General features: G+C 36.4%; 1 protein-coding gene and 1 non-coding gene across 3 annotated transcripts; both read right to left on the bottom strand.

The window, feature by feature from the left end:
• Nucleotides 1-21,522: 21,522 nt before the first annotated feature.
• On the bottom strand, nt 21,523-70,299 carry RBM46 (RNA binding motif protein 46). Of its 2 annotated transcripts, none has more exons than XM_065545632.2 (5): nt 70,148-70,299; nt 54,168-54,329; nt 52,785-53,252; nt 51,495-52,277; nt 21,523-21,846 (listed from the first exon to the last, which is right to left on the bottom strand). In XM_065545632.2, the coding sequence occupies exons 2-5, from the start codon at nt 54,316-54,318 to the stop codon at nt 21,647-21,649; spliced, it is 1,602 nt and encodes a 533-aa protein (XP_065401704.1). In that variant the 5' UTR covers nt 54,319-54,329; nt 70,148-70,299; the 3' UTR covers nt 21,523-21,646. The 2 variants fall into 2 exon arrangements, with proteins under 2 accessions (XP_065401704.1, XP_073896765.1); XM_074040664.1 differs by lacking the exon at nt 21,523-21,846 and adding an exon at nt 29,693-29,763.
• LOC123573831 (U2 spliceosomal RNA) lies at nt 64,850-65,036 on the bottom strand. The gene has a single exon (XR_006698559.1). It is a non-coding gene; the product is annotated as a U2 spliceosomal RNA (small nuclear RNA).
• Nucleotides 70,300-72,089: the final 1,790 nt, after the last annotated feature.

Here is a 72,089-nt window from a genome sequence, read left to right as displayed (position 1 = left end):
CTGTAAAGCCCAAAATTTCTGAATTTTTAATCTCTTCCTCTGGATGAAAGCCACTAATTCTAACCTGATCATGTCTTTCTTATAATAGCTTGCTAATAGCATCAGAGGGGCATAGGAATGCACATTTCAGATGAGCTTTTTCACTTCTAGGTGCCCAGGTCTAGCCGAGGTCATTGGTGGAGGCTTTCTGAGAATCATTCTGTCTCTGATGCTGCAGACTGAGAGAGTTGTCAGTAGCTTCCTGAAGGTTTCTAAGGCTTCTAGCAGCTTACAGGTGAGCTCTCAAGCACTTCTTTTTAAGATCAGCAGTGACAACTCCCTTACTCTTCACTCCCTTTGCCCTTACATCGACTGTGGGAACCTATATAGATTGACTTTTATTTTCCTGACCAAACTCAAACTTTGGCACCATATTTCATAAAACTTAAGTCATCTCAAATGTAACACCCACCATTATTTTATTTGAAACAAGAAAAGAAAAAATGTTTGCTAAGTAAACTATGATATGTTGTATATTGTAAAAAAATCCTGATTTCAGAGATATGTGACTGTTTCAAACATGCTTGTATATGGTATGAAGTAGAGTCAAGTTTTATTTTTTTTCCCACAGGGATACCCAATTGTTTTGGCTCTGTTGATTAAAAACGATATCCCTTCTCCATGGACCTGCAGTCCAGCTCTTCATATATCCAGTATCTTTAGTGTGTGGTCTGATTCTGGACTCTCTAGCTCGATCCGCTGGTTTGTCTATCCCCACACCAATACCATGCTGCCTTAGTTACTATATTGCAAAAAGAAAAAAGATAGCTAGTAAGAAAATCTTCCCAAATTGCTCTTCTTCATGGCAATCCTGACCTTTTGTATTTCTATATAAATTTAGAATTAGCTTACCAAGGTACACACAGAGCACTGTGGGGATTTTGGTTAAGATGGTGTTGACTCTAAATGCAACTGGGGAGAAACAACATATATAGTATTTAGTATTTCCTTTTATTCATTAGCATATATATCCATTTTATAAAATTTTTCCATAGTCTTTTAATATAATTTGAATAAGTCTGTTCTATATTTTGTTGGATTCATTCCAAAATGCTTCATATTTTTAAGCTTTTGTGAATGGTGTCTTTATACAATGCAATTTATGTTTGCATATCGTTTTTGTAAACTCTTGTATAACTCTCTGTGAATAATGACAGGTGTGTTCCCTCCTTCTAATATTTGCACCTTTTATTTCTTTTTCTAGCTTTGTTGGTCTCACTAGAACCTCGAGTAAAATGTTGCATGGACATAGTGATGGAAGATGTACTTGTCCGGTTCCTAATCTCAAAGAGGAAGGAATTCAGCATTTCACCATTAATTGTGATGCTTGCTATAGTTGTTTTGGATAATAAGAAAGTTCTCTTTTCTTTTATTTCCAGTTTGCTCAAAGATTTTATCAGGATAATGTTTTCCAAATGTCTTATTATATGGTGATAAATGGACATCAGCATCCTAGACTGCAGTGTCTGGTTTTTTGTTTGTTTGTTTGTTTTTTGTCACCTACCTTTTGATCGCTAATATGTAACATATCATAATGTCTTGTTTTCATGGAATACCATACCCAGATACCTATTTCTGAATTTGTTAGGGTAAAAGTTACACTGTTCTAACAAAAAAAAATTCTCACCACACAGCATTTTATGTCTTATTTTATGTCTTCTCCTTCTTCTTTTTTTTTTTTTTTTTTTTAGATACAGGTCTCACTCTGTTGCCCATGCTAGACTGCAGTGGTTTGAAGAAGTCTGGCCCACGAGCATAGCTCACCAGCAGTTTAAATGAAATGTTTTGTTTCCCACACAGCAGTCTGACTGTCCTGTCAGCAGTGCTTTATTTCATGTTGTCATCCACTTGAGATTCTTTTGAATACACCAAAGACTTTACTACCTAAAGAAAGGAAAATGTGTACTACTGCTTTGATGTATTTCAATACAAAAATCATCAATGCTGCTTAAAATGATCATATCAAATATGGCAGATTGCAAATTGAACCCACCAAGTCTGTCCTTCCCTCTTCCCATGCACATGGCTGCCCAGTTAGGGGGTACAATTCCAAGCCCTTCCTTGCAGCCAGCTGTGGCCATGTGACTTAGTTTGAGAAGATGGGAAGTGAAAGAAAGGAAAGGTGACAACTTCCAGATCATCTCCGTTTCATAGACAAGCTTCCTTTCCAGGAGTCTGGCTCTTTTCTCTTTCATGAAAACTGAAAGACAGACCTGCCAGCAACCCAGTTGTGAGTATGCAGATGAAGATCATGACCTAGGAGGTGGCAGAGCAGCTGTCAGACATTTTCCTTTTTTTTTTTTTTTTTTTGAGAGATAGGGCCGCACTCTGTTACCCACATGAAATTATAGTTCACTGCAGCCTCAAATTGTTGGGCTCAAGTGATCCTCCCACCTTGGCCTGCCAAAGTGGTGGTATTGCAGGCATGAGCCACCACAGTCAGACTACTTTACTTATTTTTAATTTGCTTCCTCTGTTCCATTAGCATAATCACATTTTAGGAAGTATGTTTTATCATCAGTCAATAAATTAAGAGTTAAGGAATTAATTGTAAAATTTCTTATTGCAATATTTCCATTAAAAGCTAATAACATATTCAATTCTCTAGGAAAAGAATACTGGAAGTAGGTTTTAGTAAATCTAACCGATTGTTCCAACATTTTCTAGTTTTACATTTCCACTAAATTCAGTCCTAACAGCAGTTTTCAAGTGCCTATATTTTGTGGTAGACATTGATGAGATTGTGGAAAATAATCAGGAATAAGACAGACACTGACTCCATGCATATACCCACTGCTTTTTCTCTGTATCTCTCTTTACTTTTTCCCTGGTCTCTGAAATTTGGCTTACGAATGCAGGTGTGATGGTTAATACTGAGTGTCAACTTGATTGGATTGAAGGATGCAAAGTATTGATCCTGGGTGTGTCTGTGAGGGTGTTGTCAAAGGAGATTAACATTTATTCAGTGGGCTGGGAAGGGCAAACTCATCCTTAATCTGGGTGGGCATAATCTAATCACCTGCCATCACAGCTAGGATATAAAGCAGGCAGAAGAATGTGAAAAGACGAGACTGGCTTAGCCTCCCTGCCTACATCTTTCCCCTGTGCTAGATGCCTCCTGCCCTCAAACATTGGACTTCAATTTCTTCAGCTTTGGGACTCAGATTGGCTTCCTTGCTCCTCAGCTTGCAGATGGCCTATTGTGGGTCCATGTGACTGTGTGAGTTTAATACTCCTTAATAAACTCCCCTTTATATGTGTATCTATCCTATTAGTTCTGTCTCTCTAGAGAACCCTGACTAATATAGCAGGTAACCACCAAAGAGTATACTTGAAATTGTTTGGTGGCTATTGGACAGATCCCACCTTCAAACTAAATCAAATCTTCAAACTCATTTCAAACAGACCTCAAGTAATTGTTGTTGCAGCACAAAGAAAAATTATCACTGTTTTTGGTTTCCCTGGTTATACCATTTTGAAAAAACTCAAATGTTAGAGCAGGGTACAATCTAACCTGTAAAAAATGCATTGTCTGCTGGTCATTACTTAAAGGAATAACTAATAAAAAACTATAATAATACTTGAAGCTCACAAGCTAAGTAATATATTACCTAAAATTTATGTAGTGTTAATTATGTGCTAAGTCCCTTCCATGTATTAAGTCATTTAATCCTCACACGAAATTTCTATGAGGCAGATATTATTTGATACAGTTTGGATATTTGTCCCCCAAAATGTCACACTGAAATGTAACCCTCAGTGTTAGAGATGGGGTCTGATGGGAGGTGGTTAGATCCTGGGGGAGGATTTCTCATGAATGGTTTAGCACCATTCTTTTGGTGTTGTCCTCATGAGAGTGAATGATTTCTTTTGATGTCTAGTTGTTTAAAAGCCTGTGGTAGCCTGCCCTTCCCCTTCACCTCCCTAACCACTTGCTCTCACCATGTGATGCACCTACTTCCCCTTCACCTTTTGCCATGATTCTCAGTTTCCTAGGTCCTCACTAGAAGCTGAGCAGATGCTGGTGCCATGTTCATACAGCCTGCAGAAACATGAACCAATTAAACATCTTTTCTTTTTAAATTACCAAGTCACAGTTATTTCTTAATGCAAGAATGTCCTAACCCAGAAAATTGGTACCAAGAAGTGGGACATTGCTTTGAAAATACCTGAGAATGTGGAAATGACTTTGAAACTGGGTAACGGGCAGAGGTTGGAAGGGAAGGGCTCATAAGAAGATAGAAAGAGGAGGAAAAGTTTGGAACGAGTCTCTGAGAGACTGGTTAAATGGTTGGGATCAAAATGCTGATAGTGATATGGTCAGTGAAGTCCAGGCTGGCATGGCCTCAGATGTAAATGAGGAACATATTGGGAACAGGAGCAAATGTCACTCATGTGATGCCTTAGCAAAGAGCTTGGCGGCATTCTGTTAATGCCCTAGGGAACTTAAGTTCAAACTGTGAAAGTCTGAACTTAAGAGTGATGACTTAAGGTATCTGGTGAAAGAAATTTCTAAGCAGCAAAGTGATCAAGATGTGGCCTGGCAGCTTCTAGCAAGCTATGCTCAAGTGCAGAAGCAAAAACATGACTTAAAGTTGTAAGTTACATTTAAAAGGGAAGAAGAATGTAAAAGTTTGAAAAATTTGCACCCTAGCCATGTAGCAAAGAAAGAAAAGGCTCTTTTGGGAGAGAAATCCAAGCAGTCTGCAGAGCAACCATTGCTAGATAGAATTGGATGACTGTAAGAGAGCCAACCTCTAATAGCCAAGACAATGGGAAAACGGGCCTTGAAGGCATTTCAGAGATTGAGGCAGCCCTGCACATCACAGGTCCAGAGGCCTAGGAGGAAAGAATGATTTCATGGGCCAGGCCCAGAGTGCCAAAGCCCTGCACCACCTTGGCAAGCTGTTCCCATCATCCCCACCGCTCCAGCTCCAGCTGTGACTCAAAGGGTCACTGGTACAGCTTGGACTACTGCTTCACAATGTGCAAGCTCTAAGCCTTGGAGACTTCCACATGCTGTTGAGCCTGCAGGTATGCAGAGTGCAAGAGTAAAGGAGACTTGTCAGTGTCACCTAGATTTCACAGGATGTATGAAAAAGGCTGGTATTCAGGCAGAAGTCTGCTGAAGGGGTTGAGCCCTCACAGAGAACCTCTAATAGGGCAGTGCAAGGGAAATAGGGGGTTGGAGGCCCCACACAGAATGTGCACTGTCTGTGTGGAGGTGTGGAAGGAGGTCACTGTCCTCCAGAACCCCAGAATGGTGGTAGATCCACTGGCAGCTTGCACCCTTCACATGGAAAAGACACACAGGTGCTGAACTCCAACCTGTGAGAGCAGCCACAGAGGCTGAACCCTGCAAAGCCACAGGGGTGGAACTGCCCAAGGTGTTGGGAGCCCATCCCTTGCATCAGTGTGTCTTGAATGTGGGAGTCAGAAAAGATTATTTTGGAACTTTAAAATTTAATGATTACCCTGCTGGATTTCTAAGTTTTGTGGGGCCTGTACCCAATTCTGTTGGCCAATTCCTTCCTTTTGGAATAAGAATGTCTACCTAACGTCTATACCCCATTGTATCTTAAAAGTAAATAACTTGTTTTTTATCTTACAGGGTAATAGATGGGAGGAACTCATCTCCAGATGAGACTTTGGACTTGATACTTTTGATTTAATGCTGGAATTAATTAAGAGTTTGGAGAACTATTGGGAAGTTGGGGAGGCATTACTGTATTTTTCAATGTGAGAAGAATATGAGGTCTGTGGAGCCAGGGAGGAATGATACAGTTTGTATATTTGTCCCCCCAGATTTCACACTGAAATGTAACCCTTAGTGTTGAACGTGGGGCCTGGTAGGAGGTCATTGGATTATGAGGGCAGATTTCTCATTAATAGTTTAGCACCATCCCCTTGGTACTGTCCTCGTGATAGTGAATGGTTTCTCTTGAGATCTGGTTGTTTAAAAGTGTGTGCAATAAAGAGAGACCTTGTCTCAAATAAAAACTTGTGTGGCACCTCCCCACCAACTTGTTCTTGCTCTTGACATGTGATATACTTACTTCCCCTTCTTCATTGTTGTAAGGTTCCTAAGGCCCCCACCAGGAGCTGAGCAGATGTTGGTGCCATGCTTGTACATTCTGCAGAACCATAAGCCAATTAAATGTCTTTTCTTTATAAATTATCCAGTCTCAGGTATTTCTTTACAGCAATGCAAGAACAGCCTAACACATTACTAATGTTCATATTTTACAGATAAGAAAACAGGCTCTAAACAGTTAAGTAATTTGCTCAACTAATATAATAGTCAAGTGTACTCGGCTTAGTTCATTCATATAATGTCCTTGTCTGAAGTCACTGCCTTGCTCTCATATTGCTTCCGTACGGCCTTATTTTTCCTCTGCCTCATTTTATCATCTGCTTAAAATGTATGTCACAGAACTGCATTGTATATATCAATAGGTCTATCTTAAACATTTTTAGAAATAAGCAAAATGTAAAAAAGTCAATCTCTTAAATTGTATATCTCTTTTTGTGATGTAAAGTCTTTAATGTTTAATTTATGCATAATTTTCAGAATAGTTTTATTTAAATGGTTTTAATTTCTATAAAAATACTGTAATACTTCTTAACTTTTTGGAGGACACTGATCAAGTTCAAATGGAAATTTTCTCCTGTTAGGAATTTACTTTGTAATCTAATATACACAATTATCAACGAGCCATAAATATTTCCTTTATATTAAGAATCATGCAACATAGAATTTTCCAAAAGGGCACAAATTTGTAGCAGCCTACAAACCACAAATCCAACTATGTATGAAGTCACATATTTTATGTATCTCAACTACCAATAATGAAAACTATAAAAGCCAAGCTAAAAGAAAGACTACACTATCTTTCTGACTTTGCCATAAAATTATATTAATTATTGTCATATGAATAGGCAATAAAAAATTATGTTGCCAAAGATATAGGGAAAATGTCCAAATATGTGTCAGGTGGCTCACGCTTGTAATCCCAGTATTTTGGGAAGTTGAGGCAGAAGGAACACTTGAAGCCTGGGGTTTGAGAGCAGCTTGGCATACAAGACCCCATCTCTACAGAAAATTTAAAAATTAGCTGGGTGCGGTGGTGTGCACCTGTAGTCCCACTCAGGAGGCTAAGGTGGGAAGATTGCTTGAGCCTAGGATTTCAAGGCTGATATGAACTGTGATAGCACCACTGAACTCCATCCCAGGCAGCTGAGAAAGACCCTGTCTCTAAAAATATATACACATATTTATAAATATTTATGTATATATGTATTAAGTATACATATATAAAATGTTATTTTTCTGGATTTTGTAATGATTATGGTATTATTATTTCAAATTTTAAATTTGCTATGATTTCTTTTCTCATTCTAAATAAATATATTTTCTTACTTAATTTTATATTATTTTTCTTATAGAGCACCTCCAAAGTTAAACTTTAGCCTCCACCATAAAACCTCCTTTGCCTGTACTTTATACTCACATTATGTGATTGTTATGAGGGTAAATTTTTAAAATGCATTTTAAATAACTTGAAAAAGTAAAAGAAATACAGGACTGAAAAGTGTTGGTATTATATATTACTTTTACTATGACTCATTTTTACCAAAAACTTCCACACATGGTACAGACTTCCATCAATAAGTTTCCATTTCCATCTCAAAGTTGTGGGTCATAACTGCTGAGTGATCTGACATCTCAGGAATTGAAGTAGGAGATATGTCCTCTGCACTGAAAAGGTTTAGGAATTCCTGAGGAATTTCCTTAGTTGCACAGGTATTCACTTGTTGAGCATCTACTGTGAGCCAGACAATATGTTATGTGATAAAATGATTCAAAAACAGATCCTGTATTCAAGGTAGTCTTAGTGAGAGCATTCATTCACTAAGAATAGATTGATTTTTGAAAAATCCAAAAGTCATTTGGAAATAATGGGGTAAATGAGTTGAATAAACTTTAATAATCTTGTTTGAGGCTTTAAGAAGATACTAAGATAATGAGATTAATTTTTCTTATATGGTCCATATAGTAGATCTGAATACAGATTTGAAATATTTATTTATACTATTCATTCATGACTTTATAGTCATATTTTGTATACATTGTGGTTTGGAGATCTTCTTATACACTCTTTACTGCCTTCAATAAAAAGAAAACCAATGCATCTATATTTTTACACATTAAATTTTTCAGTGATAAATTCACCAACACGGATTTTACTTTAAAAAACATAAAATTTATTTTTGAAATTATGTATGCACAGACATGGGTGAACAAGAGCACTATTTTCACTGAAGCAGAGCATCTCCTTGTGGTGACATAATTACTAATTACCATTAGATAATTAAATCTTCACTCACATCTATGAAAAATGGCTGTTGCTTTGCAATTCAGCCCAACTTTCAGGATTTCTCCTTTCTTGATGAAAATACTCTACTTATGAAGATGTAAGAAGACACTCATAATAATCAAATATCAAATCAGTGAAATTTTTTGTTTACTGTCTACTGCAGCCCAATAGTATCACTAAATTTAAATACAAACTTGAACCTCCTTAAATATCTATCCCTTCTGCTTATATTGACTTTGGTTTTACTTATTATGGAAATCTGTGTGGTTTAATTCTTTCACTGCACATTCTGTCCCATTCATGAACTTCTTTCCCATCCATAGCTCTAAGAAAAACAAAACTAAGGATGACATGTTAGGAAATTTAGCCAAAATAGAGGAGTTGAATCCTTCAACCTCCTGTGCAACCTCTAGGTCATTACACGTGTTACTGCTTTTGTTTTGTTAGCAAAAAATGTAGCGGTATGCTCAGCTTTAGCACTGGCCTAGCTGGAGCCAGGAAGCATCCTAACGTGGAAGGTAGGGACCTGCTCTGCTATTGACATCCTCATCTTCAATGCCTTAACATATGTTTTATATTTAAAGGGGACTTAATAAATATTATTTATTTTCACTTATAAAATAAAATTTATGATTATTAAACATGTATTTTTAATTTCATAAATATTTTACTTTTATAAATATTGTATATATGTTTATTTCAATAAATATTTTAAGTTACCAAGTAAAATGTACTCAGTAAAATCCCCCCCTTTCAAAGTTATGCTTCAGACTATAAAAAGGTGTAACTTGACGATGATGCAGCTCCGAATAAAGCCTTCCTTTTGTTCATTACTACCCTAGGTTATGATTTTTGGCCTGGTTTATAAAACCTGGCATCATCTGCCTCTGCTTAGCTCTCCTGCTTCATACCTTGCCATTGCAATCATCACATGCTATGCTCCAGCCACAGAGCTCTTCGAGCGTATCTTTTATTTCTAGGCACCCCCCCCATTTTTTTTCAAAGACTATTCATATTGAAATCTCCAACTAAATGAATATCTAGCCTAAAGCCTTCTTCTGTTCTCTCACATATAATATATTAAAGGAGATATGGTAAGAGATTAAGTTTTAGAATATTCATTTGAAGGTGAGCAGATAGAGGACAATGAGGCAATAGACCACGATTTTTAAGATAAGCTTTGGATGCTCAGGTCTGAATTGCTACCAGGACATCTGCTGCTTAGAGAAAATCACTGGGGCATTCTTAAGTTCTTATTTAGAAACAAACTTAAAGCAGATTTATGTTTACTTCCCACTTGCATATAAGGCAAGAATGAGATTTTCTGGAGGTAGAATGTTCTTAGAAGCTTAAATGCTGTGCCTTGGGGAGCAGGAGTTTGAGAAGTGGACTCTTTGAAGAGCACAGGACCATCTGCAACAGTGATTGAGCAGCATCAACAGCAGTGAGCCCTGGCCAACAACCCAGGAGGAGCCTCCTAACACTGCCCTGTCCCAATGCCAGCCACCCACAACCTCCCTTGACTTGGCTACTTGCCATCACTTTTTCACATTTCAGCTTGTGCATCACCACCCTGGCATCCATCCTGGTAGCAACCATCCTGATAATGAGTTCACACCACCTTCTGGGATCCTTTCTGGTTTAGCAAATTTTGTATCGTAGGAGAATGCTCACAAATCAATAAATTCTACATTCATCAATTTTATATGCTAGCCTCCTTGACTGACCAAGCACCCTTAGAATACTTTCCCATTTATAGGATCTTATCTTTTGCTGGTACGCGGTGACTCAGTCTTGCAACGCCTTTGAGGTATATTCCCTTTCCTCCCTCATCAGGCCCAGACCTTCCCAGCTGGGTTCTGCTGAGACTTAAGTCTAGGTCTGTCTAGGCCTCAAGGCCAGGAGGAGACACAGGGGAAGATCCTGGGTGGGTCGAGGGGTGGGGGTGGGGAACACACTGACTTTGAGGAGAGGGGCCTTTGCATTGTCTCCAGGCATGGAGAGGGGTTAATTCAGGGGAATCTGGGTGTTAAAGATTTGGAGATGAAGGGAATCCCCTGAGATGTCACCAGTCTATATGTCAGGGTTCCACTCTGTCTCAACCAGGGGGCTCTTAACTTTGTATAGCCCGCCTGCCTAGGTTAGTAGTTTAACCCTTTCTGGAGCTGAGCTACTCTGACAATTAAGTCCTGGGTGGGTCCACAACTTTATCTGATCTCCCTCTCCAAAAGCTGAGAGCCTCTTTGTAAGCTATTTAGGCCCTCTGGCTTTCACATTTGATTTTCAATTGCCTGTTAAATGCTTTCAGCTTTTCATAATTTTTAGCGCATCCATCAAATTCACCTGCAGCCATCAAATTCCGTTGTTCTTAAAGTTTACATTTCCCTCCTACTTTCAGATAGTTGATACATTGCACCAGGGACCATATTCCTTTTTTACCAACATACCATCCCAATTCACCTACAGTGTTAGTTTTTAACAGTTGCAGCATATGCTGATACCAGGAGCTATTCTCACTCTACCTACCAGAGATGGAGCCTTTGTTGCCAGCTCAGCAGGGCGTGGTCTAACTCCAGAACTCAATCTTATCACTTACTTTCTCTGCAGACTCTTGGTACTAACCAAGAGTAGGTAGTAGGCTCTAGAAAGCAGACTCTGGGGTAGAGGTTAGTGCTTAGAATGGTCAGTAAGGAGTGACCTTGGGATCAATACCTATGTAAGGAAGGGAAGTGGGGAAAGGAATGGAGGCAGATGTTGTCTGTGCAAGCCTGACATCTTATGCCAACACCACAGGAAGCTCTGGCACTGAATGGCACCTCATTATTATCTTTCACTGGGCTAAAATGGTTGTGCCTTTAGACTCCCACCTTGATCCGTCACTGGAGCTCAGTACTTCCTTATCCAATTATCTTCCCAAATGTCACCCTTCCTCCTATATAAGATGACTCTTCACTCACTTTTCCTTATCCCTGTTTTCTTCAAAGCACCTGCCTGACAGTATATTTCTATGGTTATTAATTAGGTTTCTCTCCAACTAGATCATAAGCTCCATGAGGGCAGGGATTTGTGCTGTTTACCTATATCTAGAACAGTGTAGAACAGTACCCAGCACATAGTATTACTCTATAAGAATTTATTGAATTAGTGAATAAATGAAAGCCAGTCCACAGAAAAGGTGAAGAAAGAAGCAGACACCAAAAGAAAAGAACAGATAAGAGACTAGGTGAAGGAGAGATGGAATCTTGACTTTGAATGAGTTCTTTACAGCTGTTTATAATCCCTCATGAGACTAGCCTGCATTATATGCTCTTACATATCATGCTCTGTGAGATACATGCATCTGCAACTTTCCAAAATAGATGCCTGTTTTTATTTAAACTAGTTTCCATTAATTTAAGTGTCTTATAAACAAAGATCCCTGTCAAAAACAACTGGAAAAATAGGTGTAGGGCAGACAATGACAATGGAGTTGAGACCTGGGTGGGCTGTGGAAGCTTTGGGGCAGGGTTGATATAATCAGAACTAGGCTTTGGGAAGATTTTTTTTTTTTTTTAAGACAGGGCCTCACTCTGTCACCCAAGCTGGAGTATAGTGGTGCGATTTTGGCTCACTGCAGCCGCAACTACCCAGGCTCAGGTGATCCCACCACCTCAGCCTCCCAGGTAGCTAAGACCACAGGCATGTGCCACCATGCTCAGCTAATTCTTTTTGTTTGTTTGTTTGTAGAGATGGAGTTTTGCCATTTTGCCCAGGCTGGTCTCAAACTCCTGAGCATAAACAATCCACCTGCCTCAACCTCCCAAAGTGTTAGAATTACAGGCATGGCCACTGCACCCATCCAGGAAGATTACAGCAGCATTCATCAGTCCAACTTTCATTCAACTAACAGTTATTGCGAAACTTTTATGTATTATCCTAAGTGCTGTATATACATGGGTCCTTCCTTGCCTTCAAGGAAATAGGCAATAAAAAATACACTCACCAACAATATGTAATTGTAAGTTATGTTTATTAAAGAAAAAAAGACTTTAATATCAAGCTCAATTTGAAAGATACTACAATTGTCCAGGCAAGAACTAACCTGAACCATTGTTTCAGGTTCTGGGGAGTGTCAGCAGAAAGTAAACTAAATGGAAATAAAGTAAAATACATTTGGAAGTGAAAAGGGAAGATTTTGTGACTGATGGAAGTAAGAGGATCAGGATTTTAAACCTCAGAGACCTGAAGAATGAAGGTACTTTAGTGCTTATACACATTTGGAAAAAGAATAATTGACTTAAGAGATAAGAGTTGTGTTTAGTCAAGTTATAGATATATTGAGTTTTAGATACCCATCAGATAGCTAGAGGTCCCATGAAGAAGATCTATGTAGTAATAATATCATCTTTGGTAACACGCTTAGGTGTGGGAGAAGTGATACTTGTCATTTCATATAATTTCACTGTAACTCAGCTTCACTGAACTGTTAACATCAGAGAACTTGAAAGAAGGATTAAAAAATAGCACTTGTGTAATCACTTTGCAAATTGCATACAAGTAAAGCCTTCTAAGAAATGGCACTAAATGATGCAGAAAAGTTAAAGAAAGTGAAGATCTGGCAAAGGCCTCTGAGTACTGCCATTAACTGGTTGAGGACCAGGTAAAATACCATAAAGAAAGTAAAAGTGACATCTCCTTTCTAGGCTCAAAGGCAAAGTCAGATGACAACAATATGACCCATTTACCTTTCTGAAAAATAAAATTGTAAAAATCAAGTTGAATAGAAATGTTTATAATGCTTATTGATAAACATTAATTTTTTTTCACTTTGAGTTCAAAGTCAAAAACATTATTCACTTTTGTATCTCTAGCACGTAGCACAGTGTCTTACACATGAGACGCAGTCAATAAATTTGATTGAGTAAATGCATGAAGGAATAGCAATTCTTACCCTATTCTTTTCTAAATATCTCACTCATTCCTTTAGCCTTTACCTGTGATTCTAGCCGCTCTTTCTAGCTCTGCAATTATAAAAACAAATTATAGTAGGTGGCCAGTGATGCTCACAGATGATGCAGGCCATCAAGAACTGTACATGCAATAAATATTACACAAGAGTCAACTAGGAGTTATCTAAGATAGCACATATCCTTTTAAAGTTCCTCCTTTTTATTAAAAACAAGGCACAGAATTATCCTTCACTAAATAAAAATAGTATAGGAATCAAGCACATACAACTTTTATTTTTGAAAAGCACATACAATCTTTCTTAAGCCAGATTGCTGATGCTGTAGGGTTTGATATATATTTTATTCCTCATAAACTGGAGGATGTTTCCCCCTGCAGGAAAAATCAGGTAACTTCATAACCTTTAAAAGCTTCTGGAATATTCATTATTCTTGCCAGGGAAAGGAAAAAACATTGACCCCATCTCTTTTCAGGGCTTCTGAGAGAAGGCAGCTTGGAAAAAGTAGCCACTGAGGTGCATTCTTTTGCATAAATTTTGGCAAATCTAGGTGCAGAGGACATACTCATTGTTTTCTCCTCCCCATAAACCTCAAACAAAAAGAAGCCTGATGCATGAAATTTCCTCCTTCTGGTCTGCCCTTAGAATAGCTATGGGTTCTCTGATCATATAGAGTTATAGGGCAGGAATATCTAAGGAGGTGGTTGAGAAGGTAGGCTGTCTTGTGACTGTTGCCTAAAATGGGTTGACAATTTGAGACTCATTTTATGTCTGGGATTATTCTCTTATTGTGGAGTGCACATGATTATGTGTTCAATTTTTAATATTTTATTTGTTCATCCACCAGGGTTTTTGTTTTGGTGGATCATACATGATATGGTTTGGCTGTGTCCCCACCCAAATCTTATCTTGAATTGTAGCTCCTGTAATTTCCAAGTGTTATGGGAGAAATTTGCTGGGAGGTAATTGAATCATGGGGGCAGGTCTTTCCTGTACTGTTCTTATGACAGTGAATAAGTCTCACAAGATCTGATGGTTTTGTAAAGGGAAGATCCCTTGCGCACACACACTTGCCTGCTGCAATGTAAGATATGTCTTTGCTTTTCCTTCATCTTCCACTACGATTGTGAGCGCCCCACCCCCCGCCCCAGCCACATGGAACTGTGAGTCAATTAAACTCCTTTCCTTTATAAATTATCCAGTCTCGGATATGTCTTTATTAGCAACATGAGAACAGACTAATACAGTAAATTGGTACTGGGTAGTGGGGCACTGCTGTAAAGATACCCAAAAATGTGGAAGCAACTGTGGAACTGCGTTAACAGGCAGAGGTTGAAACAGTTTGGCAGGCTCAGAAGAAGACAGGAAAATGTGGGAAAGTTTGGAACTTCCTAGAGACTTATTGAATGGCTTTGACCCAAATGCTGATAGTGAAGTGGACAATAAAGTCTAGGCTGAGGTGGTCTCAGATGGAGATGAGGAACTTGTTGGGAACTGGAGCAAAGGTGATGCTTGCTATGTTTTAGCAAAGAGACTGGTGGCATTTTGCTCCTATCCTAGAGATTTGTGGAACTTTGAACTTGAGAGAGATGATTCAGGGTATCTAGTAGAAGAAATTTCTAAGCAGCAAGGTGTTCAAGAGGTGACTTGGGTACTGTTAAAAAGCACTCATTTTTATGTATTCACAAAGATATGGTTTGGAATTAGAACTTAAAAAGGAAGCAGAGCACAAAAGTTCACAAAATTTGCAGCCTGACTATGCAATAGAAAAGAAAAACCCACTTTCTGAGGAGAAATTCAAACCAGCTGCATAAATTTTCAAGAGTAATGAGTAACCAAATGTTAATTGCCAAAACAATGAGGAAAATGTCTCCAGGGCATTTCAGAGGTCTTCATGGCAGCCCCTTCCATTACAAGTCAGGAGGCCTTGGAGGAAAAACTGGTTTCCTGGGCCAGACCCAGGGCCTTCCTGCTTTGTGCAGTCTAGGGACTTGGTGCTCTGTGTCCCAGCCGTGGCTAAAAGGGGCCAATGTATACCTCAGGTCACTGCTTCACAGAGTGCAAGTCCCAAGCCTTGGAAGCTTACACATGGTGTTGGGCCTGTGGGTGCACTGAAGTCAAGAACTGAGGTTTGGGAACCTCCACCTAGACTTCAGAGGATGTATGGCAATGCATGAATATCCAGGTAGAGGCGAGATGCAGGGGCAGAACCCTCATAGAGAACCTCTGCTAGGGCAGTACATAAGGGAAATGTGGGGTTGCAGCCTCCTCACAGAGTCCCCATTAGGGCACTGCCTACTGGAGCTATGAGAAGAGGGCCACCATCCTCCAGATCCCAGAATGCAAGATCCACCAACAGCTTGCACTGTGCAACTGGAAAAGCTGCAGACACTCAACACCAGCCTGTGAAAGTAGCCAGAAGAGGGGGGGTGTAACTTGCAAAACCACAGGGGTGGAGCTGTCCAAGACCATGGGAACCCACCTTTTACATCAGTGTGACCTAGATGTGAGACATGAAGTCAAAGGAGATCATTTTGGAGCTTTAAGATTTAACTGCTCCCCTGGATTTTGGACTTGCATGGGACCTGTAGCCCCTTCGTTTTGGCCAATTTCTCCCATTGCGAACAGCTATTTACCCAATGCCTGTACCCCCCTTGTATCTAGAAAGTACCTAACTTGCTTGTGATTTTACAGGCCCATAGATGGAATGGACTTCCTTGACTCAGATAAGACTTTGGACTATGGACTTTTGAGTTAAGGCTGAAATGAGTTAAGACTTTGGGGAACTGTTGGGAAATCATGATTGGTTTTGAAATGTGAGGACATGAGATTTGGGAGAGACCAGGGGTGGAATTATATGGTTTGGCAGTGTCCCCACCCAAATCTTATCTTGAACTGTAGTTCCTATAATTTCCACATGTCATCGGAGGGATCTGGTGGAACGTAATTGAATCATGGTGGTGGGTCATTGTCATGCTGTTCTCATGATAGCAAACCAGTCTCATGAGATCTGATGGTTTGATAAAGGGGAGTTTCCCTGCACACACTCTCTCACCTGCTACCATGTAAGATGCTTCTCATTTGCCTTCCTCCATGACTGCGGCCTCCATAGCCATGTGGAACTGTGAGTAAATTAAACCTTTTCCTTTATAAATTATCCAGTCTTGGGTATATCTTTATTAGCAGTGTGTAATACATTGCAAGACAAGTATCTCATGGTATTTTCTAAATTTTTAAGTATTTTTTCTGATTTAATTGACATTTCACCTATATTGACCTACATAGGTTTCAATGTCTCAGCTTACTTCTCTGCAAAGATTAAAATTTCAGATACTCAGTGACTGAAGAACATAACCAGCAACTTAGTAGAGATGGTTGCCACATACCAAATATAGCAAGAGATTGACTCCCAACCATGCCAGTCAAGCTTCAGCACAAGAAACAGAAACCATTCTAGATATTTCACACAGAAGGGGACTTAGCACAGGAAACTGGCTGCTTAAAAAATTGCTAGACAGAATTGTAAGTAAGGAGCCCACCCCTGGACAATTTGGATTTCAAGATCACACCCCCTTACCCCCAGCAGCAATTTAATCAGTTAGTTGCTGGTGTTGCTGCCACCACAACTACTGCCACCACAACTGCCTCACACCCACAAAGCTCATGGCTAGACACTAGAATTGCCATCTGCTACTGAAAACATATATATCTAACTATTGTCACCAACCAGCACAGCAATCGAAAGAGGGCCTCTGTCTCACCTTCAAATTCCAGGGGTCCTGTGAGTGCATGTTATTCGTACTACCTGAATCAATCCCAGAACTACCACTGCAAAGGAATCTGGAAAATGTAGTTTTTAGCCTTTCTGCCCTTACAATACAGGAGGGAATAAAGAAGAGCATAAATAAAACTCATTGCCAATATATCATACCCTGCATACCACCTAATTCTACTAGTAGGAAAACTAAACTTCTCCTGATTTCTTTTCTCATCCCCAGTGTCTATAGCTAATCCCTTTCCAAACCTTTCAAACCCATCCTTTCCTTTCTACCTCAGTTGCCATGTCCTAGTTCAGGCTATCCATCTATCACCTGGATTACTAAAACAAGCTTTCTAACAGGAATCTCTTCCTCAAGACCTCACTGATTACCAACTTGCCTTCTGCAAGTCTTCCAGAACTTGTCTTGGCAACTAAAGTGACTTGCAGAAATTCAAGTATTACTTCTTTTCTCTATTTAAGGCTGTTATCTAGTTTCCCATGAACTACAGAACAAAGCACAAGCTCACAAATTTCCTCCTGACTTGATCTCTGCCTTCCTCTCCAGGCTTATGTTTGATTATCTCATTCTCATCTTCTTCTAATTCTGCAATTTAGGCTTCCTTTATTCCAAATTTCTTCTAATTCTCTGTAAGTGCTATGCTGTCTCACAATGCCATGTTTGCATATATTATTTTTTCTAACTGAAAAACCATGCCTCCTTCTCAGCTTAGAAAACTACTTTCCCTACTTTACAGAGCATATTATCCAGAATTGCTTACTGACACCCCAGATAGTTAATCACTTGTACTATTTCAGTGGCATGTTGAGGAATTTAAAAGGCCAGGAAACTGGTTCGCAAGTAGAATTGACATAAGATAGAGTAAACATCCAGTTCAAGGGTCAAAGATCCTTCAGTGGATGACAATTTGGTTTGCATTCCTCTCTTAAATGTTCTCTGAATATCATTTTTAAGCATTACCTATTGTTGGAAAAGATTCTACAGAGCCCTTTTGGAACAGGTACATAGGTACATAATCAGAGCAGAGGTAATTTATCTGAACTATAGGATTTCATGCAATCCTGATGTTCACCTTATTTATTGAGGACTGGATATTGATGCAGACACTTGTTCTCAGGAATATCCCTGTCATCGAGAAATACAGAAGCTTTGACTCAAGAGGGCTTTTATATATTGATTAGTCAGTGCTGTCCCTATGAGAAGAGGGACAGTGCGCTCTCATCATTGTATATCCAACACTAATTACCACAGGCACGTAGTAGTCATAAATTAAATATCTGCTGAGTATCTGAATATAAGAGGTTTACAAATTTAACATATAAGATGTTCAAGGATGAAACCTTTCAAATTAGGGGTAAGAGGTAACTTACAACCTGCTGCTCCTATCTTTCTTGAGAATTGCTCCTATCGCTTATTTTAGAATGTCACTATCATAGTATAATAGGGGACAGTGAGGAATGTTTAAATGTGAAGCGAGGTTTAGCTTATATAGTTTTTAAAATTTTTATGTTAGTCTAAAATATATTATCACTTACACTTGATGGCACACTGGGCAAGAGAAGAATCATGAAATTTTTTTTTTTTTTTTTTGAGACGGAGTCTTGCTCTGTCGCCCAGGCTGGAGTGCAGTGGTAGGATCTCAGCTCACTGCAAGCTCCGCCTCCCGGGTTTATGCCATTCTCCCGCCTCAGCCTCCCGAGTAGCTGGGACTACAGGCGCCCGCCAACTCACCCGGCTAGTTTTTTGTATTTTTTAGTAGAGACGGGGTTTCACCGTGTTAGCCAGGATGGTCTCGATCTCCTGACCTCGTGATCCACCCGTCTCGGCCTCCCAAAGTGCTGGGATTACAGGCTTGAGCCACCGCGCCCGGCCAAACTTCCACATTTCAACCATGGTTCTTTGTATAATGTTGCACACAAAATTTGAAGTGTCTTTAGAACTGTTTCCCTGACTAATGAGACACATCATATGGCTAAGACTTATCAATAGTTTGTGATCACCTAAGGAAACCCTCATTTGAAGCAAATGCCTTATACAGCTTATTCTGTAAGAATCACAGCAGCAAATAATTAGTAGCTATGTTCACAATTCAAAATTTTATTCAGTATAAACAAGATTAACTGCTCATTCAGAACATCACAGAAAGGGACAGTGTTTGACGTCAATGTACTAATTTCTATACTTCCAGTTAAAGGGAGTTGGGATGAAAAACTACTATGCTCTTCATACAACTATACCCATATAATACCACCCACCATCTGAATGTCATCCATTTGCCAGGTGTTTTACTTACGTGTACCACCACTTTATAGAAGTGAAAAGTATGGCTAAGATTTAAAAATGTGTCCAAGTTCAAAGAGCTGTTACTTAATGGAGTGGGATCTAACACAGCTTATATGCTTCTCATCCAATCACCACGGATCTCCAAATACAATGTGTGGTTCGTAAGCTCAATTGTTTTTTTTTGAAAGTGAAAAAGCTATGTGGAAACTTGCAATTGTTATGATGGGCTATTTCAAGCATTTCTATGAAAAACTAAGTGTCACTTTTTCTTCCGGCTTGGAGTCTGAGTAACCTCTGTATTCCAAGGGTATTACCACAATCACCAACAAAATACTCACTGTATGCTGAGTGATACGCACCTGTGAGCCACATATACCTGGCAATTAAAGAGCAAAATCTATGCAATTCAAACAGTTGAGTAGAAATATACAGTATTTGTTAAGCAGTGTCTATGCTCATTTAAATTAGAAAATATAAGGCAGTAAACTGGAAGTATTATATATGATTTATATGGAATGAACATTTAAAGGTTGAAAAAACTGAGATTAATGTCCACGTAACTTCTGCTTGAAACTTGGGCAGAAAAAGATATTTGCAACTATTTCAAATTCTGTTTACAAATCCTATGTCCCATACAGCTGCACAATGAGTTGATTAAAAAAGGTAAAGTTTATCTGATTTCTCAGACATCAATTATAAAAACTATCATTAGAAATCATTATAAATGTATACTACAATATTTAAGTCAAAATGACTTGAATTCATTAATTTGTAACTGAAAGGCAGAAACTTCAGTGGGTCTATTAACAAAGTATTTCTATTAGTCCCTGAAAATAATTTACTATTTTGCAAAACTATTATTTCCAAAAAAAAACAAAAAAAAAACAAAAAAACGGGATACATGTGCAAAACATGCAGGTTACACAGATATACATGTGCGATGGTTTGCTGCACCTTTTGACCTGTCTGCTAAATGCCCTCCCCTCACCCCCAGCACCCAAAAGGCCCTGGTGTGGTTGTTTCCCTTTGTCCATGTGTTCTCAACGTTCAGCTCCCACTTATGAACAAGAATATGTGGTGGTTTCCTGTTCCTGTGTTAGTTTGCTGAGGATGATGGCCTCCAGCTTCATCCATGTCCCTGCAAAGGACATGATCTCATTCCTTTTTATGGCTGCACAGTATTCCATGGTGTATATGCACCATATTTTCTTTATCCAGTCTATTATTGATGGGCATTTGGATTGATTTCATGTATTTGCTTTTGTAAAGAGTGCTGCAATAAACATACATGTGTGTCTTTATAGAATGATTTATATTTCTTTGAGTATATAAAAACAATTTTCTTTCTTCAACATCCTTCACTTGAGTCTCATGAAAGCACTGAGCCTATGACTGTGTAACAAGTGAAAATGTTCTCAAGAAAAGCTCAAAGTGATTGTGAGAGCTAAAGGTTTTGTCATTCTAGTAAAAAGAAAACACACATATTAGAAGCATCACATATTTAATGTCAAAAAATTTGAATTCAAGTACAAAAATTAACACATGATTTCAACATTAAAAACCCATAACACTTGTTATTAAAACAATACAAAGAATATCAAAAACACAAATGAAGCATAACTATAAACTCCTTAAATACATTAACAGCAAAATTATAATTTGTGTATAACAAATAACAAAAATATCTATAGTTATTTTCAAGGACCACAATGGTAGACTGCTTTTTCTTTAGTACTGCAGAAAATTTGTATCTTAATCTTTTTGTCTCTTCATTTCTTTCTACATAATGGTTAGATGCTTCTGGTCATATAATTGTTCTAATCTCCAGTACAGATAGTGATCCTTGGTAATCAAATCTACTATAACCATTGTCTTCAAGTGCTTTTTGTGAAATGCTATTTAGTAAAATTATGCAAAAAATTAACATAAATGACTAGGTTCTATTGCCCACTCAGGAATTACAAGAAAATCCCAAAAGTTTAAAAAGAATAGTAGTTTGCTGTACCTTTATCAAGAGAAACCACTGAATAACTTTTTAAACTCTGCATTTTTATAAATTCTGCAACTCCATGTTATTCTGAATTATAGCTGATGTTTAGTACTTTAGAATATCTTTCTAAAACCAAATGTGCAAACCCGATTCTAAAATAAAACAGTATTTTAATTTGCAAGTTTACTACTACAAATTTACACAAATTTTCATACTAATGTTAGTATTTTCTTCAGAAGAATGAGGCCTGATTGGAGATATATAGTCGCTGTCCAACATGGCTGCCATTAGCAAGTGATATTGTTGGTGACAAGGGATAGCCTGGATAAGAATAAGGCCTTGAAGTATAAGGAAGCACGCTGGGAGTCCCAGAAGAGAGGGTAGCACTAACAGGGGAAAGACTATTTATTGAGCTGCGACGGAAATTGTAGTCTGTAAATAAATACATGAACAATTATGCTGCACATCTTTATGGACACGAATTTAATTTAAAGAGACAAAGCATTAAAATAATAATCACATATTAACATAATGTTCTAACATTGGAAATCTTGATGATACTATATTGCTGGTTAAAGATTATTTCAGCATTCACTGCACTATAAATCCTCAGAGTTTTGTCAGTATTACCTTTCCTTTAGTCACACAATGTTTCGGAGATCTTACCAGAATGAATTCTTGGATATCTACTATTTCTTGGGGTTTTGATTATAGAAAAAGAGACATCTCATTTCTCTTGCTCTACAAAGAAGCTTCTTTTAAATTTGGTTCTATGGGGTAGTCCATGAAGAAAAGATAAAAAACAGTGAATTCATATTTGTTTTTTTTTTTCTTTGAAGTTGTATTAGGCATCAAACCAGCAGAAACATTCACCCCTGGACTGCAAAAACATTTGGTATAAACTAGCTGGCCAATATTTCATTATTTAAACACTAATATAAACATTTATCTAACTCAACATACTAACATTAAAAGTCCTACTGGTATGATAAAACAGTAAAATGAATCATCTTTATTAAATAAACTTCGAAAAACCATTATCAACTTATAGTTACTTCAAAAAACCATTATCAACTTATAGTATAGAAAAATATCCAAAATTAAACCAAATTATTAAAAAATAATTATATTTGAAATACTGCTGTTTCACAATAAACATTCATCTTATGCATCAATAATTTCCTGTTTCATTAACTGCAACATTTATGTGTGTATATATGTTACAGACCAAATTTTTAAATCCTGTACCTTCCAAAAACTCAACTATGTTCTTTACTGTAAAATAAGCCAAGGGTGTGACAATGACTATAAAATCATTATTTAGAAACATTATGGTGTTTCTAGGAATGGAAGAAAAGAAATTAGGTCATCTAATGTACAGGTAAGGTTTTTTTCTATAATACTGTCCTGGTACTATAAATGATGCCTACACCATAGGTGCATTAACTTAATGTTGTCATGGGACTTAATGTTTAGCCAACAGGAATGAGATCAACTGCAGGAGAGTAAGCTCAAGCAACATCAGAAAGGACCTAGTTCAGGGAAAAAAAAAAAAAAAAAAGGAAAAATGAAAATCAGTTAAATATACGTTTAATTTCCAGCATTATAAAATTCTAATTAGACAAATTTTATAACCTTTTTATGAATGGTACCATAAGATCAACAAAGTGATCTGTTCCAGGAACACATAAATACATTTAGAGTAACCAGTTCCAAATATTTTCAGTATTTTGAAAATGAATGAGAAATTACTTTGATACCATTTACTTTTCTAACATCCAAAGTAGGATGACTCTATATACCATACAATTTTTTTCTTTATTTTTATTTATTTGAGACGGAGTTTCACTCATTGCCAAGGCTGGAGTGCAATGGTGCAGTCTCAGCTCACTGCAACCTCTGCCTCCTGGGTTCAAGAGATTCTCTTGCCTCAGCCTCCCAAGTAGCTGGGATTACAGGTGCCCACCACTACACCCAGTTAATTTTTGTATTTTTAGTAGACACGGGGTTTCACCATGTTGGTCAGGCTGGTCTTGAACTACTGACTTCAGGTGATCCACCTGCCTCAGCCTCCCAAAGTGCTGGGATTACAGGTGTGAGCCACCGTGCCTGGTGCTTTTTTTCCCCCCCTTTTTTTTTAAAGGATCCACTTCACCTGAAGGGTTTGGTATTGAGTGTAAACGCGACCATTACTGGCTCCATGTATTCCCAAATAATTGCTTTATTTAAAAAAGTCTGATTCTTTCCTCCTGAAAATTATTATGCAAATACAGTCAATTCCTTATTAGCCATTTATCTGTAATACACCTAGCTCTTCAAATTTTAACCATGTGGTTATCAACAATTCAATTTAGAAGAGCAGGCTACTGCAAACAGAGAAATGTAGTTTTCGAAGAGAAATAACTTCTGTTTTGCATTTACATCCACTCAAGACCTAATGCAGCCTATTCATGAAATGTGGATACTGAAGGTATCTTCAGGGAAAAATTTCAGAAAGTGGATAGCCAAGCAGTTGGCTATTAGCAAAATGCTTAGCTTATCCGCATTCCTGATAGTCCCCACTGTAAACCTTGAACTTAAGCCCTTAAATATATACAATGATCAATTGTTATATTGTGTATTTTCAAGGAGACAAAATTAAATACAAAATTAAAAGTTGATTATGACTTTATTCATGTAGCATAAATCCAAAGGAAAAAAACCCCTCACAAATAACAAAGATTAGGAAACAAAAGGTTTCAGAAGTTTGTAAGATTTTACAAGCATTTCAAAAATAAATTTTATTACTAAAATCACTAAGAATCTAAATATATTTAGGAAGACATCTAGCTGTTTAGAAAATACAATACAAACCAAACTTAAATGAATGAAATGTAAGCTGAAAATGCTTAGTGGAATGAACCTAAAAGTACAATCATGTTTTCCTCAGCTCTACTATAACATATAATTTTCATATCATAGGAAATAAAAAGAAATTCTAATTTTAAGCAAATAATACATAACTAAATTAGTTAAAATTCCTAGCATATACTTATTTGCCCAGCCCGTTTTTCTTCCCAATGAACATCCTTAGCTCTTCAATCCCACTGTTTCTGCCTCAGACAAGGATCTGTACTTCCGATCCCTTCTTAAGGAATGACACAGAGCCAATTTCAGAATGTCTAAGTTATACACTAAGTGTTATTAAATTGCCTTAACACTTTGAACATTGATATACAATTCACATAAAATGCATACATCATATGTTTATTTCAATGAGTTTTGATAATTGTATAAATCTATGTAATGGATATTCAAAACAAGATATAAAACATATCCCCAATCCAGAAATTTCCTGTGCCCTTTTCCAGCCAACAGACCTTCACTTGGAAGCAACCACCTTTTGATTTCTACTCCAATAGATTAGTTTTGCCTGTTCTTAGACTTCATAAAATATGTATTAAAGATTTTTATGTCTACCTTTTCTCTCAACATAATTTTAAGTACATTTGAATTAATTTTTACCAGTAAAAAATTAGTTACAAAAAGAGGAGGCTTCTATACAAAGAAAGAATGCTTTTTTCCATTCAAAGAGAATCCACTGACGTATCTTGCCTTGCTAAGTCAAAACTCAAATAGCTTGTTTTGGTAAAATTATTCCAGAAAGCTGATCCAGACAATCTCCTAATATAATTTCTAACATTCATTCACATTGTATATTTCAGTAGTTTCTTCCTTTTTATGGTTGAGTATTATTTCATTGTATGAATATACTTCAATTTCATTATCTGTTTGCCTACTGATGAATATCTGGGTTGTTTCTAAGTTTTATTATGAATAAAACTGCTAGGAACACTTTTATACAAATCTTTTGTTGGTTGTATGTTTTAATTTCTTTAATTAAATTTCTTTAATTTCTTTTGGGTTATATGTTTTAATATCTGGGAATGGGATTGCTAGGTCATAGGACAGATGACCCATACTGCTTAAGAGTTCTCCAGTATGACTGTTTTATATTCACACCAGTAAAATATGAGACACTTCCAGTTGCTCCACATCTTAACATTTGGCACTGCCAGAGATTTTAATCATACCTATTCTAGTGAATTATTGTATCTCCCAGTGGTTTTAATTCTGATTTCCCTTATGACTAACAACATGTTTATTGCCCATTTAAATATCTTTGGTAAAGTATCTGTTTAAGCCCCTTGTTTATTTTTATTGGCTTTGTCTTTTTCTTGTTGATACTGATAGTTTTTGATGAGTCAAATTCACTCATTCAAAATCACAAACCAGGAATAGGTTCAGACCTTATTAAACTCTAAATCAAATGACCTTTTTCACTGATGAATGACAGAGACAAAAGCTGAATAGACAAAGAACAAGTTAAATTCACACCTCCTGATTCCTAGGAAAGTATTATTTCCACTTCCTTAAGCTTTTTTTACTCTGGCAATCTTCTTAAACATGGTTGAGAGAAACTGTCTGAAGAGGTTATTATGGGGGTGACAGAACTAAAGCACACAGTGCTGGTCTCTAAACTACCTGGTTTTCACTTGCACCGCCCATTCCCATACTTCTTATTTCAACTTCCTTGTTTTATATGCTAAACTTTCACTTGAAGAAAAGGCTGTTTTGTGGGAAAAAAAAGAGAGAACAACTGCTCTGACATAGTGGATTATTACAGAAAACCTGATCAAATGTTATCTTTAATTTCATATTTATATATGGAATACAAATATTTTCATCGAACAAATTTGATATATACAAAGAATAGCAAATAAACTTAACCTTAAGTGGCAATTCCAATTAAGCAGTAATGGCTAATAGGAATTTTAGATTCAGAAAGATTCTGGTGGTGTGTCTGGAATAAACAGGAAAGTGAGTGATGACTTATGCCACATCTGACACAGGAGCAAGAGTAGAGACTGGCAGTACATATACCACACACTTGTCAGGCCTGTTTATGCAGCTATTGTAATTTGGTCTACCACCTTTCTGTATTCAACACAAAGACAGTCTGGTAGCAAATTAACACCAGTATGTTTCTCAGTGAAAATGTAAACAGTGGATAGATATATTGCTTCAATGTATTTCTTGTTTTGTTTCTAATTCGTCTTACACATCTTGACCAAACATCACTAATTCTTAGCTGCTTTTCTGTCTTAAAGATGAAGAAAACCCTTAATAGAGACTTTAAAGTGAGATAAAAGTGTCTTCTCATATTAATTTTGACTCCCTTTTTCTTTTGTTTCTGACTATTCTTTAGACTAATTTTTCATTAAAAAAACATATTCCTCACAATTGGTTTTTCTTCTCTGTTAGCTATGCGAGTTCTACCACCACACCCATCCACTTTCTGATACATCTTTAAGTGTGCAACTTAGTGATTTTTATCACATGTACAACACCACCATAAAATTCCAGAACATATTCATCATCCTAAAAAGAAACTCTATCTATTAGCAGTCACACCCATTCTCTCTTTCCTCAACCCCAGCAACTACAAGCCTTTCTATTTCTATAGACTTGCCTATTCTGGACTTTTTATATAAATTTATGTGGTCTTTTGGAACTGACTTCATAACATAATGCTTTCAAGGCTCATACATGTTGTAGCATGTATCAGAACTTCATCCCTTTTAATGGCTGAATAATATATCATCATACAGCTAGATTATACATTGTTTATTAATTCATCAGTTGATAGGTATTTGGGTTGTTTCAATCTTTTGGCTATTATTAATGCTGCTGCTAAGGAATAATATGTACAAGTGTCTGTGTGAACATATGTTTTCAATTCTCTTTAGTAAGTATCTAGGAATGAAACTGCTGAGTCATACAGTAATTCCCAGTATAACTTTTTGAGAAATTGCTCAACTGTTTTCAAGGTAGTTAAGACTATACTACTTTACATTCCCACCATTGTTAAGGATGAAACACCTTATCTTTTCATCTATGAAGTACGTTTATCAGACCTTTAACACATATTTTAAGCATTTCTTTAGATTCCTATGGGATCTGTATTGAAATTTTTTTAAAAAAAAATCCTTATTGTACCATTATTATTTCAATTTCTAATGTTCAATAACCACGACTGAAATAACTATCTCAATAACTTACTTTCACTGAAACACTAAATTTTATCTGCAAAAAAAAAAACCTTTTTTTTTTTTTTTTTTTTTTTAAGCTGTACTACTATCCATTCCCAGAACATAAAATATGGCTGGGTTCAAACACAGAGATTAAAATATCATATAAGTATAAATAACATCTATCATTTATTTTGTACTTTCTATTCTAGTATAGAAAATCAAGAGCTAAATAAGCAGAGAAAATATTTAAAGAAATTAAATTTCTTTAAAATGAAATTCTAAATTATCTAAAGATTACAATTTAAACCTTCGAAAGCAAGGGTTTGAAATTCTAGAAAATACAAACTAATCTACAGTGGTTGCCTGAGAGAGAATGGAAGGAAGAATGGATTACAATGGGGCATAGGGCATCTTTTAGGAGTGAAAGAAATGTTTGTTTTCTTAATTGTGGTGTCATTTCACAGATGCATACATAAATCAAAATGAAACAAATTGTACAGTTTAAATACGGGCATTTTGTTGTATTTTATTTATACCTCAATAAAGTCAGAAACATATTAAACAAAAACAAAACTCAAGTGTGTCTTTGGGTTAGCTTCAGCGTTTTCCAAACTACATCCCATATAATTAAAGTGCAAGAATTTCTCAAAACAAGCATCCTATAGCCAAATAATCTCAAGAAAAATTCAGAACAGATAGGCTTATACATTAAACAGGTTGCTACCTCAATTACCTAGGATGTTAGTATGCACTATGATTTTCCAAAGGAAGTATTCAGTATAGTTTTTCCCAAACCTGTTTGACCTTAGAGGCAGTTATTTCACTGAACTTTGAGTATCAGGGAAGAAATCTTAATAGAGTTAATACATAACGGGAAAACATTAAAAACAAAACAGAACAAAATCTTCAAATATATTAAATGCAGCAATTAAAAGCTCAAATGCCTTCAGGCAAGGCAACACACAAAAAGAACACAAAGAGCGTCAAGAATGAAACAACAGATACTTATTTGTACTGAAAATAAGCCTAGTTGCTTTCCATTAAAAAAAAAAAAAACCACATTTAGAGCTTCTAGTTTGCTACCTTTGTATTAAGAGATAATTATGTCCAACTCCTTTTAATGCTACTTTCTAAGCCATTTGGAAAGTGAGTAATAGAACAGCAGCCTTATGAGAGAAAAAACTACCATCAGAGCTGCAGCAATCCAGGTAGGCTTCAGTATAAAAAAAAAAAGTTGTAGCTTACTAAATAAACCACGTGGGCAAAAAAGAAAAGCCTTAGAAAATGCAACAATTCTCTTCAAGTTTTATTTCTATGAGTAAAATCAGTCCTTGTAATTCAAATTTTGAACTATAAAAAGTTGTAAGGACCTCTAAGACTGGCATCACTTATTTGAATTTTTATGCTAAGATTAAGATCTTTTAAAAATAAAATTTTAAGTCTCCAGTATAACAAGCATTTCTCTGAGAACAGATTATATTAATTGTAATGGCCACTATTTATCACTTATTAAGTGATAAAAATAATCACACGAAATTAGTACAACTGAATCCACATAACAGACATGTAAGTACTATTATTATCCCCTTTGTTAATGAGAAAGTGAAGCACAAAAAGGTCAAGTTAACTTAACTCAAGGACACAGATGTAGTAGTACATGAATTATATCCTAGAACACACCACATTCTTTTCCCTCTACATGTAAAAAAAGACTTGGTAAAGTAATAATCCTGACTCAAATAACAAGCTATCTTTTAACTTCTTACTAAAACTCGTCTTCCTCAAGAAGTACTTTGCTGAATAAACTAAACACTAAGTCTTAGTAAAACAACTTTTATTCCAAATTGTTGCAATAAGATTTGGGTTTAAGGTTGAAAAACAAGAGAGTCCTATTTTCAGATACTTTTGAGAAATACTTGGATAATCTATAAATAACACACTAACTCCAAATGTATCTAATTTATAATACTGTTTACCATCTTAGTGGTTCAAGGTATACTAGCATGTTAAATGTTTTGAGAAGACCTGAAATACAGAAATCACTTTAGCTTTTTAAAACATATGCTTAATGAGTCTGTAATTAACAAGGCTATTACACAAAATACTTCATAAAGTTTCATTAGTTTCATTATAAAGAACAATTTACAACTGGTTTTCTGACAACTAACTATATTACATAATATTCCTAAGAGACTTTTACCTAATAAACTCTTACCTGTTTATTTTCTCCAAATTCTTCTACACAGGTCCAGGCTGAAGAGATTGTGTTCCCTGTCTGTAAGCAGTGAAGACAGAAAATAATTGAGTCTTTAGATTGATGTTATCCTTATCTTGGAAGTGCATGGAATCCTTGATTTTAGTTAAAAAACCTTTTGATCAGTAAATAAAAAAACAAGTTTACAGAAAAAGAAGTAAGGGGCAAATAGTTATTTCTGGAGTTCTACAAAGATGAACAAAGAGAAGAATATTTTGATATTTGAATGAAAATTATGAGTAATACATTATCGGAAAAAAATTTATCTTTCTAAACAAATTATCGTTTATCTTTCTAAATATTACTACCCTGCTAAGATAAAGAAGAGACTTTAAAAATAAACGAGATCACCCAATTTCTCATAAGTAGAAAGCCCAAGAATCTAAGCAAGTTTGGGAAATAGGAATGTTGTATAAGGTGTAGTTATTTCACATATGAAACAGCATTTCCTTGCTGTCTTAAAAAAGATAGATGGTCAAAATAATACTAAACTTAAATCTTTCTTCCTAATAGCTAAATTTTATCTACTTGAAATCTAATTTGGTCATATACAGTACAACTGTGGGCATCCATCTATTTTAGTGGTTATCTCTTCATATGCCTTAAAGCTTTCTATTATGGATGTATATCCAAATCTATGCTAAGAAATTGTATATAAAAGTATAAACAAATGAAAAATGTCTGATAATCTATAGAAAACTAGATTTTAAAATAACCATCTAAAGATTATAATTCAGTATAAAAACAGTCACAATTTCTTCTGTTTCTACATGATGAACTAGGTAATATTAATCAAACCTCTTGGTAAGAACTAGAAAATGTAAGAAACTATTAAAATCAAAAACATCTGTTTGAAGTCACTGAGAACCAAGACAGTGACGAATTATGGGGCTGTGATCTCAGACAAGTAGAAAACCCAAAGGTATGTGCACCTCTTTGGGAGGTGCATTACCCCTGGAAGGGTTGGCCAATCCCCAAAAGCTCCCTTTTGGATGCCAAGAGACAAATGAAGCTAGGAAGACTAAAATTAGAACTAAAGAGCTACTAACAAGGAATGACTGGAACTGAGGAAAAATGAACCAGAAACAGACAAACTTTAACAGAGACTGAATTTAACTTCAATCCCTGCCTAGATTAAAGTAATCTGGGTTTGTCAGTCCTTTGGCCACCTTTCTGAAGCCAAAATAAATCTTCTATGAATAAATATAACATCATGCTAGCCTTCAAATTGTCTCTACAATTTTCATACACAATATCTGGTATTGAATAAAAAATAACTAGTCATACAAGGAGGTAAATCAGTATCACCTAAAACCAACAGAAACAGCAGACAACAGTAACAGATCCACAGGGTATTTAGATCAGAACTGAGTATTGAAATAACAATGTCTAATACACTCAAGAAAATAAAAGACTAACATTTTTGGAAGAAAGTAGAAATCATAAAAGAGACTCAAATGGAATTCTAGAACTGAGAAATGAATCTAAATGACTGGTTCTTATGATAAACCTTTTAAATTCTTTACAGATGAAAAAATTACAAACCAGAAAACAGGTAAGAAAACATACAGACTGAACATACAAAAGGATGGACAATACAGAAGAAATATAATCAATATACAGGTTACAATAAAAAGGTTTAACATAAGTAGAGTTGGATTACCATAAAGAAGAGAGAAAATGAACAAATGCAGTATTTGAAAACACAGTAACATAGAACTTACTAATACATTAACCTAGACTCCAGAAGTACCAAGCAAGATGAAAACTAAGAAGACTATACAAAAGTCACATCCATAATATAAAACTTCTGAAAATCATAAAGAGGAAATACTAAAAGTAGCTGGGTACAGGGAATGATGGCACAATTTATGTTCAAAGGAGCAACAAGCTGATCAACAACAGATTTCCCAAGAGAAATAATAGAAGCTAAAGGACAGTGGAATCATAACTGCAAAGGGCTGAAGTAAAATAACTGCAAAGGGCTGAAGTAAAATAACTGCTGGCCTAGCAAAAATACCCTTTCAAACGGCAGGTGAACTAAGAATACATTCAGACAAACAAAAATTGAGATAATCTGTCATGAGCATATCCACACAAAAGAAAATATGAATAAGTATTCTTTAGGTAGAATAAACATACAATTCTAGTGGAAGCTTAGAGATGGAAGAAACAGAGGGTAAAGGAAATGATAAATGTGTAAATCAATATCAATGTATATTAAGTCTAAAAACAGTTATAGCTAGGTATTTTTATTATATTGGGTATTGTGGGGTTTTAAATGTATAAGGTTCAAAATATATGTAAGTACCAATGACACTACATAAATTGTAAAAGAAATGAAAAAAGTCAAAGTGTACTAAGTTCCTTGTATTGTCTGGGATGTGATAAAATACTAATTAATATTAGACTTCAGTAAGTTAGGAATGCATGTTGGCATCTATAGAGTAATGACTAAGAGATTAAAGACTGTATAATTAATACAGCTAAAGGAAAGAAAGTCAAAATAAACACTACGTTTAAAAAAAGGCAAGAAATAAGAAAAGTAATACAGAACAAGCAAAGAAAACAGAATGCAAATGGAAAAATGAGAGACTTAATCCCTAGCATGTTGGTAAGGACATTAAATGTATATTTAGAAATTAATATTGAAGGTTCAAGAATAAATCAAAATATAAAAGAGAAAATATTTTTAAACAAATGATAATACAAATAAAATATATCAAAATGTATGGAACGCAAGGCCAGGTGCAGTGGCTCACACCTGTAATCCCAGCACTTTGGGAGGTCAAGGTGGGCAGATCACCTGAGGTCTGGAGTTGGAGACAAGCCTGGGCAACATGGTAAAACCTGTCTCTACTAAAAATACAAAAATCAGCTGGGTGTGGTGGTGCACACCTGTAATCCCAGCTACTTGAGAGGCTGAGGCAGGAGAATTGCTTGAACCCAGGAGGCGGAGGTTGCAGTTAGCCACGATCACGCCACTGTACTCTAGCCTGGGTGACAGAGTGAGACCCAGTGCCAAAAAAAGAAAAAGAAAAAGAAAATGTATGGGATGCAGCTCTAACCATACTTAGGATATTGGTAGCCTTAATAAAAGAGGGGCTAAAAACTCTAAGATGGTCTCGTAAATAATATCCCACATATTCAAAAAAAGATTAACACCAATCTTACATAAATTCTTACAGAGAACAGTGAAATTTAAAACATTTCCCAACTATTTTTATGAGGAAAAGAATGAGCCAATCTCATTAATGAACACAGATGTAAAAATCCTAAAGGAAATACCGAATAAATTTTAGCAATATATAAAAAGTATAATGTACCATGACCAAATTGAGTTTACTTCAGAAATAAGATTGATGTAACATTCAAATATCAATCAATGCAACGTGTTGCATTAAAAGAATAAAAGACAAAAATGATGTAATTAACTAGATGCAAAAAAGTATTTGACAAAATTCATTACCCATTCATGATAAAAACACGTACAAAGCAGGAATAAAAGAGAATATCTTAAGTGATAAAGGGCTTCTACAATAAAAGCTACAACACACGCCATATCTTAATGGAGAAATATTGAAAGTTTATAAGGATGGTTCCTATCATCATTTGTATTCAATGTTGAAAAAGTAGTTCTAGCCAGTGCAGTAAGGCAAGAGAAAAAAAGAAACGTATAAAGGATGGAAAGGAACAAAAAGATCTTTACATTTAGTTGATAAAAGTGTATGCAGAAAAATTACTGTAGAGTCAAACTATTTGACACAAACAAGTAGTTTTATCCACTATATTAAAAATACATTTTCACATAAAGCAGGAACAATTAGAAACTGAAATTAAGATAAGTTATTTTTTATGATGACATTATGAAAAACTAAAACTAGGTACAAGTCTGGAGAAAGATGTAGAAGACATTTAAACAGTAAACTACTGAAAGAGCAAATTTTTTAAAAGCCTAGGTAAATGAAGACAAGTATCATGTTCATGCATCAGAAGACCCAATACTATAAAAATGTTATTGTTCCCAAATTGATCTACAGATTCAATTCTGTTCCAATCAAAATCCCATTAGGATTTTGATTTGGGGTATAAAGTTACAAGCTGATTCTAAAATTCATATGGAAATTCAAGGGCTGAGAAAAGTCAAGATAATTGTGAAGAAGAAAAAATAAGTGAGAAAATATTATTTACAAAATATAAAGTTACAGAATTAAGACAATATGGTATTGGTGCAAAAACAAACAGATCAATGAAACAGAATGTTAATATCCAGAATAAGTCATATATGTATGTGTGTATTAGAAGGCAGTGTATATATACACACTTGATTTATGTTAAGGTGGCACTGCAGAGTCATGGGAAAATGGCAAGTCTTCAAAAAATGGTGTTAAGTGAATATTCATATGCGGGGGGGGGGGAGTGATACTTCATATTGTCACTAAATTTAGATGATAGAAAGTTTCTAAAAGATAATACAGAAAATATTTCATGACCCTGTGGTGAGTAAAGGTTTTCTAAGCAGGATGCAAATGGCACTAGTAAGATTGATCAATTGAATCATATTAAAATTAAAAACTTCTATGTTTCAAAACATACCTGAATAAACAGGTAAGTCATAGAGTAGAACAAGATATTTTAAAAATATATTCAATAAAGGACTTGTATATTAAGTAATAAAGTAAAAAACAGACAAACCAATAGAATGAGGAAGACTTGAACAAGAAAGATACTTCACAAATACAATAGTGTAATGCCCTATAACCCTCCTAAGATGATCAATATCGTAAGTTATCATTATGTAAAAATTACAATCTCAATAAGAAATATACACTAATCAGAATATCCAAAATGTAGAAGACTGATACCATAAGTGTTGGCAAGAATGTGAAACAACTGGAACTCCCATTTACTGCTAGTAAAGTGTAAATCAGTACACTTACTTTGGAAAACTATTTGGCCCTATTTACTACAGTTTAAAAAACATGACCCACACCACTTTCACTCCTATATACTCAATAGGAATGTGTACAAATGAGCACCAAAAACACTATGTTCAAGAATCTTTAGAGTGTCATTATTCAAACAGCCCCAAACTGATAGCTCTTTATATTTTCACTAACAAAGACAGCAAGTTATATATAACATTCCGATGAAACACTGGCATCAATGAGAGCAAATGAACAGTACTGCTACATGAAACAGAATGAATCGATCTCACAAACATGTTAAAAAGAAGCCAGACAAGATGATATAAAATTATAAGTTTCAAAAATACATAGAATAAGTCAGAGGAGTGGCCTCCTTTGAGCAGGAAGGAAAGTAATGTCTGGAGAACATACAAGAGTCTTTTCGGGACCGGGCACAGTGGCTTAAGTAATTCCAGCACTTTGGGAGGCTGAGGCAGGCGGATCACGAGGTCCAGAGATCGAGACCATCCTGGCTAACACGGTAAAACCCCATCTCTACCAAAAATACAAAAATAAATAAATAAATAAATAAATTAGCCAGGCGTGGTGGCAGTCACCTGTAGTCACAGCTACTCAGGATGCTGAGGCAGGAAATGGCACGAATCCGGGAGGTGGAGCTTGCAGTGAGCTGAGATAGCGCCACTACACTCCAGTCTGGGCGACAGAGCAAGACTCTGTCTCAAAAAAAAAAAAAAATAGAGTCTTTTGGAGTGTTGGTATTTTATATCTTTACCTCGGTGGTGAGTTATACAGACATAGTCCCTCAGGTAATTTACTGAATTTACACTCATTATCTGTGCACTTTTCTGTTTGTAGTATGTAATGTTACAGCTTAAGGAGTTTTCTTTTTAAAAAGGGGGGGGATATAAAAGCCTGCCAGTGATATACATAAAGGAGAAGTTGATAATGTATAATTATGATAAAATATAAAATCACTTTATAGTTACTACCAAACTAGAGCACATATGATTCAGACAAATTTAAAAACTATAATGATTCTCAGTACAGATGCTACATAGAAATATTATTAAATACAGAATAATTCTTTTCTTCGTAATGCCTTCACTACCTACCACCTGGAGTTTTAGAATTAGCTTTGTTAATCTTTGGTTTGAATGAAATCAAATTTAACAGGAAAAATGCTGGGATTTAAATTACCAGTGTATAAGAATTAAATCTCTGTCAGAATATAGAAGAGATGGTGATAATTCCCACAACAAAAGCAAAAACTATCAGCAGAGTCTCAATTTAGTGTCAAATGCAAGGTTGCTACTTACTGGTACTTTCACCCAATTTAATTTACCATCTTATTTGTGTCATCCCTTTTTAAAAAGCAACAACTGTTAATGAATATATTCTGAGAAATTATTTCAGAAGTGATTATTTAGTAAGCAAGACAATAAGAAAGAGACTAGGGGAAAGAAAAGGCATGTCAAAAAGTGGAGAATAAGAATAGGATACATTAAACTTCAAAGATCAGAGTCAACATCTTTACCACCTCTCTGTAAAATGGGACTCATTAAATGTTTTATATTTAGTTTTCTAGAAGTTATGTAGGAATAAGGGCCAAAATAAGTGAAAACTAAGTAAAAATCTAAGTAGGCTCTTAATTTTCATTATTTTCAAGAAAACAACATTGCAGATAGATGACTTGTTCTACAAAGATGTGACGAAGTTTTAAAAGTCAATGAAAACTAATTACAAAAGCATATTCTATATCTTTAAAGAAGACTTTACTGGTCTTTAGTTTGAGAGAAAATTTTAAAGTAAATGATATGAAAGATAAAAATTATTTTCAGACTCTCAGATATGTCATACTATTTCTTCTTTGAAGACAGAAAATAACTGAGTGCACAGGATTCCAATGTATTCCAAATAAGCCTGCTATATTAGCACCCCGAATTTTCAAGGTTTTTTCCTGTCTTTAGGAAACTAAACTGAAAGGAACACCACCATCTTCTCAGTCTACACCTGTGTGGAAGAATATAAAAGTATAATGCTAGTAATAAAAAATTAGAAATAACATACAATAAGTGATTGACATTTCCTATTTGTGAAGCCTTGATCAAACATAATAGATTATGCTAGATATAACTGTGGATTATATAATGAATTTTAAAAGAAATTTAAAAATTGCACATAACATAAATCATTATATTCTATACTATATTTGGTTGATATAAAGACAAAGATTTTCTCAGAGGGTTTAAAAATAACAATTACAACCTAAATCTCCTATTCCACTATACAAATTTATATACATATATATTTTTTATATATATATATAAAAAATATACACATATCCAATATAAAATCATCCAAACCCAGTCTATATTTCAAGGGTTTATTGAAAAGGGAATATTCTGGGCCTTTTACAATTTTAACTCATTTAATACATGTAATTATCCTATGAGATAAATACTGTTATCATCATTCCTATTTTACAAATGATGGAACTGAAGGACAGAGAAGTTAAGTAACACTGGAGTGCAGTGGCGTGATCTCAGCTCACTGCAACCTCCACCTCCTGGGTTCAAGCAATTCTCCTGCCTCAGCCTCCCAAGTAGCTGGGATTACAGGTGCGCACCACCACACCCAGCTGATTTTTGTATTTTTAGTAGAGACAGGGTTTCACCATGTTGCCTAGGCTCGTCTCCAACTCCAGACCTCAGGTGATCTGCCCACCTTGGCCTATCAAAGTGCTGGGATTACAGGTGTGAGCCACTGCGCCTGGCCTTGCGTTCCATACATTTTGATATGTTTTATTTGTATTATCATTTGTTTAAGGGTTTCTACTATTTTGAAACCTCCAACATGAGCATGTTAAAAATTATATACTGATAATTTTTACTTTGGTGACGTATATACAGGTATTTCAGCCCATTAACCACCATTCATAATTTAACCGTGCCCGTGTTTATACCTGTCAACTTCCTATCTCATATCATTTCTTTACCAATCTTTTCTTCTTTTTGCTCAAAGCACAGCCCAAATGTATCTTTCCTTGGAAACTTTATCTTTTATGTAGATTGCTTAAACTTATTTGAAAAGCACCATATGCTGAGTACTAAAGGAGACAGTACTCCCCCACATAATGCAGGGAATAACAACAAATCATACATGTACAAAGTCCACTGGCTTTATATATACTGATGAACAATGTTAAGAGTAAATAAAAATATAAAAATTATTGAGTAATATCATAAAGAAAAAGTCATTTTGGGTTACTGTGTCCAATAAAAGCTTAATATAAAAGTAGATGAGGATAAGCAGAATACTCTAAGCACAGTGCACAGCAATAGGAAGGGCCTAGACCTACCAATGAGCATGGCAAATTCAGACGATCACAGCAGGAAATGGAAGCTATGGTTAGGTTAAGTGGGGCTAAACAGTAGGGCATTCTGAACAGGAGAATGTGGAGCTCAGAGTATTTGATTATACTTCAATAAGAGCCACGATAAGTTCCTGACCAAGGAAGTAACAATGAAAAAGTATAAACATATTGGACTGATAAATTATATGGCTAAACTACATATTGGGATATTTTGAATATAATCAGAGTAAAATGAGTACCAAGTAACAGGGGACCAGGAAATAGATACAAACAAACTTTGCCTGTTTGATGTTCTGTCTAGAATCTGAATGGGGGAAAGACATGTATCATCTGCCACCTTGCACATGCCATTCATTGGTTGGCAATGCTGATCCTAGGGTACATTTAAAAATCATGAAGCTACCTTGTAAACAAGATATGTTTACAAGATTTTTCTAACTCAGAATAACTCAGAGTTCAACCAGATGTCTCAGGTCAACACTACAACGGAGTGGGGTCTGGTACATGGGCCTGTAGGTTTCCTAAAGCCAAAATAGTCTCTGGAAAAAAGGTAAGGTGAGACCGAAAGCCCATCTCATTGTATTTTAACTTACAGAAACATAATTTGCCAATAATATTTCACAAGTCCGCTGTCTGTTATCCAATGTTTAATATTAGGCAAAAACCAGTTTTCCATTGGAATCATGTGAATTTACAAAGGATAGAAGAGCACAGCCTCTTAAGCTAACTAGGATCTTGGGCAAATTATTTAACATACTGAAGCCTGTTTGTTAAAAAAAATAAGAATTGTCAACATTAAAATCCTATCTACCACAGGCCAGACATGTTGGCTCACGCCTGTAATCCTAGCACTTTGGGAGGCTGAGGCAGGTGGATCACTTGAGGTCAGGAATTCGTAACCAGCCTGGCCAACCCAGGGAAACTCCATTTCTACTAAAAATACAAAAATTAGCCAGGCATCGTGGTACATGCTGGTAATCCCAGCTACTCGGGAGGCTGAAGCAGGAGAATTGCTTGAACTCGGGAGGCGGAGGTTGCAATGAGCCAAGATCGCACCACTGCACTCCAGCCAGGGTGACAGAGCGAGACTCTGTCACTCACACACACACACACACACACACACACACACACACACACACACACCCCCTATCTACCACAAAGAACTGTGAGAATACATCATGTAAAGGCATTTAGCACAAAATCTCACACATAATAAGTGTTCAAAGAATCTTAACTATTATTATTTCTAATATTTATATTATATATGATTGGAAAGTGGTGTCTTGGATTTGTTTTCTGAATAATTATTCTTCATCATTTACATGGTACTTAATATATATAAAAGCGAATGTTCTGGGCCCTTTACAATTTTAACTCATTTAATACATGTAATTACCCTATGAGATAAATACTGTTATCATCATTCCTATTTTACAATGATGGAACTGAAGGACAGAGAAGTAACTTTTCCAAGTAAGTAGTGAAGCTAGACTGTGAACCCAGGAAATCTGGCTCCAAATGCCATAATCTTTTTTCCTATGTTGCCTATATGCTATGCCACATTACTTAATTTCCTTTTCCTGAAAGAAAGTGCAATGTACCATTTCCTGACCCCCCATACCAGTTTAGGTCAGGTCACCCAATTGTATGTTCTCATAACACCCTGTACTACTTCAGCGCATTTATCAGAACTCTAACTGAATATTGGTCTCAATAGAATGTAAGGTCTATGAAAGTAGCAACTGTGTCTAATTCACTAGTGATCCTTATAACTTTACACAAAACAGCATTGGGTAAGTATTTGTTGAAGGAACACATTTTAACAAGGTTTAACAATCAGCCATCTGCCAGTTAATAAACTAAACACGAGTATAGAAGCCTAAAGGAATGAATAAGCAAAAGGGATATTCTTATGAGAATAAAAATTCCCAAATCAAACTTTCTTAAATCACAGTTTGCAAAAGGTAAATTTCTCAGAGGGCTTGAAAATGGCAAGGTCATTATATTCCAAGTGGTATTAGGGAACATAATTCTGAGCTAATATAGTCTAGTAAAGACTCTTTCCTTCTGCCATATATTTCACAGATTTAAAATAAATGTTTAAAAAATTATTTTTATTTGTTATTTTGTACTGAGAGGAATACAGAATTTTTAGTAGCTGAAAGGCTCAGACAGTTCTGACTTACGTTAAGCCATAATCTACCCTCCTTAAAACTTTGCTCTTTTAGACTTAATACCACCTTCCTAGAGCTCCAAAGATAAAGACTAAAGTCTTTTTTCCATGTGTGAGCACTTCAAACATTTGAAAACTGCAATCACATTTCCTCTGTGAGTATTAGTATTTACACACTAAACAGCTCCAAATATTTCAGTTGTTCACTGTCCTATTACATATTAGGGAGTTTTCAAGCTCACCCTAGTTGTCAAGGTTGAATTAAATTGTGGTGCCATAAGCAAACAAAACATTCCAAACAGTCTGAGTAGAATAAAATTATTTAGTCTTGATACTATGTAACTTTCCTATTTTACCTTGAGTTATATTAATTTGAGAATCTCTAGAGTAGAAAGACTCTCAATCAAATTTTGACAAAATAACACAAGTTCTCACCCTTGGCTGGCTTTCATTCTTTCCCAATTTAATAATGAAATATACAAACAGAGAAATATATAAACAATATAGATGTGTATGCCTTACATAATTTAAAAAAAATGAAAACATGTACTCATCACCCAGGTTTAGAAAAAGGAAATTATCAATACCTCAGAAGTCCCTTTGAATCCTTTCCAATTTCTCCCTCCAAGTAGTAACTTTTAAATGTTAGTAATTCCCTGGCATTTTTATGGTTTTACCTCATAATCGTCTATCCCTAAACAACCTCTTGTTTGGTTTTGCCTGGCTTTATTTTCCCAATCATAATTTCCAATTGTCTCAATGTCTTCAATTTAAAATCTGAATCTTTTTGTATTTTACATATTTTTAAGGAGCCACCTCAAATCTTCTGTGGAATAAGGCAGGAATGAAAGTGAATAACCTACCCTTACCAGTAAAAAGGATGAAGAAAAGACAGAGGGCGACTAATATAATACTTAGGTAAGTGCACTGCATCAGTATGAAACAATGTCATCTCTGCAGGATAAGAAATTGAGTGGAGGAGAAACTGAACATCTTTCCAACTTTTCCTAAGCTGGGTTTTGTATTGAATTTGTGTAAATTTCTAGAATCAATATACCATATATTTAAAGAGCATTCTAGGATAAACAATTAAATAAGCTAACTAAATTCAGATTTCATTTCCATTTATTCATGCCTGCTATCTAAATATTTGGGAGTTGATTATAGAAGTTGTTTTTTTTTTTTTTTTTTTTTTTTTGAGACGGAGTCTCGCTCTGTCGCCCAGGCTGGAGTGCAGTGGCCGGATCTCAGCTCACTGCAAGCTCCGCCTCCCGGGTTCACGCCATTCTCCTGCCTCAGCCTCCCGAGTAGCTGGGACTACAGGCGCCCGCCACCTCGCCCGGCTAGTTTTTTGTATTTTTTAGTAGAGACGGGGTTTCACCGTGTTAACCAGGATGGTCTCGATCTCCCGACCTCGTGATCCGCCCGTCTCGGCCTCCCAAAGTGCTGGGATTACAGGCTTGAGCCACCGCGCCCGGCCAGAAGTTTTTGTCATAGAAAATTCATTATAAAGAATTTCAGAATAAAAAAATAAAATTAATAATCATTACAGAAAAATACTGATTAAATCTAAAGGCAATGAAATAATTCTCCAATGTATTAATTCTAATGAGAGCATGTGACATCATGAAACTGCTTTCCAAGGCCTCAGAGGATTGATGAAAACCCCGTCCATCCTTCTCCCAAGCCACATTAGCTAATGCAGCAACTCCCTGCTTGGAGCATAAATCACAATAAAAATAATACATAAATAACAAAAAAAATGTAAAGATTTTTAAAAATCAATAAAAGTGAGTTTTAGAACACCAGTGTATTAGTGAGAAATAGCAGAGTCACACATACATACAGGTATTTCAATAACTTAAAAATCTTAAGTCTATCTACTAAGTAAAATAGGGAAAATATTAAGCAATAAAGAGAAAATCATTACTATCTCATTTGCAAATCCCTCTCTGAAACTAAGTGAGTGCATACACAGTGAAAGCAATCATATTTTGCTTAGTATCGCCTCTTTCCCTTCAACTCTTAAGCGAAAAGAAATAATATTTCAATGTTCTGGTATAATCACTGTTTCTATACTTGATACACACACCTAAGTTCACACCAAGGAATCCCTTAAGCGATTCTTATTCTCTCAAGGAAACACATGTACACACATACATGCAGATGAAACGCCTTTAAATGAACCAGCATTTCACTGCTTGAATTATTTATAGCTCTGAATACAACCTTAACCTGTCTTGCAAAGATTGATAATGGCTCACCTGGAACCTTATAAATTCTGTGCCCCAAATTTTCCAATACTTCCATAAATTCGTAGCTACAGATTTGGTCACCCTTGGACCAAAAATTAACTGGGCAACAGCAGGATAAAAAAAAGCCATCTACATATATGGCACATATGCTTCAAATTTTGTGAATATTCATTTACCCCATAATCTGGGCAGTAAACAAGCAGACTGGAACTATGTATTGCTGAAACAAAGTTAACGAGAAAAAAATTAGGTAAATGGGCTTCAGTCTTACAAAAATCCACATACAAAACAGGATTAAAGAAAAGTGCAAAAAAGAAAAGTAACTAATAAAAACATACTTAGACCACATAATGAATGGAAGGACAATCAAACTGCACAAAAGAAAAAGCAAAGCATAGGTCAACAAAGATTTATCTATTCTATTAAAAGAAGCTGGAGTTTTACATCATGGTTTACATTTTTATTTAAATAAGTGCCAATCCCTTGAATTTGTGTACAGAAATCAAGGTATACTGTTTAAACACGGAAGAATAGTAAGAAAGTACACACACCAAATTACCAAGCAATACAACTGTAAGAGATTGATGTTTTCTGATGATTGTGCTCCTATATACTTTTTAATCCAAAGTTATAAACAGAATTATAGTAGAGCTGATAACACTATTAGTGTAGTATAACGATTATATTTACTGAATCAAAGCAATACATAGGCAAACTAAATTTATTTAGTTACCCAAATTATTTTCTTAAACTATGAACTACTGTGTACATAAAATTTCATATGCAATCCATTCTTAGAGCTCAAATGTTACTTGCTATATATAACACAAATAAGAACCCACATGTCATTAATACATCTCTGACCAAATACTATCACTTTAAGGAGCATGAAAATCCAAGGAGTTATTAATATTCTGGTGATTTAAAGCTTCTAATTATTTGGGGATACTAAGATTTTTAATTTTTGTCCTACTATTTTGAGGTTTCACAGGAAAGGGAACCATTCTTGGAGGTAATGTCCTACCAGGTCTTGGAAAGAGGACGAAATGCTCTGAGATTGATGAACTATTAGATATTAACTAGTAAGGGTAGATACTATTTTTGATTTTACCTAAAAGGCCTGGAAGAAACACTGAATTTTAAAGTAGTTTAAAGCACAAAATAAATTCGTCACAGTGAAACCATCATTCTACATTTTCTGTCTCCTTATTCACGAGTCCATTCACTTAATTACACTGCTATAGCATAAAAAATTATTGTCTACTAAATATTAAACAAGCAGCAGAGATAAGGGCATGATAGGCTGAAGAAGACTAAGTAGAGCGTTTCACAAAGATTTTTCTGATTCTAAAAAAAAAGAAAAGTAAGAAAAAGAGGAGCTAAAAATCAATGTAACATTAAAATTTCTTTTAAAGCCACATTAAAAAATCTGCATTTAGGGACATCATGTGGCAAAATTATGAACTGCTACTAACATTTAAGAATGGAACATATACACACAATTTCTAATGTCATCTGATATAAAGGGAAATTTTTAAAACCATTTTTTAAAATATGAATTAAATAAAATCAGACAGATTAATAAAGCAGTAGCTGCTATTAAAACTAGTTTATTAGAAGGAGTATTTTAGGACTGTATTAACCAAAGACATTAAGAAGTTATAGGGTAAAGAATCAAGCATGATTATATAGATTTATGAAGTAAATAAAATACAAAGGATCACTTTCAACAGTTAATAAACCTAACTATGGGACAGATACTGCCCACATGGCATGTTTTGATACATATCATTATTTTCCTAGATCCTCTGTTACAAAAAGAAAACTATTTCCAAACTTTTAAGTAGTTGCCTTGTTTTATAAAAACCTTGCTTTTGGCTGTAGTAATTGGTTAGCAAATTCAGAGAAGAAAATAACCGAAAAACAATTACATGTCATCATGCAAATAAAACAGTTGACTGACTGAATCTTTTTTTTTTTTTTTTGTCCAGCTGTTCTGCTGTGAAATAGGCAGGCATGAGCTTTGAATTCTATAAAGGAAGGGATATTAAACTGATGGATTATTTCTTGCAAAAGCAGCTCTTGGTTTTAAACTATTTGAACTCAAATATGTATCTCTGCAGACATAAAATATTTTAAAGTATTACTTTTGGTTCTACATACGATTTTTGACCATATTTTAAATGAAACCATAATCTTCTTAGAAAAAAGATTCCTTAAAACTTACTAAATAAAATGCTGATATTTTAGATCTGAGGACATTGAAGTCCAATGACGAAACAATTCATTTGCCATTCTAAGGTCACACAGTTTCTCGATGGCTGAGAAAGGATTCTTAATTCTTATACTTTTATTCTAGTAATTATTATTCTAGTAAGCTGCTTCTCTCACTGTACTAACTCCATAATATTTATGATGCATTAATACAAGTGTTCGTAAGATGAGAACTATAAGTAATACTAGATGTTCATTCAAATTGTCTTTCAGAAAAAAAAAAGTAAATTTCAAGAGCAATACAAATACATTTTCATGAGGACTAAGCCCTCTCAGAGGGTCAAAGACACATAGTTGAGTTAATGGAATTTTGGTCTCACCACTTGGTCATATGAAAACAAGTATGTAAAATGTTGATCCTGATACCTATTTCTCATTTAAGTAGGTGAATTTTAAAAGAAATTTTGCAAATTACCTTTGTTCTTTAAAATACCAGTTTGAATAGTATCATCAAAGTTAGAGCTGTAGTTAAAACTGGAAAAAGATACTCTTCTGAAAAGTATTATTTTTCTTCTATGTATAATCTATAACTCCATTATAATATCATAGAATCACTATATCATGTTTGGCTTAAGTGCCTCCTAGAATTATTTCTTAAGTTAAAAAAAAAACCTGGAGAAAGTTTCTCTTTATTTCAAAGAAATGGTTTGGAATATTTTTATCTTAAATTCTTTTATTTTTGCATTTCTGCCCATCAATCTGGAAATAATAGCTCATAAGAAAAAAAGCACCAAATATTTTTCAGATTAAAACTTCTCACAATAGTATACTTTCACAAAAGTGTAATTTTCAACAAATTTACAAGTGATAACAGAAATAAAAGATTCATTTGAATAAAAGGATAAGCTAACAGTGACTATCATGTTTAGAATATATATATACTAAATACTATTCAACTACTAGAAAAAAATGCAAGATTCTACTGATGTACGTCATTTCAAAGTCAAATATAAGAAGCAATATACAAGTCCATTACAAAATGAATATTGAAAAAAATACAAAAGATATTGTAAGAATGAATATTCACACACAAAATGGTCCACGCACATCAAGATGGATTCATCTAGGAAAAAATATTTGCTCAGAGAAAAAGCAGACATATCCAACATAGTTGCACTAAAAAAAAAAATGCAAAGTTTTAAGAAACAAGACTAATGAAATTTTAATTAACTAATGTTTACATCTTTTCAACTCCTTTAATTCTTCCTAAAATCTCACTGAAATCATCAAAGCAAACAATATACAGAACTACTTGCCATTAAACCACCACCATGCTATTTTTCTAAGAGTAGTTTGCTCACGTTGTGTCCCTCTCTGACCACAAACTCTACAACTGAGGTCAGGGAAGCATACCTTTTTCCTCTTGTACTCCCAAAATAACCTATGCAAAGAATTTGTGTATCTGCCTTCATCACTAGACTGTGACTCCTTAAACAACAACAACAACAACAACAACAAAATGTTTTATTTATCTTTAGCTCCAGAATGCTTAGCAAAGAACACTTAGCATGTAAGAGGCTTTCAAAAAAGACCTGTAAAAAACAAAAAACAACCGTAATCATTTATGGTCAGAACGACAGTATACAAATCAGATGAAATTAAATCAGTGGCACAAGTTAGTTTGTGACAGGTTCTTCATCCCTGTTTTAAAAAGTTTCAGATAGCCATACAAGTAAGAAAAAAATACCACTTATATCAGTATTACACAAACAGAGAAGAGATGCCCTGCTTAAAATTATTTGCTAACAAATTATATAACAAGGTGAATTATCAATACAGGTAAGACTACCTTCCTCTTTCCACTAAGTATTCTCCAGGACTTTCTTCTTCAAAACTCTAACTCTCCAGGACGTTCCTTGATCTCCTTGATTTTGTTTATTCCACTTCCACAATGCAAAGAATCCTCCAAAGAAAAGCAGTGGCAATACTGAAAGACCCAGATTCAAAACAGAGTTGACTTCTAGAAAGAGCAGTACTATTTGCCTTGATGGTTTGCTTTATTACTAACAGATAACGAGATTGTGAAAACAGAAAAGACTTATTTAAAAGTAAGTGATACTGAATGACCCAAGGTATCTCCATATAGCAAATATTTAATATAGAACCTATCTATCCTAACCCTCAAGTCTGTATTTGGTTTAGATCATTCTTGCACTGCTATAAAGGAATACCTGAGACTGGGTAATTTATAAAGAAAATAGGTTTAATTGGCTCACAGTTCTGTAAGCTTTACAAGCATGGTGCCAGAATCCGCTAGGCTACTGGGAAGGCCTCAGGGAACTTCTACTCATGGCTGAGGGCGAAGTAGAGGCAGGCACATCCCATGGCAAGAGCAGGAGCAAGAAACAGAAAGGAAGAAGTTGCTACACACTTTTAAACAACCAGATGTGGCGAGGAATCATTCACTATTGTGAAGACAGCACCAACGGAAAGGTACTAAACTGTTCATGAGATATCCACCCCCATGATCCAATCACCTCCCACCAGACTGCACCTCCAACACTGGGGATTACATTTCAACATGAGATTTGGCAGGGACATATGTCCAAACTATATCAGGATTCTACTCATTAAACTCATTGACTATCCTACAGATACAGATCCCTAAAAATAACCCAGTAAATACATTCTCATCCTGCTGGTTAGGTAATGAGTTTCCAGTGAGATAAGAGAGGTCATTCTTTGCCATTATGAAGATGAAGATAGTCTCTAATTTTGAAGTAAGTGAAAAGGATAAGGAAGGTTCTATTCTGGCATTAACCCCAACTTCCAGCTTTTCTTTTATTAAGGGTATTATGCTTAACATAGAGCATGCTTTAGATAGGACCAAATATTTTAAAAATTGATTTCAAAGACCTGTAAACCAAGAACTTTTGAGATGCTAATAAGATCACTAAATGCTCACCAGAAGTAAACTCCATGACTTCTAGTTCTCATGTAGATGCCTGTTATCCCTAAAAAGACATACTTTTTTTTTTTCCATAACAGCAATGATGGCCATTTAAGCAAATGAAGCCTAATTATTTTCTTTTATTTTTCAAGCTTGGGAAACAGAAGTGGTAACACCAAAACTGTGTGGCTACTAAAAGTACACTCTTAAAGAGATCTGAAATATTAATTTTAAAAATGACTGTTTATATCACATATAATAGTAAAACATCAAGGTTAAGATTGGATAATAATTCTCAAAATAGCATCAAACTGAAAGGGTTAAAATAAGGATACTGAGGCAAATTCTTAAAAAAAAATTACTATCCCCAAAGAAAATACCTTAAAAACAGTAGTTAAATGCATTCTCTAGAAAATTTGACTTATCAAATTATTTAAGAAAATAGAGCCAAAAGATTACTTAATAGGTAAGGAACTTCGTTTGAGAGACTCTAGGAACTAATAACCTCTCAAGACTTCAAAACAATTCAATCCTTGGACTAAGTAAGCATTTACCAGGATGTCAAGAATACACCACTACCACCAATTGATTTCAACTCTGAGCTATTTGATGAAACCCTATGACCTTTAACTAAAAGATGATGTAACTAAAAAGGCATTAACCTTTTAAAACCCAGAGGCTCCAACATTAACAGAAGGGAAAAAGTGATCCAGAAAACTGCTTAGCAACACTCAATCTACTCTTAACCTGCCATGTGGCAACATGGAAACTTCTCCCTGTCTACAGCTCCTGGCCCTACTTTAATGATCTCTGAAGGGCTGATATTTGTTTTCTGATCAAAGTTTCCTAGACCCCAGATCTCTGGCTCTTTTGCTTCCTTGAATTCTCTTTCTCCTTTTCAGCTGCCTAAATGTATTTTCCTGCCTCTAACTCAACAATCTTCACTTACATAGGTAGTCAAGCACCATAAGGATTTCTGTGTTACTGTCCATAGACAAGACCTCAGGCTTTGTGTACTCCACTGAAATAGGACCTAGGGTTTTGTTTAATCTTTTTTTTATATGTGAATTTTGCTTACATTATATTAACTGTTCTGATACTGAATACAGATTGAGGAAATATATAAAATACAAATTGTTCGACTTTTTATTAAAATTAGCTTTGATACAACAAGGTTGATAAAATCTGGACTAGACCACTAAAGCAATCTGCATGTGCCCACTAAGGACTTCATTTATTGATGCTACCTTGATCACTAATTAACCATAATTAAGTTGAAAATATTGTACCTGATTAGGTGTTTTCTTAGGGAACTATAGGTTTATGTTATCTAGTTAACTATGGTAATAAGGGAGTTAAAAGCTCTGTTTCCATCTAGAATCTGAATCTTTATAAAATGGGCAAACAGGCCGGGCGCGGTGGCTCAAGCCTGTAATCCCAGCACTTTGGGAGGCTGAGACAGGTGGATCACGAGGTCAGGAGATCGAGACCATCCTAGCTAACACCGTGAAACCCCGTCTCTACTAAAAAAAATACAAAAAAATTAGCTGGGCGAGGTAGCGGGCGCCTGTAGTCCCAGCTACTCGGGAGGCTGAGGCAGGAGAATGGCGGGAACCCGGGAGGCGGAGCTTCCAGTGAGCCGAGATCGCGCCACTGCACTCCAGCCCGGGCAACAGAGCAAGACTCCGTCTCAAAAAAAAAAAAAAAAGGGCAAACAAAGTTTACAGACAAGTTTGCCATAAATTAAACTAACATGGCTATGTTGTAAGAATTTTAGAAGTTTCAGTTAAATGTGTAAGGGAATGAGGGGGGCTAGAAATTTTTAAAATCTTTCAGTATTAGCATGGTAGATCAGACACAAGTATCCTTGGGAGAAACTTGATCAGCAACTAATTAACTACGTCCCACTCCAAAATAATATTTTGACTCATTTTTCTCTAAGAAACTTAATTTGAATTATTTGCTATCTACCTAATAATTTTAATTTTAACTTAGATGGTCTTTATTAAAAGTAAATTGAACGCTTCTATTTTGTACATCAATAGAAATAAGAACTAAGAATTTATTAGCTTCAATGATGCTAAATCCCCAAATATCTCCAAACTAATAATTGAGGACACTACTTAAATGTGTCTTCAAGCGGAACCCTACCTTTAGTCCCACAAGTTTTGTTGATATCTCCAAAACAGAATCTCCTAAAAATATTGGTAATATACTTCGGGAGGCCAAGGAGGGTGGATCACCTGAGATCAGGAGTTCGAGACAAGCCTGGCCAACATGGTGAAACCATGTCTCTACTAAAAATACAAAAATCGGCTGGGTGTGGTGGCAGGCACCTGTAATCCTAGCTACTTGGCAGGCTGAGGCAGGAGAATTGCTTGAATCCAGGAGGCGGAGGTTGCAGTGAGCCGAGATCACGCCACCGCACTCAAGCCTGGGTGACAAAGCAAGACTCTGTCCCAAAAACAAACAAATCATAATACTATGGCAGTGGTACATAAGCAAGCTTAAACAATATATAAAAATTATTCTCCTTTCTGAGAATGTTTTTCTCTTTTGATTGTTTTCTCTTAAACTTGAGAGTATGAATTTTAAATACACATAAGCTTCTGTACTGTGGTTCTGCAACCATATAAAAAATAATTTTCAGGGAAGAGTTTCACAATTATAATCAAGAAACAATGAGAACCCTCAAAAGATCTTTCTCTTTTATTTCTGATTCTCAGGAAACCACTACTCTTCCAATAAATATTATTTGGGACACAAAGTAATCATCAACTAAAATCTATAGCTGCATTAAAAAAAATAAACAGGTTGCGGGGGCAGGGGAGGCTAACCTAACAGTAAAAAACAGCAAGCAGGAAAACACCATAGTGATATTATGTCTCTTCCTTTACAATGTCAAATACTTAGTTAGCATATCTTTTTATGCTTTTGCAAAACCTTTCATAATTATCCTTCAAACGTTTTAAAGAAAATTTACTGTTTGAAAAACATGAAGCTAAAAAAGAGAATGGTCACAAACATCTCTTACTGATGCTTTTTGTCTTTCATGAGTGATAATATAAATTTCCAGATTGGTGAGCATAAAGCTGTGTCTGCACACTATCCATCTGAAATCCCACTGATTTTACTAACTCCCTACCCCTGCCCCTCAAAAAGATCATTATGTAGACTTCACCAAAGATACAGGGACACTCTATTATAAATTGGTTTAATTAACATATCCTGTAACTTACACAAAAAAATCTTTATTTCAACTGAGAATTAGTCATTAAAAAAACAATAAATTAATAAAACAGGATTATGAACACTGTAGTAAGTCAAAAGCAAATTTTCGCGCAGGTTAGGTAATGCTTAAAAAACTAAACGTAGGTCGTGCGCGGTGGCTCACACCTGTAATCCCAGCACTTTGGGAGGCTGAGGCGGGCAGATCACAAGGTCAGGAGATTGAGACCATTCCGGCTAACACCGTGAAACCCCGTCTCTACTAAAAATACAAAAAATTAGCTGGGCCTGGTGGCACGCGCCTGTAGTCCCAGCTATGCGGGAGGCTGAGGCAGGAGAATCACTTGAACCTAGGAGGCAGAGGTTGCAGTGAGCCAAGATCGTGCCACTGCACTACAGCCTAGGTGACAGAACGAGACTCCATCTCTCAAAAAAAAAACAAAAAAAAGCTAAATGTAGGAAGATTTTACAGGGCACAAATTTCAAGAAAGTTATGACTTTATAAAATTGAGATAAAATTTATGTTACATACTTACCACTAATGTTGAGTTCAAAATAAATGAATTGAAAAACAATCTACAGTATTTCCTAATTTCATATTTTACACTGTTTAAAATATTTTAAAACTTACCCAAATGAAGTAATGTAAACTGGGCTGCCAGTTCCTTTGCATCTTCTAACGTAGTACAGAGTTTGTCTGGCATGAAGTAACTCTGGGATCCATTTGCAATAGCAGGAATAACTATCTTATAGACCAAGAGTACTTTCCCATCTTGACTTGTTGTTGAATATAAATAATATTCTGGTGGTGCCCAATTATTTTTGTTGCAGTAATAATCCAAATGCATTACTGCAGAATTAAAATGATTGGATTTTAAAGAATACATACTAATCGGAGTAAGCTTTGTTCCAGGATAAAAAGGGTAAGTGCATCTTTCAACTTCAGGCGGACTTGGGCTATGTTGACCATTGAGACGAGCAGGAAGAGTTGGCAGCTTGCCTAGAGTTTTTGGGTGGCTCTCTTCTTTGTTAGCAAACACAATCAGATTTTCAGAATTTGGACTAATCTGACCATTAAGATGCTGTCTCCAAGTGTTTTCTTTATTTACTGGTTTAGCTAGTGTTACCTCAATACTTGCTCCATCAATGCATTTTCCATTCATAACAGACATGGCTGCCACTGCATCTTCTCGGTTGAAAAAGTGAACAAAAGCATAATCTCTAAGTTTCTTTACTCGTTCAACTGCACCAGGCTTAAATTTATTGAATTCTGCTTTAATTGTTTCCTCTGTAGTTGAGATCATTAAATTTCTTACATAAAGAACTTTAACTCTCTGCATGGTTTCCTCATCCACTTCTTTCTCTGGGTCAGCCCAATCTACCTGAATGGTGTGGCCCCATAGTTGGAATGTTCCTGTAAAAAAAAATAATAATTTGAAGAGAATTAAAATAAAGAATAAAAGTTAAAGATGTTCAGTAAAACTGTTTCCCCAGAGAAGCAGAAACTCAACCACACGTCAATAAATTTGGTTAAGCATTTGTTTCCTATTCACACAAAAATTTTTACTAAAGTAAACAACTAAAACTTACTATGTAATTTAAGAGTCAATAGAACAAATATACTTCAAAGATAGACTTTATCAGAAGAATTAAGTGTTGCCCTTTGGATTTTTATTAAACAATTAATAGCTCAAAGTGTATACATCCAGCAAAAATATCATAAATAGGACTCATTTTACAGGAACGATTTCTTGTCTTTTAGAATTATGTGATTTATTTTACTTCATTACTCAAACAATTCTTTACTCCTCTTTAAGTGGCATTATTTATTTCGATAATATTGATCCGTGATGTACTATCATTTCTCCATATTTGTAAAAAGGTTAATACTGAAAAACAACCTTTAAAAGAATCAGTTTACCTGGAATTAGTTTCCTCCTTGCCATAGCAGCAGCTCTGTGAGATTCATATTCCACAAATGCAAAACCACGATTTTTGGTCTTATCAGTTGCACTTGGATAAACAATGACATCTACAACTCCTTCTGTAACTTTCTTCATTTCATCTAAAATTTCTTCTTTCTTCTTTTCCTTGGGAATAGCTCCAATAAATAACCTACAATTATCCAAGCTTACACACACACCAATAAACTTCCCTGGTCGAATTTCATAATTATTAAGAATTCTGATGGCTAACTGGGCTTCTTCTTTTGTAGTGTACATCACAAAAGCATAACCTCGATTTTCACCACTAAATTCCATCATAAGTCGAAATTCATATATCTTCCCAGCTCTTTCAAATACAGGAACTAACTCATCTTCATACATATCACGAGGTATTTTTCCTACAAAAACTTCACAGCCTCTAGGTGGAGGTGGACCTTCCCAACCTGAACAACAAAAATGAATAGGAATAGACACATAAATTCGAATCAGATATTTCTACTCACTATTCAATGATATATTCATTCAACAAATTTGCTGTGCTATGTGCCACTCACAATTCTAGGTATTGGTGATACAACAGTGGACAAAATAAAGCCCCTTCCCTTATGAAGCTAATATTCAATACAGAAGGGAGATAACAAGTGAGTGATAAGTGCTATGAAGAAAATCAAGGGAGTGGTCAGGCAAATCTCTGGGTACATGAGATTTAAGCACAGACCTGAATAGAATGAGGGAGTGAGCCATGAGGATTATCTGGGAAAAGGGCATTCGGAAAGAAGAAAAAGCAAGTGCTTTACATGTCAGAGCAACATAGATTATGGAAGCCTGTACAGTTAACATGTACTTGAGAAAGGAAGAAAGTGGTAAGTGCTGCAGCCATTGAGGTAACCAGAAGACAGATTTTTATTTTAAGTGTGATAAACTGAAGGGTTTTGAGCAAAGGAATTGTACTGGCTATTGGTAGAAAAGTCAAACATTCTATTTACCCGTTTTCATTTGGTTTTCTAGTTTAAACACCACTTGCCTACTAAGTGCTGTTTCAAATTCCTCCCCAGATGATCTCCTCTTTAACACCTAGAGTAGCACCCTTTTCCCTACTTTCCCAATCCTGACTTCTCTCTCAACCTAGCCCAGCTTCTTTCTCAACTGCTTCTTAGATGAAGAGCAGGGCTGAAAAAATTTAAGGGTAAGACATGAATAACATTTATAATCTAACTCTTTCTCCTCAACAGTAAAAACAAGTGTCTTAAAGCAGTTACAAGGAGAGAGCTATTTTTTGGAATACTTGTGGGGATACACATCGAATCTACATGACGAGGTTAAAGATTAAATTTAAAAGACTGTTAACAAATCCACACCTGGAGGAGGACCACCAAATTTCCTTTGTCCATTTTCCTGAACCATGTTGTAACCAGTCTTTTCCATCAAAGCAAGTAATGCTGCTTCATTCTGAGTACCAGTTCGAACTTTACTGCATCCATTTGTTCCATCTATATTTTCTTCATTCATGGTTGCAGTTCCTAAAATAAAGTTTAATAACACTGGTTAAGTTTACAACAGAATACCAAGAATCTATATGGCATTTCTTTGGGTTGCAGCAAAACAAAGACAGTTGTGGCTGGCATGTTTGATTAGCCTTCACTGTCCTCTGAGGTTCTGCCCCAAAGCTCTTCCCTACAGTGGAAACTTGGAAACTTCTTTCGATGTCACTGACCAATTATGCATATGCAGTATCTTTAGAACGCCTAAGCTATAAGAAAGGGATACAAACAGTGAAAAAGAGAAAGGAACAAAGAATGGAAAAACAAAATTATACGGCATATCTTCTGTCACAACTTTACCTGAGAGTCTCCTAAAGAACAGGAAGAACAGGAAGTCCCCTCAAGTTGGCTTTATGAAAATGGAATATTCAGAAACTATAAACTCTCATTGCTAAATTAGGTAGCCTTTAAGTCCTTCCTAGTTTTAAAATATCTGAATTTTTGCTCTAGAGTAGTGATTCTTGGTGACATATCCTTTCCACTCCCACCTTCATGACAGACTCCACTGTAGAGACACTAATACTCTCTTCTGAGTGATAATGAATATAGCTACAAAAACAACCTATAATACACACTACAAACATACAGTCTTTTTACAGTCTTTAAAGCTGTTTCCAAGCTATTTTTATATTATATCCAATGTATTAATCCCGGGGGGAAAAAAAAAGGCAAGAAAGTAGCTCATGCACTCACAGAGTTTAGTACTTCCCTAAAACTTCTCTAAGCCCAATTTTCTTTCCTAAGCTAAGACTCTCATTTATCAAATTGCCCAATGAACCTAAGTGTTGAAAATGAGATATTCATAAAGCACCTCAAATTCAACATATGAAAAACTGAGTATAATTTTATCTTTCAAACCTGTTCCTTTCTGTTTTACCTCATTTCAATGATTCATCCATTCAACCAATAAATGGCACCCCAACAAACATTATTTCCTCTCTTCCAAACTCTCACAACCAGAAATCTGGGTATTATCCAGAGTCCTTTGATGCACAGCTCATCAGTCACTAAGACTTGAAGACTTTATCAAATATTTATTTCATTTTTTGAGACAAAAGTCTCACTTTGTCACCCAGGCTAGAGTGCAGTGGTGTGAAGGTGGCTCCTGCAGCCTTGGCCTCCTGGTCTCAAGTGATTCTCCCACCTCAGTCCACCAAGTAGCTGGGACTACAGGCACAACATGCCCAGCTAAATTTGTATTTATTGTTGTGTGTAGAGACTGGGTTTCACCACGTTGCCCAGGCTGGTCTCAAACTACTGAGCTCAACCAATCCACCCACCTAGGCCTCCCAAAGTGTTGAGGTTATAAGTGTGAGCCACTGCACCCGGCCCTAAATATTTCTTGAAATCAGTCTATTCCTGTTCATCCCTACAGCCTGTTCTCAATTATTTCTTTCTTCAATTAGTGCTAGGTTCCTAAATGTTGTTCCAACTTTTAATTTTGTTGCCGTCAAACAAAATCTCCATAATGCTGTCAGGGTGATATAAAATATGTATCTGCTTAATTTAAACTTCTATTTCAAATCAAAAATAAGGAAGAAAATGACTAAATTATTAATTTTTTAACTCAGGGAGATCATTCTAAAAAATAAGTTTAAAAGCTTCAAAGGTACCTGAGAGTTTGAGGCTGCAGTGAGCCGTGATTACACACCACTGCACTCTGGTCTGGGCAACAGGGCAAGATCCTGTCTGAAATAAACAAATCCCCCAAAAAAATACATTAATAGATTTTTTTTTACTACATAAAAATACTTTAGAAGGCAAAAAAGAAAAGTTCACAAAAACTAAGTCAAAAAAATTACACATAAAAAATGATCTGCAACACATCATAAAGAGCTAATTTCCTAAAATAAAAAGACTGGCATGGTGTTATAAAGTGCAGACTCGGGTTAAAGACTGGCTAAAAACTCTGAACCCTGGTTCTTCGTTTACTAAGCTCTGACTTTGGACAGATTATTTAGCCTCTCAATGCCTATGTCTACCTGTCTATAATAAGTAGATAATATTAGTTTCTACCTCAGGGTAGAAGGATTCAGGGAATTCAAAATAAAGGGTTTAAAATAGGTCTTAGGATATAAGCATTATACATGTATTTCCTATTATTATTACCTAATAAAACAGTAAGAAAAACAAACTGCACAGCAGAGCCTGCAAATTCAAAATTTATTCATTTGTTCAACAAATATTTATTAAGCACCAACTATATTCTATGTACTATACCTTACATCTGGGATATTATTAGTAAATAAAAGGCCAAAGTTTCTCCCTTGCATAGCTTACACTCTAATGGGGAAAAAAATAGCAGACGATAAAAAAAATAAGCAAATAATAAGAGGTAAGAATACTTAGGGAAAAAAGGAACAGTAATAGGGCACATGGGTCAGTGGAAGGCTGACAAGGGAAGAGAACATGCAAATTTAAACAAGAAAGCTAGTGCAGACTTCACCAAAAAGGTAACGTTCCAGCAAAGAATTAAGGAGCCTACCCATTCAGCTATCTGGGAAGAACATCCCATACAAATGGAGAAACCAAGACAAAGCCTTTATATAAAGGTGTACTTGGCATTTACAAGGTATACCTTGTAAGTTAGGTAACTTCTTATAAACTTCAGCTTTTACTATGAGTTAAATGAGGGGCTACTATAGATTTTGAACATACGAGTAATAGGTTCTTTCATTGTAAAAGGATCATCTGGCTGTTACAAGGGGAAGTCAGTAGAAGGGCAAAGGTGGAAGCAGCGAGACCACTTAGATGATTACTACTAAAATCCAGGCAAGAGATGATGGTGGCATGGGCCAGAGAGGTTGAGGTGGAAAGGATAAGTGGTCTGACTTGAGATATATTTTTAAGTACATCCAATAGAATTTTCTGACATACTGTGAGATAAACAGGCAAGTAAAGGATGATACCACAGTTCTGGCCTAAGCAACAAGGAGATGAAGACTAAGTAGAACTGGTTTTAGGGCTAAGATCAGAGTTCAGTTTTAGGTATTTTAAATTTGAGTATCAATCAATCACTCAAATGCTTTTATAAGACTCTGGCAATAAATGTTAAGAGATCAAGAAATGAGGCCATAAGAAATGGAATGGACCGTGCTCCTAGAAAGTACAATGCAACATCTGAAAAGGGCAGTGGCTACTAAACTCCAGCAAACTAATACAAGAGAATCCAGCTTGCCTCCAGTTATACCAAATTTTCCAATTTTTCAAAATCTCTCAATATTTAAAAACTGAAAATTAATTTAATTGTAAAACAGTAACAAAAGTGCACAGACCAAACAAAACACCTGCAGGCTTCCTATGGTTCAAACTCTGGGCTGCATGAGGGCAAAGACCACTTCAGCCTTGAACACTTTCTCTAGTACTCTAGTACCCACCATAGCCTTGGCACACAGAACGTACTCAATAATTATCCACTGGGAAGTCCACCAGAAGGGAAAACTTAAGACTTCATACACTGCTAGTGCGTATGCATTACTGAAATTATCCTTTTAGAGGGAAATTTGGTAACAGTTATCAAAATCTAAAATGCACATATACTTCATAATTACTAAAAATTTAACCTACAGATATAACTGCAAGAGTATACAAAGACATAAGCGTAAGAATGTTCACTGAAACACTGTATATAGAAATAACAGTCTAGAAAATATCTAGCTGTTCTTCAGTAGAGGATGCATCAAAAATCAGGATACGACTACACAAGGAACGTTATGCAGCTGTTAAAGAATATCATAGATTTGCGTGTACTGATACGGAAAAATATTCAAGAAGTATGTGAGAAAGAGCAAGTAGGAAAATACATTTACTTTCATATCAACTGTCTATGTGTTGTTTTAAAGATACACATGTACACATTCATAGATGGCTGTGTAGGAATATAAAAATGTTGAAACAGGCCAGGCGCGGTGGCTCACGCCTGTAATCCCAGCATTTTGGGAGGCCGAGGCGTGCAGATCACAAGGTCAGGAGATCGAGACCACCCTGGCTAACACGGTGAAACCTCGTCTCTACTAAAAAATACAAAAAATTAGCTGGGCGTGGTGGCAGGCGCCTGTAGTCCCAGCTACTCCGGAGGCTGAGGCAGGAGAATGTCATGAACCTGGGAGGCAGAGCTTGCAGTAAGCCAAGATTGCACCACTGCACTCCAGCCTGGGCGACAAAGCCAGACTCCGTCTCAAAAAAAAAAAAAAAAAATGAAACAATTTACAAGGAACTTTACTGGTAGTTATCATTGGTGAGTAGGCATAAGGAGTCAAGTAACCTTTACTTCTCATTTTTCTGTGATTATCAAGAGCATATGCTACTTAGTTAAAATTAAAAGGCCCTTTCAGGGGTTTTCCAGTTCGTTAAAAATAAAATCTAAATTCTTTAGAAAGCCATAAGGATCTCTTAATCATCTCTCCCTCCAGCTTCATTTCTTATGATATGCCAACAACAATGCTGACCTATCTGCAAATTCTCAAATATGCCAGGTGCTCATATGTTCCTTTACATAAATTGTTCCTATAGTCCTTCTGTAATTTCTTGGCCTTTCCTACCCCTAATATTCTCCAGGAAAGCCCTCCCTGACCTTCCCTCTCAACTCTAAATCGAGTATTCCCTTATATATACTTATATCCTTATATCACAGAATCCATTTCAGATGCTATGACTGTCAATTCCCTCTACCTCCCTCCTGCTACCAGACATTGAGAAGGGTCTAGCCTTTCATTTCTGAATCCCAAGCACCATGCAGACTTCCTGGCATATGATGAATGTTCATTCAATGAATGAGACAGAGAAGGAGAGACATCATGATTTAACTAAAAATAATGCAACTGTGTGGGAGACGACCTGAATTACAGTTGTTGGTCAGGAGACCTTCACTTTCCTAATCTATGAAATTCCATTTTATTTCTACATTTAATGATTTGGCATATTAAATACCACATATAATGACAGGCACTTTATATACATTATCTCATTTATTCTTTTAGTAATCCTGTATGTATTTTTCTTTTCCATTTTAAAAATACACAAATCGAGACCAAGAGAGAGTCATACTGCTATTAAATTGATAAGGTAAACATGGTATTCAAATTAGAAATCTGTTTGCCCAAATGCTGGGCTCCTAACCCCTACTTGTATTACCGTAATTTTAGATATTTAAAATTCACATCTCTGAAAAGCTATGTGATTTACTTGAGGTCATAAAACTTACAAATAGCAATGCAAGTACCTGAATCCAGATATTTTTCATAATTTTTTTAGATTATAACATCAAATCAATTATTCATACCTTCTTTGAAAAACTATTGCATGCTTTTTAAAACAACCCAAACACTGTATTAACTTAGATGGAAAAGTTCAGCAATAAAACTTTTTGGAAAACCATTAATAAAAATAATTTCAGATTTATTAAGAGATATTAAAAATCATCTAATTCAACCATCCACCTGATATGTGTATCCTCTTTATAATATTGCCACAAAGAAGATATTCATCTTATTTTTGATTCTTACAAAGAACTCATCCTCTAGAGCAACTAAACTTTGAATAACTATTTAAGAAAGTTATTTCTTATAATGTATCATAATCTCTTTCCTGGTAACTTTCACATATCAATCCTGATTTTCACCTTCTGGCCACAGAGAACCTGCTTCTTTCACATAATGGCATTCAAAAGATGATTCAATTCCAAGTACCTGGGACTACAGTCATGCACCACCACACCCAGCTAATTTTTTATAGAGATGGTGTTTCAACATGTTGTCCAGGCTGGTCTCGAACTCTTGGGCTCAAGTGATCCACCACCTTGGCCTCCCAAAGTGCTGGAATTACAGGCGTGAGTCACGGCACCTGACCTCATTATCAGCTATTTTAACCAGACACTTCCTAAACTGGCATCCCTTAAAACATTGTTCCAGAGGTGATTAACAGGTCTCCAAAATATGTTCCATGTCTAAACATATCTGAGAAATCACTACACATCCCTCTTAAAAGGATCATAATGATCATCTGTGTATTTAAGGCCAAGAAAAGTTTCAGTTAAAAAGAACTTTTCAGCTTTAATTCAAGTGTTTTGGCATGATACCCTAATTGTCCTTGGCCTATCTATTACGTTTCTTTTTTTTTTTTTTTTTTTTTGAGACGGAGTCTCGCTCGGTCGCCCAGACTGGAGTGCAGTGGCCGGATCTCAGCTCACTGCAAGCTCTGCCTCCCAGGTTTACGCCATTCTCCTGCCTCAGCCTCCCGAGTAGCTGGGACTACAGGCACCCGCCACCTCGCCCGGCTAGTTTTTTGTATTTTTAGTAGAGACGGAGTTTCACCGTGTTAGCCAGCATGGTCTCGATCTCCTGACCTCGTGATCCACCTGTCTCGGCCTCCCAAAGTGCTGGGATTACAGGCTTGACCCACCGCGCCCGGCCTATCTATTTTCTACAGAACCACAAGAAAATGCTACTTAACTGTTTCTTATATGACATAGTTTATGTTCTCTCATTATCCTATCTCTTCTTCCTTCAAAAGTGTGGTTGGCCAAAATCGAAAACTCCAGCAGTACAGAGAAACAGCACAATGGTGTTCTACACAGCTGCATGCTATTGTCAGCTAAAATTCAGCATGCTGTCAACAAAAACCTCAAATCTGCCCTGCCCTATATCAAGTAACCAGATTTTAGAATCAACTTAATCTCATTTTATTAGATTCAACCTGCCAGTTCTTCCTACCTCCCGTCTGATCTTTTTAGTCACTTGTCCCATCAATGAAATGGCTAACTTCTCCCCCTTTTCCATGATAAAACTTTTCATGTTAGCAAACATTAAGAGCAACCTGTCCAAATATAAATAGAAAACTTCTTAAAACTTCCCTAGTCTGACCAGTAACAGAATTCTGCATTGTCTTAGTCAACATTGTGTCATAATTGTAATATCATACAATATCTACCCATGAATACAATCTGGGCCCTAAGAGTTCATTTTAACATATATTTACATTTGAAAAACGGGTATATGTGATATTCTGAAGAAACTCATTTTGCTTTTTTTTTTTTAAATTTATTTCCCTGAGGGGAATGCACTGTTCTGGAGGTACTGCAATATCAAGTTGATGAGTGGAGTGGATGCAGCAAGCCTCTCCTTGCTCGAAAAATCCATTTAAGATTTGTCCTCAGCACAACATACCAGAATCTCTGGGACACATTTAAAGCAGTATGTTGAGGGAAATTTATAGCACTAAATGCCCACAAGAGAAAGCAGGAAAGATCAAAATTGACTAGCCAACACTGCAATTAAAAGAGCTAGAGAAGAGCAACCACATTCAAAAGCTAGCAGAAGGCAAGAAATAACTAAGATCAGAGCAGAACTGAAGGAGACAGAGACACAAAAAAACCCTTCAAAAATTCAATGAATCCAAGAACTGGTTTTTTGAAAAGATCAACAAAGTTGACATACCGCTAGCAAGACTAATAAAAAAGAAAAGAGAGAAGAATCAAATAGATGCAACAAAAAATGATAAAGGGGATATCACCACCAATCCCACAGAAATACAAACTACCATCAGAGAATACTATAAACACCTCTATGCAAAAAAAACTAGAAAATCTAGAAGAAATGGAAAATTCCTGGACACATACACCCTCCCAAGACTAAACCAGGAAGAAGCTGAATCCCTGCATAGACCAATAACAGGCTCTGAAATCGAGGCAATAATTAATAGCCTACCAATCAAAAAAAGTCCAGGGCCAGACAGATTCACAGCCGAATTCTACAAGAAGTACAAAGAGGAGCTGGTATCATTCCTTCTGAAACTATTCCCATCAACAGAAAAAGAGGGAATCCTCCCTAACTCATTTTATGAGGCCAGCATTATCCTGATACCAAAGCCTGGCAGAGACACAACAACAACAAAAAAGAATTTTAGACCAGTATGTCTGACGAACATCAATGCAAAAATCCTCAATAAAATACTGGCAAATCGAATCCAGTAGCACATCAAAAAGCTTATCCACCATGATCAAGTTGGCTTCATCCCTAGGATGCAAGGCTGGTTCAACATACGCAAATCAATAAACGTAATCCAGGATACAAACAGAACCAAAGACAAAAACCACATGATTATCTCAATAGATGCAGAAAAGGCCTTTGACAAAATTCAAGAGCCCTTCATGCTAAAAACTCTCAATAAACTAGGTATTGATGGGACGTATCTCAAAGTAATAAGAGCTATTTATAAGAAACCCACAGCGAATATCATACTGAATGGGCAAAAACTGGAAGCCTTCCCTTTGAAAACTGGCACAAGACAGGGATGCCCTCTCTCACCACTCCTATTCAACATAGTGTTGGAAGTTCTGGCCAGGGCAATCAGGCAGGAGAAAGAAAGAAAGGGTATTCAATTAGGAAAAGAGGAAGTCAAATTGTCCCCGTTTGCAGACCACATGATTGTATATTTAGAAAACCCCATCATCTCAGCCCCAAATCTCCTTAAGTTGATATGCAACTTCAGCAAAGTCTCAGGATACAAAATCAATGTGCAAAAATCACAAGCATTCTTATACACCAATAACAGGGAGTCAAATCATGAGTGAATTCTCATTCACAATTGCTTCAAAGAGAATAAAATACCTAGGAATCCAACTTACAAGGGATGTGAAGGACCTCTTCAACAAGAACTACAAACCACTGCTCAATGAAATAAAAGAGGACACAAACAAATGGAAGAACATTCCATGCTCATGGATAGGAAGAATCAATAGCATGAAAACGGCCATACTGCCCAAGGTAATTTATAGATTCAACCACTGTGGAAGACAGTGTGGCGATTCCTCAAGGACCTAGAACTAGAAATACCATTTGACCCAGCCATCCCATCACTGGGTATATACCCAAAGGATTATAAATCATGCTGCTATAAGGACACATGCACACGTTTGTTTATTGTGGCACTATTCAGAATAGCAAAGACTTGGAACCAACCCAAATGTCCATCAATGATAGACTGGATTAAGAAAATGTGGCAGCCATACGTAGAAAGCTGAAACTGGATCCCTTCCTTACACCTTATACAATAATTAATTCAAGATGGATTAAAGACTTAAATGTTAGACCTAAAACCAGAAAAATCCTAGAAGAAAACCTAGGCAATACCATTCAGGACATAGGCATGGGCAAGGACTTCATGACTAAAATACCAAAAGCAATGGGAACACAAGCCGAAATTGACAAATGGGATCTAATTAAACTAAAGAGCTTCTGCACAGCAAAAGAAACCACCATCAGAGTGAACAGGCAACCTGCAGAATGGGAGAAAATTTTTGCAATCTACCCCTCTGACAAAGGGCTAACATCCAGAATCTCCAAAGAACTTAAACAAATTTACAAGAAAAAACCAAACAACCCCATCAAAAAGTGGGCAAAGGATATGAACAGACATTTCTCAAAAGAAGACATTTATGCAGCCAACAGACACATGAAAAAATGCTCATCATCACTGGCCATCAGAGAAATGCAAATCAAAACCACAATGAGATACCATCTCACACCAGTTAGAATGGCAATCATTAAAAAGTCAGAAAACAACAGGTGCTGGAGAGGATTTGGAGAAACAGGAACACTTTTACACTGCTGGTGGGATCATAAACTAAACTGGTTCAACCACTGTGGAAGACAGTGTGGCGATTCCTCAAGGATCTAGAACTAGCAATACCATTTGACTCAGCCATCCCATTACTGGGTATATACCCAAAGGATTATAAATCATGCTGCTATAAAGACACATGCACACGTATGTTTATAGCAGCACTATTCACAATAGCAAAGACTTGGAACCAACCCAAATGTCGATCAACGATAGACAGGATTAAGAAAATGTGGCACATATACACCATGGAATATTATGCAGCCATAAAAAAGGATGAGTTCATGTCCTTTGCAGGGACATGGATGAAGCTGGAAACCATCATTCTGAGCAAACTATCACAAAGACAGAAAACCAAACACCACATGTTCTCACTCATAGTTGGAATTGAACAATGAGAACACTTGGACACAGGGTAGGGAACATCACACACCGGGGCCTCTCGTGGGGTGGGGGGAGGGCAGAGGGATAGCATTAGGAGATATACCTAATGTACATGACCAGTTAATGGGTGCAGCACACCAACATGGCACATGTATACATATGTAATAAACCTGCATGTTGTGTACATGTACCCTAGAAGTATAATAATAATAAAAAAGAAAATATGGCACATATCCACCATGGAATACTATGCAGCCATAAAAAAGGATGAGTTCATGTCTTTTGTAGGCAACAGATGAAGCTAGAAACCATCATTCTGAGCAAACTATCACGAGGACAGAAAACCAAACACTGCATGTTCTCACTCACAGGTGGAAATTGAACAATGAGAACCTCTGGACACAGGGTGGGGAACATCACACACTGGGGCCTGTCTTGGGGTGGGGGGAGCAGGGAGGGATAGCATTAGGAGATATACCTAATGTACATGAGGAGTTAATGGGTGCAGCACACCAAAATGGCACATGTATACATATGTAACAAACCTGCACATTGTGCACATGTACCCTAGAACTGAAAGTGTAATAAAAAAACAAAAAGATTTGTCCTCAGAAGACATATCAGATATTAAACTGGTAATAACACATACTATACTTGATCTTGGCCAAAAGGCCAAGAAGCGATAGAAACTCACTTATTAAAAAATAATAAATATTAAAAAATAATAAAGCTGTATTATAAAGTTCTATCTCTGGAGAAGGAAAAAATGCTATTCAGCTTTCCTCCTTTCTTGTTCCTTTCAATATGATAAGTACTATCTCATTTATCTTTATATTGTTTTTAGGTTCTCATAATTTACCAACCTCACACATTTATTGTTTTGTTTTTGTTTTTGTCTTCCAAGAAGGAGTCTCGCTCTGTCACCCAGGTTGGAGTACAGTGACTCTCCTTCCTCAGCCTCCCAAGTAGCTGGGACTACAGGCACGCACCACCATGCCTGGCTAATTTCTGTATTTTTAGTAGAGATGGGGTTTCACTATGTTGGCCAGGCTTGAACTCCTGACCTCGTAATCCACCCACCTTGGCCTCCCAAAGTGCTGGGATTAAAGGTGTGAGTCATCGTGCCCGGCCTACTGTTTTTTTTTTTTAAGTGAAGATTTAAGATGAATATCCTCACACATTTATTAAATGGCAGAAATATAAAGTAGAAAATAATTTTTATCAAGGGAAAAGTCTTATGTCTGTATTATCAGCTGTGTATCTTACACTACACTTCATGGAAGATTTATGTGACACCAAATGCAACAAATAAAACAATGTACTATTAATAGATTCAGATAAAAGAAATGTTACTTTTTGTAATCAGAACCATCAAAAAGATAAAGACTGGCCAGGTACGGTAACCCATGCCTGCAATCCCAGCACTTTGGGAGGCTGAGGTGAGCAGATTGCCTGACGGCAAGAGTTTAAGACCAGTCTGGCCAACGTGGTGAAACCCGTCTCTATTAAAAACAAAAAATTTAGCCAGGTGTGGTGGCATGTGCCTGTAATCCCAGCTACTCGGGAGGCTGAGGCAGGGAATTCCTTGAACCAAGGAGGTGGAGACTGCAGTGAGCTGAGATCGTGCCACCGCACTCCAGTCTGGGGGACAGAACGAGACTCCATCAAAAAAAAAAAAAAGATAAGGACTGACTGAGCAACCAACTTTCAGTCTTTTGTCTTTTAAAAAATCCAATGTTTTCTGTCACTATTCCTTTAAAAGTAAGAGCATTTTAAATGATATAACTACCTTTCTCAATTTAACACTATTTCACTCTAGGTTTTGCCATATACCATTACTGAAGATTTTGTAGTAAGAAAATATTAGAACTGCAAGTGGACCTTAGATGACCTCCAATACTGTAGACAAGAAAACCAAAAGCAAATATGAAGAGTCCTGCTTAAAGTCACAAAATTAGTAATCGAAAAGACCAAGGGCCCAAAACCATGGAGCCTCAGAAATTCGTAACTCTGAACTCTCTTCCATAATTTAGTTTAGAGAGTCTTCAATGGCCTCGACATCCCACAGGACATCATACTGGCCCACTACACTAAAGATCATGTTGACACAATGTGAATAGGGAATTGTGAGATTTTTTAAACAGGCTACAGGAAAAACAGCGAGAGAAAAAACAAGACTCTACTTAAAAGGCTGTTGCAAAAGTAATCGCTGTTTTTGCCATTACTTTTAATGGCAAAAGCAGCGATTACTTTTGCACCAGCCTTAATATGGTTCTTTACATATGCTACTTACTGGTTATAGAAGCAATATATGCTCCCATTTTATCCAAAATGTAGAATTTAACTTAATAAACAAGACTTTTTTTTTTTTTTTTTTTTTTTTTAACTACAATTCATGGCTAGCTCCAAATGGCTGATTTCTGCAATCCAACCCATCCCTACAATTACCTTACAGGCCTATTTTGGGGGTTAATTCATGTCTCTAAAGTTATATTTTTAAAGAGATTATCTAGGTTCTTATGTTGAAATAACAGGCCAATCTATACACATTAAAGGCTCCTTATACTAGAGAATGACTAGAAACATATGCTAGACTTTGTACATCTCAAGAAATCTCAATCAAAATATTATAAAAGCTTGAAATTACAGAAGTAAAAGACACACTCAAGAGTCACCAATCCTATACTCTTTAGAATAAAAAAGTGTTATCTCAAAGCCTCCAAAACAAACATATGCATGTGTATAATTCACAAGTTCAAAATTACCTAACTTTATCGTATTAATTTAACAAAAGTATATTTCTGAAAGAGGCAAAATTCAAGAATAGCCAGAGAAATACAATCAAATCTAAAACAAGCATACAATACATTCATTCTAAAATACTCCAGAATCAATCTGAGAGTTACCTAAATATCCAACAAAGCACATCTGTCCTATACATTAGAGCAAAACTGACATATCAATTGAGGCTTCCAGACTCAATTTGTCCTCTGCCACTTTCAGGTGTGGAGTCGCACTCCAAAGCATTCTAAAAAACTTGTTTCCTTTCCCTGTTGACCCAAGTAATCCAAGTAAGGAGGGATCCTGAGTAGGAGAATGACAAAAATGGTTTTGCAGACAAAGTGGGAATGAGAAATTAAAAGTTGTGCCATATTTAACTCCAGCTTTCAGATATGTATTTTTTTCCCTAAACTGTGGACTTTCAAAGATTCCTCTCTAGCTCACTTTCAAAAGAAAAAAAATAGAAGAAAGGAAAAAAAACCTCTCTAAGGTATGAAGCAAAATGCCAAGACAGGATAGCAAATCATAAGTTATCAATCCGAATCAAGCCTTTGTCTTTAAGTGCTCACTATATCTCCTTTAATTTTAACCTTCTTAATAATTATCAAAAATACGCATTTTCAAATTTGTACTGCCTTTCAAAAATAGAAAGAATATTAATAAAAAAATGACAAGCACAATTTAGGAAAATATTAATGAAAATTATTTAAAGGAACTGTGTCAGTGTATTAAAACTACAATTGAAACTTCATCTTCCAAGTTACTGTAAAAATTCAGAAAGCTGTGAAAGTGAACATTATATAATCTTACTGTTGGTTTTAAAAACTCAATGTAATAATGAAAAAAAAAAAAAGAAGATCAAAATGTGCCTTTATAGAGGCACATTAAATCTTTATGACATTCCTTGAATTACATGGTACTAAACTCCTCATTTGTTTGTTCAGTTGTCATTGAGTATAGTACATGGAAACCACGGTTGCCAGGTCAATGGAGGTTTTCCGTTTGTTTTTAAGCAGCAATTCGTTTTACTGACAGACTGCACTACAGCCAACATGGTTGGAAAATGAGAAGAGTTCATCAAAATTGTGTGGATACGGAAGTCTAAAGTTATTTTGAAATAAATGTAGATGGATCAGTTGAATTCCATCTTAAGTTGTTTTTATTAAAGAATGAGAGTACATTTTATTGCTAGAAGTTAAATATATAATGGATAAGTTTTAATATTAAGTTTAAATTTGGAATGACTTAAAACTTGAGCTACTTTAAAAAACTGTAACTAATACTTTTAAAAAATATTGCTTTGAACACGAAGGTGTATATGCTCTTTGAATTCAGGATAAAGATCTACATATTCTTGTCCAAATTAAGTGCACCATTCTTCACACAAGGTCTTTCATAATCTGTTATTTTAAATCTGTTACCAATCTGAACACAGAGATCATATTTTCTTGCCTCATCAACCTTCGGGTAGTAAAATGAGAAATGATATTCGGCATTAATATGCAAATCTGGGCAATTTTTACAGCAATTACTTGATTTGTATTCACAAACTCTACTTAAACTGACATGTCTTCCTTCTAACAATAAAATAACACCATTAAACCTGAGGCTTAATTTCAGTCCATAAACTGGCTTTGCTCTCGTTATCAATAATTCTTATTTCATGATATATCCAGTAATGCACGTTTTAAGTGTTGATATGTATATTTGGCAATAATATTCAAGTCCATTACTCCAATCTAAGTGAAAATTAGCAATCAAAGCAGTGCCTTAAGCAGAAAGCATTAATATTTAGTGACTGCAGCACTAACAGTCATCTTTGTCTATAAAGATGCAAACAAATTTTATTAACAATGCAAACAGATGCAGACAGATGCAAACAAAGTAGAATGTTTTAAATGTGTGCCCTGAAAACAAATCTATCATTAGACCCCCATAAGGAGATCCAAACGGAAGTCTGTCAAACTGTATATACATTATGGTGATTCTTGCAATGAAAATATCTTCCCATTATTTAAATAAGCAAAATTCTACCGACAATTGAACATGACCTTTATATGTTATTCTCCTTATACATGCAACATATCCTGCTTCCTGGTTATAACGCCATTCTCAAACACAAAATCAGGCCAATTTTAGAGGCCAAGACTTAGAAAAAAACTCCCACGCCTGTAATCCCAGCACTTTGGGATCTCGAGGCGGGTGGATCATGAGGTCCAGAGAGCGAGACCATCCTGGCCAACATAGTCTCTACTAAGAATACAAAAATTAGCTGGGCGTGGTGGCGCGCGCCTGTAGTCCCAGCTACTGCCGGAGGCTGAGGCAGGAGAATCACTTGAACCCGGGAGGCGAAGGTTGCAGTGAGCCGAGATCCTACCACTGCTCTCCCGCCTGGGCGACAGAGCGAGACTCTGTCTCAAAAAAAAAACAAAACAAAACAAAGAAATCTAAAAAACTCCTTACGATATTTCCTCTTTGGTATCTGCCTATATTAGGATTACCATATAACGTAAAGGTTACGGGAAATTTATCAAGAATGTAAAGACAGTTAAAGCTTAAAGAACTTAAATATTACCTAAGCTAAATTTACACAGGAGAAAATTGGTGCCCATATAAATCAAGGAGCTTCGCAACGTCTCAGAATATTAACGCCAGGATTATTAAATCCCGCGCCTTCTGACTCCGGGTTCTGCGATTTTTCCAGTAGCTCAAAAGAAACATTTTTAAATTAGTGGTTTAAAAACTACCAGATGTCAGGAAACAAAGGTGGTGCCACGACGCGTACTGCCGTCCGTATGTCGGGAGACTGGCGAGCTATCTTCCCTGAACACCCGCGGCCTTCCACTGCCCACAGCCCAGCACACAGGAGGTACTCGGGGAAGAGACAGAAAAGAGACAACGGCAGAGGAAAGTTCGAGGCTAAGCCCCGTCTAGAAAGCCATGAAAACGACGAGGAACCTGCTAAAGCTCACCCAACCTGAATTCAATTCTGAAACGAGACTGCTTAATCTCACCCAGCCGTCGGGACGCCCCAGACGGCGTCCCAAAGCCTCCAGGGGACGCGCGGGCCCAACAGCTAGGCGGCGGCCCGGGCCTGCAGCGGTCGTTGGTCGTCGGCTGGAGCGTGTCAGGAGAACACGGAAGGCAGCATAGGTGGGAAGCGGCCGGAAGGCAGCGGGGGAGAGCGGAAATAAGGCGGAGAGCGCACTGCGCCGCGGGGCGGAAGAAGCCGCCAGACGCGCCAAAGAGACTGGCCGCTGGGCCCTCACCATGCAGCGCCTGGGGGACTGCGAGGGCGCCTTCCGGCAGGATGCTGCCGGGGCGGGAGGCAGCGTCTCGGACACTTGCTCTCCCACTGCTCGACGGGGCTGGGGAAGGTCGCGGGGTGAAGCCCGCAGCCACCGCCTCCAGCCCCCACTGTGTATTTGCCCTGAGAATGAGCCGGGCACTGTCTCCAGCCGTTAGCAGTGGTTTGGTAGTGACCCCGTTTCCCCTTTCCCCTCCTCACCCCTTGGGGTCTCCAAATGTTGGTCCTAAATCTCGGGGACCAACGACCAAAAACTGCCGCCACCGTTTAGGGGACCAGTCGGTCAGAGCGGGGGGTCGCCGCAGGGGGAGGGGGGCCCACCAGGAGCGCTCGCGCTAGTCCTCGTGTCTCCACTCGTTTCCCAGCGCGCACCGCGCGCAGTGGCCTAAGCAGCCCCACGAGGAGTGGTGCCTCGGCCAATCAGGAATTAGCTTCGGGGCGGGGCGAGGAGGGGAGAGTGGGGGTAAAGTTTAAATGAGGCTCTTGGGCTAGTAGAAGTGCTTGGAGTGACAGGCAGTTCGAGCAATTGGAGTGAAGAGAGCGGTTTTTAGGGTGTGGGTGGGCACGGAATAATAAATGAAGGTCCTGCTTGCATTGTTTAGGTGTTTGAAGACAAGGGCTATAATGTGAAATTCCGTAGTTAAGAGAAAACATACATGCATCGTAATGGTTCTTTTTCTTGTTTGATGTAGTTTTCTTGTCTTAAACTGCTAGTTTGACGCAAAACAACCACGTATATCCGGTAGACCTTTGAAATTAGGGGCTGGGGGGAGGTGGGTTATAAAGCTAAAAGATGGATTTGCAAATAGGACTAAAAGTATAAAGTATAAGTGATTTAAATGACTAAGAAAATGGGTTAAATTAGGAGACCTAGCAATAGGCCTGATGCTGCCACTAATCAGCTTGCAGACATATTTGGCAGAGGCAAACTGCCGAACTGGGTTCTATGCTCCTGTAAAACCAACTTTCACAGATAGGGTTGTTTGGCATTCTGTATGCATAACTTCAATTTTGCTTCCTTTGAAGACAGCTCGAGATTGAATGCAGACAAGGAAAGAAAAAACCACCTTCAGGAACCAACTGTTTATAGATAATATTAGATTCATGGAATATTAGACAATAAAGAACCTAGCTCATGTAGATTCGCTAACAAGGAACTTGTTGCGCAGAATAATCACCGAGTAACACAGGTCTCCTTATTCCCAACCTCAAGGTTATTTCTTCCACATTAACTACTAATGTATTTTCTCCATATGTTCAAGGAACTAATGAATGTCTACCGATTTAAATTTTGTTGACAAAGTTTATTTTTAATTTTTAAATATACTACAACAGCGAGGAATTAGCAGGGACTTTGGAGCCAGACAGACCCTGTTTAAAGTGGGGATTGTGAGGATAAAATAATAAATGATATTAACAAATATTGAGCACTTTTAGATGCCAGAAACAATCCTAAGGGCTTTTCGTATTTTCATTTAATTCTCACAATAACTTTGGTAAAGTTACTAGCCCTACTTTGCAGATGGGGAAACAGATGCAGAAACTGTAAGTAGTTTGGACAAAGTCGTATAGCAAGTAAGTGGCTCCAGTTTGAAACCTACAGACATAATTACTATACTATACTGTCTCAAAATATGTCCAGAAACAAG

Source organism: Macaca fascicularis, chromosome 5 (genome assembly GCF_037993035.2).
Source record: "Macaca fascicularis isolate 582-1 chromosome 5, T2T-MFA8v1.1".
Lineage (NCBI taxonomy): Eukaryota > Metazoa > Chordata > Mammalia > Primates > Cercopithecidae > Macaca > Macaca fascicularis.
Note: the sequence above shows the minus strand (reverse complement) of the source record. Positions and strands in the feature narration are given on the sequence as shown.

Coding starts and splice junctions, on each gene's coding strand:
- RBM46 (XM_065545632.2), bottom strand. CDS start 54,318: ATGAATGAAGAAAATATAGATGGAACAAATGGATGCAGTAAAGTTCGA. Junction 53,253..54,167: donor ATTTGGTGGTCCTCCTCCAG/GTGTGGATTTGT, acceptor TTTGTTGTTCAG/GTTGGGAAGGTCCACCTCCA. Junction 52,278..52,784: donor AAGGAGGAAACTAATTCCAG/GTAAACTGATTC, acceptor TTTTTTTTACAG/GAACATTCCAACTATGGGGC.